This window comes from Eschscholzia californica, unplaced genomic scaffold, assembly GCF_041429995.1.
Source record: "Eschscholzia californica isolate CP2 unplaced genomic scaffold, dmEscCali1.0.p SCAF_3, whole genome shotgun sequence".
Lineage (NCBI taxonomy): Eukaryota > Viridiplantae > Streptophyta > Magnoliopsida > Ranunculales > Papaveraceae > Eschscholzia > Eschscholzia californica.
Window position 1 is genome coordinate 15,333,332 of NW_028238420.1, and position 72,089 is coordinate 15,405,420.

Consider the following 72,089-nt stretch of genomic DNA (forward strand, 5'->3'; position numbering starts at 1 on the left):
CTCAATTGAAACTTGACACATAGGATGAATAGAGATTTTTTTGAGTTTTGCATTGGAGATGCTCTAAGGTGATAGACCTTGACTCCCAAAATGGACTATTTATGGCGCAAGCTACAAGCAATGTGCGGAACATCGTGTCGCACCAAAGCCCGAACTTCATTCAGTTTTGACATCCATATCTTCAATTTTGGTAGTTTCAGTCGTGTGCTCTTATTTTTAACTGCATCGATTTCTTCCTTAAATTTCTTCCTTAAATTTCTCGATCAATTGCTCTGCATCACAAATGCTTTTTTGGGGTGAAAAAGATTAATATCTTAGAATATAGGAAGGTCATTTTGGTACCAAGTACATCAAACCTTAGAAGGACATAGACACAAATTGTGATGTGTTTTTCTCCATGTGATGAAGGTCATTGAGGTGAAAAATGTATGCTTACTTGAAGTGAAGGCGACTCCCATGTGATGTGCTTTTCTCCATTTCCCAATACTGTGTCTCATTTATGTTAAAGGGAAAGGCTTCAAGTACTCTAATAAGTCCCATATTTCCTTCTTTGTGTAACACAAAATTTTGGAACTTTGGATATCTACCAATTTTAATGTTCTAATCTTATCATTTTGGTCAGCTCGAGCTCACTTCAGTTTAGGATTTTAGTCAACAAAGTTTCGGAATTTGGGCATTTAGGTGCAAAATTTATTAATTTTATTGAATCCCATGTACCATACATACTCTTGGATGTTTTTTATGTGGTCTTCTATATTATTCCATTTCATGTCAGTATCAAATGTCTTTATCGCCTCGTAATATTAGTGTGGAAGCAATATAACGACTTTGTTTGTTTGATCTTAAAATTCGATAATCATCTTATAATTGTTTTTGGATGATTAAAATATATATCCCGTGAATAACAATAGATTTTTTTCAGATCACGAACATCTCTGCAACTTTCCTTTGTCTATTTGACAAGCGCAACAAACCAACTTTTGGAGATAGATATCCAGTACAAAAAAATAACAATTCCACACGATGTAGGATTCTTAGGATTTTAAAGCCAACTGACGAAGGAATATATTTTCCTACAAAATCTTATTTTTAGTTCTTTCCTACCAAAAGACCATTAGGTCGTTTGTATTTGGGGAGCTATATACCTAACATAAACATGTAATGCGACCTTATATTATTTTAATCTTTCATTACTTTATTTAGGCCGCGACTTTATGGAATAAAGAAAAATTTCCGGAGAATAAAAATTCTCCACAAAATTGGTCAACTGAGATTGACTTTTTTTATATCTATTTGTTGCTCTAGGGCTTTTAAATTTAGAGTTAAACAAAACAAATTTTTTAAAAGATCTCATAAACGAATTTAGAAAGAACTTTTATAAACTTAAGCAAAATCTTTCTCGAGTTCTAAATCCTAAACTCCTTTCAAGTGTTTCTTCTTTTCTTCATCTTATTTTCCAAAGCTCTGTTTTATTCTAATCACTAAACCTTAACAACATGGAGAAAAAGCCTAATATGTTTAGAAGTGAATATCTTTTAGGGTTCGAAATTAACTAATTTCTAGGGTTTAGAATGTGTTTATCTTGGGGAAAAGTAATGGATGAAGAAACTTGCTTTGGGCATCCTGTTGTTTCCCTGGTTCTATTTTAAGATAACAAATTCTTAAACTTTCTGTTTCAACAAAACAGAGTATACCACTTTATTTGTCTTTCTATCTGATAAATCAGAAAAAGAGTTATCTTCTCTAAACTAATTGAAAACGATGATAACAGTGACTATTAATTAAAAATTAAATATAACAAAGATCCGAGTCGAGGATACCTCTGTCCATAAGACAATTTACACCCTGTATATAAGTACCAACAGTGATGGTGTATGTCTCCCAGGTTAAAACAGATTACCTATCAAGTTAAAGATGGTACCTCTTAATTATGATAGTTTGTCGAACTTTGTAAGCAATACGAACTTCTGAAACAATGATCTTTAAATTCTAATGCTTGAAAATGAATGCTCCTAAAATTCTAATAAAATTGATGTTTTGTTTGCTGAATTCTCATGGTATTTATAGGGGTATTGACACCACTTCGTATGGGTGCCTATAGATTAATGGATGCTTTCTAACAGTCATATTTGATTGTTGGTTTTCGAGTGTCTATCTTGACTGTCAGATCTTAATGGATCTATCAAGATCTGTCGCATTGAACGTCCACCGTTAGCTCATCAAGGGATCTATCTTAAGGGCGCCAAACATCCGGACCGTCAGATCAAATATATGACCGTAAAATCCAAGGCTCCAATCGCTCCTCGCGACGATGCGTCAGTGCAAAGTGTGTGTGGGTGCCTCTAAAGCGCCCTAAACGCCCACGCCGCGCGTGCATGGTTTACGTGGTGCAAACCACGTGAAACACCTTTCCCTTTCAAAGAACATACCATAAATATATGAAATAGTCTATATAAGGAAATAAAACTTCTCCAGCATCATAAAATGTGGTACTAAACTCAAAATCCTGGTTTAAAGTAAGCCTGTCAGTCGATATCCGAATATTCGATATCTGATCCGCATCCGTATTTAAATTTTAAAAAGATATCTAAAATTTCAGACATCGGATACGGATATTCCTTATCGGATATCTGCTTATCAGATTCAGATATGGATACACTAATATTCGATCCGATAAATATCTGTATCCGATAAGTAATATAAAAAAATAAAAAAAATATAAATTTATTCATAATTAGATATAAAATGTATGGTTGAGATTTATTATTTAGTTCTAATGGTTAAAAACTTAAAGAAAAAATTATTATCGGATATTGATTTATAATATCCGTCGGATAATAATCGGATATCGGATAACTTATCGAATTCAGGTGCGGATATGCCTATATCCGATCCGATAAGCTACCGTTTACAGCCTTAGTTTAGAGTTAATGGTACCCATACCAAATTAATTTGGCAATAACTCATTCATACAGAACCGGATTTGGACAAAATTTAGGTTTAAATTCAAGAGCTCGACGAGACGAATCCAACAAGACGTCTTGCTCGAGATTCTGATGAATATAGGTACCTCAAATTAAGGAAAAAATGGTCTAGCTTCTTTTGAGCTAGGTACCCATTCCAACAATCCTCCACATGAATGATTATTACATGTTTTCGAGAATCACAGCAAACTTACTGACCTTACTATAATAATGCAGACAGACATAAGTTCATATGCGAAATTTCGCTGCATCGGAAGAGGTTGCTTTTGGCTTTGAACCTTTCCTAGTGAATAACTACATGACTTACAAGGACAACAGTGAACTGTAAGTCTTGAACTGAGTCCAGGTTATTGTAAACCAATATAGCTATGACACAACTAGTTTTTTATTACGTAAGTTCTCGGTTTTGTTCTTTTCGGCCATGAACGATCCCGGATTCTTGTATGTTACTAGAGAATTCAACCTAAAACGACATTCTCATAGAACCGGCCACATTTCTCACACATATAGATTTTTCCTACTTAAGTATCCTGCTATACCTTTACTTTTAGAATTTATTCTAAGTCTTCTTTAATGCAGGCGATACTAATTTCATCCTAGGAATGGTAAAGAGATATGTTCTCTTTCAGTGTCACTTTCGAGTCAGGATATAACTTTAGTTGCCCTTTGAACCTAGATCGTGGGATCTAAGATTAGGTAGGGTTTCATCATGCCTTTGCTCATTTTCTTTAGGTAGTAGCCCCATTTTTTTTACGAAGCAATTACAAGATCTCTAGATAACCCCTTAGTAAAAGGATCGGCTAGGTTATCTTTGGACTTCACATAGTCAATTATTATGACTCCCTCAGTGAGTAATTGCTTTACAGTGTTATGTCGTCGACGAATGTGCCGCGACTTACCGTTATAAATCTTACTATGTGTTTGTGCAATCGCAGCTTGGTTATCACAATATACATTGATTGCAGGCACTGGCTTAGGCCATATAGGTATATCTTCTAAAAATTGTCTTAGCCATTCAGCTTCTTCTGCAGCTTTATCCAATGCAATGAACTCTGAATCCATTGTTGATCTAGCAATGCAAGTTGGCTTAGAAGATTTCCAAGAGAAGGCAACCCCTCCATGTGTGAATACATATCCACTGGTGGACTTTATATCATCTGTATCTGATATCCAATTTGCATCACAATATCCTTCAAGTACTTCTGGATACTTAGTGTAATGGAGTCCATATTCCTTTGTATGTCGTAGATACCGTAATAGCCTAGTTATAGGAATTCAATGTGTCTCATTTGGATTACCTGTAAATATGCTCAATTTACTAACTGAGAGAGCTAAGTCTAGTCAAGTACAATTCATGAGATACATAAGGCTGCCTATAATCCTTGATTACTCTAATTGTCTTACCTCGATTTTAGTATTCTTTTTAAGATGAATACTTGGATCAAACGGAGTCCTTGCTATCCTGTCGTCATTTTTGCTGAAATTTTCCAAAATCTTCTCAACATAGTGAGATTGGGACAAACTAATCCCTTCATCAGCTGTCTTGGTAAGTTTTATGCCACGAATGACTTCAGCTTTTCCCAAATATTTCATATCAAAGTTTTTGGAAAGCATTTTTTTTAGTTGTATTAATGACATCTAAATTATTTCCAATAATTAACATATCATCTACATACAAACATACTACGACACATCCTTTTGTTGTGCTCTTAGTGCAAACACATTTGTCACACTCATCAATTTTGAACCCATTTGATAGTAAAGTATTATCAAATTTCATGTGCCACTGCTTAGGAGCTTGCTTAAGACCATACAATGATTTTACTAATCTACACACCTTCTTTTCTTGTCTAGGAACCACAAACACTTCAAGTTGTTTCATATAGATCTCTTCATCGAGATTTCTGTTTAAGAAGGCTGTTTTTACATCCATTTGGTGAATTTTCAAACTATACAAGGATGTTGTAGCTACTAGCACTCTTATGGAGGTGATTCGACTAACAGGAGAATAAGTATCGAAATCATCTAATCATTCCTTTTGTCTGAATCCTTGTGCGACGAGTCGCGCCTTATACTTTTCGATAGATCCATCTGTTTTTAATTTCTTCTTAAAAATCCATTTACATCCTAAAGTCTTACAACCAGGTGGAAGATCCACTCCCTCCCAAGTATGGTTTTGCATGATGGATTCTATCTCACTATTCACAACTTCTTTCCAAAATGGAGCTTCTCTAAATGTTTGAGGTTCCCCTTCAATCATGAAGGTGACAAAATGAAAACAAAAGATCTTTTCTACCTTTGTCCCTTTACTTTTTCGAGGTTCAATTTCTTATTCTTTGATTTCTAGGTCATCTTCTTTAGATGGTTCTAGAATTTGATCACTTTGATCTCTATTTTTTTTCTTAGTTTCGGATTGTATTTCCTAGTTTTGTTTATATGGAAAGATATGCTCAAACAACTCTGCATCTCAAGATTTCATAATGGTGTTTGCATGGATATCTGTTATATCCAAATTTTGAACCAGGAAACGATATGCACCACTATTAATTGCTGGTCCTATGTAAATACAATCTACATTTTAGGTCCTATCTTAACCTTCTTAGGAGGGGGAACTAGTACCTTAGCAAGGCACCCCCCCCCCCACACTTTTGGGTACTTAAAAGATGGTTTTCTTCCTTTCCACAGCTCATACGGAATGTATCCTGTTTTTCTATGGGGTAACTTATTTAATAAGTGGTTGGCTGTTAAGATAGCCTCCCCCCACAAGTTCTGAGGTAAACCAGAACTCAACAACAGTGCATTCATCATTTCTTTCAAAGTTCTGTTTTTACGCTCAACAATCCCATTTTGTTGAAGGGTGTATGGAGCGGTTGTTTGATGAATGATTCCATTCTTTGCACATATTTTAGCAAAAGGAGATTCATATTCTCATCATCTATCACTTCTAATTGCCTTAATCTTTTTATTAAGTTGATTTTCCACTTCTGTTTTATAAAGCTCAAATTTTTTAGGGTTCTTACCCAAATAGCCCCTAACTTTGTGACCAGCTTCCGGGCTAGCCCCTAACTTTATCAAATATTCCCATATGGCCCTTTTTTCAGTTACCGTTAGCACACCGTTAACTAGTCATCACCTTATCTCCTCCATCTCATCTTCTCTCTCTGCCACATCATCTTCTCGTCACCTCATCATCTTCAACGACGAGGGTCGCCTGCCGGCAAATTTTCCTGCCGGCGACCTTCAAACATTTTTTTTTCTCTCCTCTCTCTCTATATAAATTTTTTTTTCTCCTCTCTCTAGATCTGATGAGAGAGAGAGAGAGAGAGAGAGAGAGAGGAGAGAAAAAAAATGTTTGAAGGTCGCCGGTCGGCAACCCTCGCCGGTGAAGACGATGAGGTGGCGAGAAGATGATGTGGCAGGAGAGAAGATGAGATGGAGGAGAGAAGGTGATGACTAGTTAACGGTGTGCTAACGATAACTGAAAAAAGGGCCATATGTGAACATTTGATAAAGTTAGGGGCTAGGCAGGAAGCTGGTCACAAAGTTAGGGGCTATTTGGGAAATAATCCAATTTTTTAATTGCTTCATCTTTACTTTTTAATAAGTAAACATAACAACATCTTGTGGAATCATCTAGGAAAGTGATGAAATATTTCTTTCCTCTTCTTGTTTGAACCATGTTTAAACCATAAATATTAGTGTGAATTAAATCTAAAGGTTCTGTGTTTCTTTCAACTAATTTAAAAGAAGGCTTAGTCATTTTTGACTCTACACAAGTGGGGCACTTCTTTCTAGATTCAATTTCAAATTTGGGTATTAGATCCATATTCATTAATTTATTTATTGAATTTAAATTCACATGTCCTAATCTCTTATGCCAAATTTTAGAAGAAGATTCAACAATGAAAGCGGAACTCATAACTTTATTATTAATAATATTTGATGCTTTAGGCATTGCAGTGGTTACATTTGGTTTAAGTAGACCCCCTGACATGTATCCCTTGTCCACATACATATTATTTTTGGACAGTACAAAATTATCTGCGATAAATATAAGTTTAAACCCATTCTTAATAAGGAGATATCCGGATACTAGATTCTTCCTTACATCTGGAGCCCAAGGTTACTTCTTTTCCAGAAGTAAACTTCAACACCACCTTTCCTTTGGCGGTTGAGTCATTACCTATAAACAGGTTCTCTTCATTGTCTGCTTCTTTATAAGTAAAGAACAAGCTTCGATCAGCACAAATATGACGAGTAGACCCTATATCTATCCACCATTCTCTCATGTTACCAATGACATTAGCTTCAGAAACAACATCACAGAGGTTCATATTTTCAAATTTCAGAACCACATCATCGACCACATCTTCATTATTAGTAAGGAGAACACATAAATTCTGAAGTTCTGAATCTTCAATAAGTGAAGTTAGTTTAGCACTCCTCCAAGATATAGCTCCACCATCAAGTAGACAAATGTGACCTGATGTAGATTTCTAACTATCTTGGCATCCAACAAAGTCAGAATCTGAGTACCCTATGAGCTCCAAGTGATCCGACTTCTTGTATGTGACGTAATCCTTAGTTCTCTTCAACTATTTGAAAACCCTTTTGGCTGCTTTCCAATGATCCATTCCAGAATAACTTAAATATTTGCCTAACATACCGACAGTAAATGTTATATCTGGACGTGTACAAACTTGAGCATACATCACACCCCCAACTGCTAAAGCATAGGGAATCTGTTGCATTTCTTTAATTTCCATATTGGTTCGAGGGCACTGGTTTAGACTAAACTTGTCTCCTTTAGCGACTGAGGTGTCTCCTGGTTTACATTCTTGCATACCATATCTTTTAAGAACTTTTTCAATATAGCTCTTTTGTGATAGTCCAAGAATACCTCGTGTGCGATCACGGTGTATCTGGATCCCTAATACAAATGAAGCTTGCTAAGATCTCTCATATCGAATTTCTTGGATAGAAATTTCTTGGTTTCATGCATCATTTCCTTATCATTGGTAGCAAGTAGTATGTCGTCCACATACAAAACTAGAAACAGAAAAATACTCCCACTGAACTTGTGATACACACAATCCTCCACAATTTTTGTCTCAAAACCAAATGAGACTACAACTTGATGAAATTTGTAGTACCACTGACGGAAAGTTTGCTTGATTTGCAAACCACATTCTTTGGATCACCAGATACAAAGTTTTCGGATTGCACCATATATATTGGTTCATCAATGTTTCCATTGAGAAACGCCCTTTTGACATCCATCTAATGCAGCTCAAGATCAAAATGCGCAACAAGTGTCATAATTATGCTAAAAGAGTCTTTCGAAGAAACTGGACAGGAAGTCTCTTTATAGTTCGCACCTTCCTTTTTGAGTGAAGCCTTTATTCACAAGACGAGCCTTATATCTTTCCACATTACTTTTCGAATCCATTTACAACTAAGGGTTTCTTACCTTCAGGTAATGGGACAAGATCCCAAACTTGATTGTCTTGCATTGATTTGTATTCTTATTTCATGGCTTTGATCCATTTTCAGAGTTAAAATCCTGCATGGCTTGACGAAAGTTGATTGAATCATCTTCCGTCAATCCACCGGTATCCTCATGTTCTTTGAGATATACTATGTAATCATCTGAAATAGCACTTCTCTTGTCTGTGCTGGATCTCCTTAAAGGCACTTCCTCTTGAGGTTATTGAATTTGTCCTTCAGGAACAACTTCCTCAACTGGAGTGGGGAGTTGTTCAACATTGTCTTCTAAGGGTTCCAAATCTCCTTCTTCGACAATCGTACGCATGAAAATTGGTACATTGTCAGAAGTAGTAGTAGGGATCACCATTAATTCCTCCTCAAAGACAATGTCTCTAACCTTATTTTTCCCCCAAACTCAACATCCTCAAAAAACATTGCAATTCCCGTCTCAAAAATAGACTTTCTTGTGGGATTATAAAATTTGTAGCCCCTAGATCGCTCCGAGTATCCAATAAAGTAGTTGCTTATTGTTTTGGAGTCCAACTTCTTTTCATTCGGCCTATAAAGGCCTGCCTCAGATGGGTATCCCCAAATATGTAGATGCTTTAGACTTAGCTTTCGTCCTGTCCAAAGTTCATAAGGTGTTTTAGCAATTGCTTTAGATGGTACTCTATTAAGGATGTAAGTTGTTGTCTTTAATGCTTCTCTCAGAGTGACTCTCGTAAGGTATAATGACCGATCATACTCCTTACCCTATCCTTTAGAGTGTGATTCGCCGTTCAGCTACACCATTCATGGTAGGAGAACCTAGCATGGTGTATTGTGGAACGATTCTGCATTCCTGTAGGAAGTTAACAAATAACCCTGGACGTTGTTCTCCTGAACAATCATATTTGTCGTAGTATTCACCTCCATGATCAGATCAAACGACTTTTAATTTTGCGTTGAGTTGATTTTCAACTTCAGCTTTAAAAGCTCTGAACACGTCTAAGGACTCAGACTTTTCATGAATGAGATATAAGTAACCATATCGAGAGAAACCGTCTATGAATGAAATGAAATATCGTCGACCATTCCAAGAAGGCGAAGGGAATGACCAACATATATCAATATGAATCAATTCTAAGACTCCTGAAGTTCGAGTGACACCTAATATCTTCTGTTTTGTTTGTTTGCTTTTATGCACTCTACACAGACATCTAAGTCTGAAATGTCAAGTGAATCCAAAATACCTTCTGACACCAGTCCTTTGAGTCTATTTTTGGATATATGACCCAAACGCTTATGCAATAATTTTGCTGAATTCACTTCAGTAATTTTTCTTTTTGTACCCCGGGTTTCCATGTGCAAGGTTTCATTATATGATTCAATAGTGTCAAGCAAGTATAGCTTATCATAAGCACTTAGAGAACCAATATCGCACTTATTTGAATTCAAAGAAAGACTAAACTGATTGTTTCCAAATGAACAATGATAACCGGATTTGTCCAAAACAGAAACAGAAACCAAATTATGTCTGAATGACGATACAACAAAAGTGTCTTTCAAATCAAATAAAATCCAGTTCCTAATAATAACCTTAAATGACCTACTGCCTCGACCTTTACCGACTGCCCGTCTTCCACATAGATGTATCTTTCACCATCAATTGGCTTTCGGTAGGTCAGACAACCCTACATAGAAACACTAATGTGAGTAGTTGCACCGAATCTAACCACCACGTATTTCTAGGTACTGAAGGTAAATTAACTTCAGAACAGACCAAAGGAAAGAACATACCCTTCTTGGCACACGAAGTAGCATACTTGGTGCATTCTTTCTTCACATGCCCAGGTTTCCCACAAAAGAAACAACCAGTTTCTTCCTTAGGTTTCTTTTCTTATGGACCCTTAGTAGCTTCATTATCCTTATTTCTTTTCTTTCCCTTCCCTTTTGAGGTACTAGCCAATAAGCATTTTCAGATTTCTCATGCTTCACTCTTTCCTCTTCTTACACACAGTTCGATATGAGCTCATTAAGAGTCCACTTTTCCTTCTGGAAGTTGTCACTGACATTAAACTGACCAAATTGTGCTGGAAGGAAGTTCATTACCAAATGCACGAGTAAGTCCTCAGACAGCTCGAGCTTTAGTGCCTTTAGTTTGGAAGTTATATGAGACATATTCGTGATGTACTCCCTGGTGTTTCCCTTGCCTTTATACCTCATAGAAGTCAGGTTCGCCAAAAGCGTTCTTGTTTCTGCCTTATCATTCTTTTCATACTTTTTTTCGATTTAGGCAAGGAAATCAATGGCCTTAGTTACTCAGCAGAGATTGCGCCTTGAAAAGCTTCTAGCATGCCGGCTGCCGCGCTTAATGATCATGAGACTCATGCGATTGGAGCGATCCCACCTCTCATAGTGTCTCATTTCATCAGGAGAACTAACATCCGTAAGAGGGGCAAGTTGCTCCACACTAAGTGCAAGATCCAGTTCCATGCAACCCAAAACGATCAAAACGCTCTCTTTCCAGTCCTTAAAGTTATTTTTATTGAGAATGAGATGTTGTTAGCATTCATTGGTATATTTGTAGCAACTGCACAGAGAATAATAAATTTACATGTTCACGTCATAAATATACTAAAATTATTCTTAAAATTTAAACAATGACGAGATACATATCAGTATACTTAGCACAACATCAATATCAAATCTTTGGACAGTAATATTAATTTGTAAGTGGTATCTCTGTTGTAGTAATCAAATATAGACGATAAATCCTGTCAAATAACAAGTTTATCTTTGGACCAACTCATTATTCAATGGACACCTTACAATCATCTCATATTTATCACCGCAGGTGTATATGTAGTTCGGTCAAATACTAAACTACCTCTGGGTTGACTAATACCCGCATGAATTTACATACACACGACCGACTCCAACATTGTCATTGAACTAATCTACATAAAAGAGGTCACTTTAGCGACATTTTACTTCAATTAGTTCTATCAAATGTCTGATATTATTTGAGGGGTGTATCAGTCATTAATTGTTTAAATTTATAAAATAAATGTCCAAGAGAAACCTTTAATTTGGTCTATAATAGACCCAGTTAGATCGATCTGAATCAGGCGATTCAGAGCGGTCTAACCCACTCAATTGACATCTGACTCAGACCAGCCAACATGTTTGACTCAACCGAGTCAGACGATTCAGAACTATGGGAGTCAGCCGAGTTAGAACTGTCGGAGTCAGCCGACGCACCCCATATTAAGTGGGGAATTAACCACCCAATTATATTTTTTATTTTTTTTTATTTTCATAACATATATATATTCTTTAAACAAGAACAAAACCTTAATCCATGTATCTATAAACCTTGTTCATCTTGTCCATTTACACAAAAGATAACATAATTTTGTAAACACATAAAACATTATCAAAATATTATCATGCTAAAATTTAATATGTTAATCTAACTCTATTAATCAACATGATAAACAATAAACAAATACATGGTATGATTAATAATATCAACCAATTAGTTGTTTCAAATTTCAGATCCATACTTGGAAAAGTCGGTTTTTTTTAGAAGAGAAAGAGTCGTATGACGTCATCAAATAATCGGATCATCTCTCTCCTTTTTTCCCTAATCTTGAACCCTAGAAACAACAAGATCCCACAAAATCTATACAATAACCCACCAATCTCACACATGCAAGTAGAGATAACAACAATAAACAACCAATAATCATTACCCCACCAACTAATTTCATAAAAAAGCAAGCAGATCCGAAGGAAAAGGTAAATCAACACCACAACAGTCACCCTTTCCTTTACCCTCAAAACGAAACCCTAGCTTTCTGCTTCATAGTCTAAACCGAAACCATAGCTGAAATTTTCAAGATAAATCATCTTCATCAGCTAGCAGGGCATCATTAAGGCAGAAGGGCCGAGAATTTCAAGGTTTCTTTTGGATCAGATAGAGCATCTTGGGTTAAAGGGACTGGTAATCGGCTGGTTCCTCACAGTCAGAATATTGTACGGCGACTTTAAAGGGGACTGATGGAGCTACACAATAGGAGCTTTTGAGTGGTGAATAGATCGAGAAGAAGAAAATACCAGGGTAGTTTTCTCCACTCTTTGACTCTATTTTTCATCCAGTTCTCTATTTACATATCAGTTGTAACTCTTACTTTAGCTAGTAGTACAAATCAAGGAAGAAGCAGAATTAAGATGAAACCCTAACTGCAACAGATTATGAGCTAATCATACATCGGCAAACCCTTCAATCTTCACAGACCTCCTCTAGAAAGGAAGTTTAATCACTTATCTTTAGCGCTGGGTTGGATTAAATTGATAGTTTACTGAGTTTATCATACTTTGTTGCATGCCCTCTTGATCATGGTAAGTGTTCATCTTGATTTCATCTTGATATGTTGTCTAATGGTAGGCATCAACCATAAGGAAAACTTCTTATCTGATTTCACTTTACCTTTCCATAGAAATCCCGTAGATAGTTTTCATACTTTAGGTTCAAATTTCTCTTCAACTCTAGCTGAATATTACTCTAACCTTAGACCGTCTTCTATCGTCACACATTTCAGCACTAAGGAAGGTTTTAACGCCTCGGATACAATTAGGCTTACTTGGATCCATCGATCAACCACTACAAAAATACGGACTAGTTGTAACGGCTTTAAGCCGTTACAACAAGGGAAAAACCGTTACAAAAAGTGTAGTTGTAACGGCCTCGGGCCGTTACTATTTATGCCTAGGCCGTTACAATAAGTGCCGTGGCAATAAAAAATGTAACGAGTAGAAGCCGTTACAACTAGTTTTATTGTAACGGCTGTGCTCTTTTAAGCCGTTATAACTGAGTGCGCGGGAATTGTTAGCGGGAGTCAATTTGTAACGGCCGTGAGGGAGGACCAGCCGTTACAAATAAATTGTTGTAACGGCTTTGAGCCGTTGCAAATGTTTGTTTTTAAGAAAAAAAAAGCTGCAGCAAAATGTGAAAACCAGCAGCACTATTTTGCTGCTTTTACTTGCTGTACATTTCCCTGTTTCAAAGCCATAAACATTCAACCCAACCACACAAAACCTTTAAACATTCAACCCAAACACAATATAGAACTTAAGCTACACAAGATGAAAATATATAGAAAAGATGATGAATTAACTAGTAAACTACTTTATAATGTCAATATGTTTCACAAGATGTCGATAGTTGTTTATCTGAGTACAATATCATAAACTAAACTAACGGTTCAGCTCCCTAAATGCATTTCAACTACTTACGAAATAGAGATAACAAGTAGGTACTAGGTGATGATAGATTTCATACGCAATGAGAGTTCAAGCAAAATCTCTAATCGGTGTGGATTCATCATTGCGCAAAACTTTAAAAACCCTGCCAAAACGATGAATATATACACATTAGCGCATTTAACATGACATTAAGAATTCTTCAGAAACAGAGATATCAGTAGAGAATTCTTCAGAAACAACCAATTTAAGCACAAACAAGTAACCAAATTACAATATGATTACAGTTGGTTCTAGTGAGTGGGTAGTGTTAAAAGAGTGATGATGGGGTAAAAAAGCTAGACTTAGTAGTTTACATGCCAAATTCAAATGCAAATGGAATCTTGTTGACATCGGAACACAACCTAGACTTAGTAGTTTACATGTCAAATTCAAATGGTCATCAAAGCAAATGTAAGCATAAAACCTGTAGGCATGGAAATGATAATTCATAAAAATACTAAGAAGTACTCTTGCATATACACACTCACTATAAGGGTTTTACGCTAAAGAGTTTGTCTTTCTCGATCACATTTTCCCTATGAAATACAACAAAACATAGCATAAAACAGATGCAAAAGTGAAGTAAATTCTAATGTGTTGGTGTTATGACTTAACTGAATTAGAGTGGGTAGTGTTAGTAGAGTGATGATGGGGTTAGAGAGCTAAACTTAGTAGTTTACATGGAAAATTCAGATGCAAATGGAATCTTGTTAACATCGGAATCACACAACCTAGACTTAGTAGTTTACATGCCAAATTCAGATGGTCATCAAAACAAATTCAAAAAACAGTACACATATATGGGAAACCATGAAGGAGAGACCAAACCTCCAAAAACTTGATCAAAAAGTTGCATGCTCCTTCAATAGTCACCGCTTCTGTAATACCAGAAAAGTTGTTTATAAAACTTGCCTAAACCACGTATTCACAAATTAAGGACTACAACAAGATGGTTGAGGAATTGAACAAGATGAAATTGAAGAAGAAAACATGCTTACAGAGTTGTTGTGAAGATTTTGAAGTTGATGGTGGTCGTTGTTGCTGCTGAATGAGTGCCATAAGTGCAGCCATATATCTTCCTTGTCTCTCTTGTATTTCACGCAGTTCAGCCAATTCCTTTCTCAGCCCGTCATTTTCTTTTCGAAGACCTGAAACACCACCCGAGCTTGAATTTCTAAAACCTGCATCCGTAGGTGCGACAAAGGGCATCATTCGGATTCGCCCACATGACTCTGGTGGCATATGACTTCCGAAAACATCATTTGGACCAGGGGCGTCGACAAACTCGCTCGAGCTCTCGCTTCGTCGCCTCTCCTGATCTTCCTCCATCAGCTCCTGTTAACATTACATGCGCTTGATTACCTATATAAGATTGAATTCTTACACATTATATGAACAAAATAAAATTTAATTGAGTTTAATTAAAACTTTACAATTAAATCTGCTGTCTCTTGGTTAACGCAAGTTCCATCCGCTCTTAATCTAGTCTTGTGGAACATACAAAATCGACTAGGTTGAGTGCCATACTTCTTTTTATACTGCAAATGTACAAAGTAAATGACAATTATCAATTTCAAACAAAACCAACTGAATTGAACCAAAAATTGTAAAAGAAATTGAAAATTTTACGGCTTTTGTCTAACAAAATAATAAGACAGATACAAAATATAAAACAGATACAAAATATAAAACAGATACAAACACTAAAGGGGCAGAAATAAATTATCAACCAGATATTAACAACTAAAACAATAATCATCCAAGTTGAGTGGCATTTTTGTCTAACAAAATAATAAGAGACTAACAAACACATAAGTATATACCATTTGTTTGTTTCCAGATCAAATATTATCAAGTAAAACAGAAATTTGATAAATGAGCAAACAGGAACCCAATAGATTTATTACAAACAATTTTGAACAATATGGTATCTCTCATGAAATCTGAACTAATATGAAGATTCTATGAAGTGGTTATATTATAATTGTATCAAGTTGTTACTACAGGGAAGGTAACTCTGGAACAAAAAAAAAATCTTACTAAAATCTCTTCAATTAAAAGTTCATATAAAAAAAGAACACAGATTTTCGGAAGTAGAAAAAAGTTTTGGATGAACCACAAAATAAAATAAGCAAGTTGTTAATTAAGTAAATAACTAAGGTACCATTAATTCTATTCCTTTCAAACAATTTTGAACAATATGGTATCTCTCATGAAATCTGAACTAATATGAAGATTCTATGAAGTGGTTATATTATAATTGTATCAAGTTGTTACTACAGGGAAGGTAACTCTGGAATAAAAAAAAAATCTTACTAAAATCTCTTCAATTAAAAGTTCATATAAAAAAAGAACACAGATTTTCGGAAGTAGAAAAAAGTTTTGGATGAACCACAAAATAAAATAAGCAAGTTGTTAATTAAGTAAATAATTAAGGTACCATTAATTCTAAGTTGTTGAGTGGCATTTTATATTTTGATAAAATGCCACTCAACTTGGATGATTATTCTTTTTATTTTTGCGCCATTATTTCGGTTTTTGTAACGGCGTTTGAAAAATAAAAGCCGTTATAAAACACCAATTATAGGCGCGGGAAGTGGCGCCAGTTTTTTGTGTTAGTTGTAACGGCTTTACTGGAGAGAGCCGTTATAAACAATTCTTGTTGTAACGGCGTCCACGGGGGCCGTTACAATAAGTCGTTACGAAAACTCCGGATTTTTGTAGTGAACAACAAAAAGCATTCATCCAAATTTTCCTTTCGACCCCGATCGTCACTCTATTTCGAATATTATTCTCCATCTAAGCCATGCAGTTTATGTCGCTTATCTTCCAGCTCACTTTTTGTTAATAACATGTTTCGTTGATTTTCATATAGATTTAACTCTTAAACCAAGTTTTGTAACATGTTCACTTCCACCCTTATTCGCAATTTTATTGCGTGCATTTGTCGGAGTAGCGGGGTATTTATACTCGGGCTATGACGACCATCCCAATTTCCAGGTATCTGACAAGTTTCTACTTTGTAGAATTCGAATAGATATGGTCTCTTTATATGGAGAATACTGGCGGGATAGCCAGAAATCATTGTTTGATTCCATCTTCCAAACATCTCTATTTCTTCTAGAAATTTTGGATATATGCTTGATCCATCTCAAGTGTTACAGGAAGCTAGGAAAAAGTTTCATCTTTAAATCAATTAGACGGATTCTCAAGAGCAAATATCATATCATACTAAAGAAGAGTTGCCAGCTTAGCAAGCTACAGAATGAAGACTGTTCGACAAATCGAAGATACTTTGTGTACTTCTTTAATTCTGTTATTTTGTTTTACTACTTTATGTACTGTAATTTTAACTTTCGTCGTAGTTTGTTGTAATACTCTCTTTATATTAATGTATTACCTTTCAACAAAAAAATAAAATAATAATATCAACCATTAAAAAAAACAATTTAATTTTCTGTTTTTATGGATCTAACGTTAAAACAAGATGTAAATCTAAAATTTTGTACGTAAGAAAAATAACATACTAAAAACTCATGAAATATCTCAATGGACCTTAAAATTGGAATGGCTCTGGTACTTAGAAAATTTAACCGTATATACTTAATCTAATCATGTTTCTAAGACGATTATGATCAAAGAAAATAACAACCTTAAAATTATAGCATAAACTCCATTAAGGTCAAAGAGACTAAAGAAAACATAAGCGGAAGCGTACCTTGATCCATAGCTTAAATTTGATTGATTGATCGGGTTGATCTTCCACTTGGTTCTTCCTCTTTTGAAACCTCTTTGTGATGAAGGGATGTCACACAAAATTAGAGAACTTTAGAAGAAGCCCAAATGGGGACCATAATCAATATTTATAGACTTATTTTTCTAATTTGACCCCTCATTAAATTAGAAATCACTTAATGGTCTCAACACGTTTATTCGATGACACTTTGATACCAACTGCTCAAGTCAATCTATATAAGACCACTTTACGACTTGACAATTTACTGAGATAGTCATATACATGTTTATACATATGTGAGCCCAAGTATGTTGGAATTTCTTCCAACACCATCAACTGAGGTTGATTCAAGAACTTACATGAAATATAATGTTTAAATACATTTTCTTCAATAAAGAGGTAATATATGCTCAATTTTGATGAGAATTCTCTGAGATTATTCTTATATCAACTCGTTTTACGCCTCCACCGCAAAATATGTCTTGTGAGAATACAGGTTCCAGGTCAATACGATCGGTTCTTTTTTTTTACAGGAAATATTACCTAGTTAAATGATCTTTGGGTAGGTAACAGTGTCGAACAAGTACCTAGTCGAAGTCTATATAGAAACAAGGTGGAAGCTTCAAACCAACTACAGTCTTATGACTTTGATTATGTTCTCAAGGGATGGAAGAGGTAACCACAACCAAGGTGAACCTGCAGGATATTAGAAAAATGATATGTGTGTTTGTTCTTGAGTTGTTCGCTTTATGTAGTATGGGATGAATGGATGATTAATTGAATCCAACATGCTTAAATATTTCGGTTTGTTTACTTTATGTCAACTTGCTAAAGATGGTGTACTGGAGCTCGATCCACATATATTTTATGCAAGTAGGTTCTTGAAAATAAAATTAGACAACAGAAGAAGGAGATGGTTGAAACTCTTTTCTTTTATTAACTTTCTTTCTTACTTCTTGCTTGAAACAAATTACAACTTGGGTATTTATAGTTGCCCAAGATAATTCTTTATTAAATCTACTTAAACGAAAAGATTCTTTATTTTTCATATACCATAACATAAGTAAATACTACTACAATAATCCTATTACTTAAATATTATAATTTAGTGTATAATAATATATGAAACCTCTTTTGACTCATCTTCCAAGCATTATCTTCAACCAATAGTAATTGATATCCATTCAATTTGGCTTCCAACAATGCCTCCCATAAACCAAATTTTTTTTTAACTCCCACACTTGCAATGTTTCTCTTGAAAGCTTCCTCACTTAAAGGCTTTGTGGACACATCTGCCAATTGATCGTTTGTCATGCAATACTTAATCTGAAAAATTTGATCATTTACAAGCTCCAGTAAAAAAATGATATTTGATACAGATATGCTTCGTTCTTCTATGAAGTACTGGATCCTTAGTGACGACAATAGTTGAACTATTATTGTTGATGTACAAAAAACGCTAGTCCCGGTTAGCAATCAGGAAATAGAGACTTGATGTTGAATCACATCTTAGTAGTTGATATCTCGTTTGAGTGGATGATTTGAACGAGTGATACTGCTCCTTTAGCTAACGTTCCTGCTCCTACAAATCTGGGGGAAAACTTGCAAAGAGTGCGGAAACCTCACTGACGCTCAAGACAGTCAGATTGCCCTTTGTAGTTAAAGTATTGAGTATTAATTAATTGATCGTTGGGGAACATACCTTGTTGAAGGTAATGCAATGCCATTTTATAGGCTGCTTTGGACGGACTGTGATGGATGGCGTGGATGAAGCGGTTTTGATCCACCGTTTGAGATTAAGACTATTCTGCAGTAGTTAGGGTTTCTTTTTGAGTAAATCTCATACCTCAGATATTTAAAAGTTTCTTTGTTCAAAGATCTTTCATAGATATCCTGTCCAGTTGATAGATCTTCTAGGAGATGTTTCCTCCTTAGAGACTCTTGAAGCCAAATTAATTAAACACTTAAGATTTTAAACGACTGAAATCTTTAGGAAGATTTGGGATTACGTCGGTAAGTGTGCGGTGCGCTTCCGCCTTCCCACGTGTCAGGGTGTAAGGCATCGGTCTTGCTTACGTGGACCCCCCAACTCTCCTTCGAATTCCACGGCAGACCTGGTTGTGTTTGAGGCATGGCAGGGTCGGAGCTCTTTAGATGATCTTGCCAACCTCCTAGTTGTGGGCTTAGGTAACAGACCTCTTTCGGGCTCAGCGGTCCTAGTGCCTTGAGACGGGTTGACCCGTTGGGTTTTTGGTCTTCTCTTGACTTCTTGACATCAGTCAACCGGTGACCATTTTATGTATCATCAATTATCACAAAATAACGTTGTTAGAGTAACTTGTTCATGCTTTAGACTTTCCAAAATACCTCGTAACCAAACAATGTACATCCCGCCAATGCAGCAGCTATGTATTCAGATTCATTTGTAGAAAGAGAAACAACATGTTTCTTTGAACTCCATGAAATTGGTCCGCTACCAAGACTAAAAACATAATCTGAATTACTTTTGCTATCATCCAAACTTTGTGCTAAATAACTGTCTATATAGCCAAAAAGATTAACGGGAATATTTGCTGCATAAAAATGCTAGTCAATTGTACCTTTCACATATCGTAAAATTCTCTTTGCTGCCTCCCAGTGAGTAGAATATAGTTTTTCCACAAATCTTCTGACCAGGCTTACTGCGAACATAATGTCTGGTCTTGTAGTTGTCAAATACGTCAAATTTCCAACCAAACTTTGGAACATGGTGGAATCAATAATTTTTCCTCCCCCCCTCTTTGTTTAACTTCAAACTTGTAATACACTGACTGGAAATTGAATTTGCATCTTCCATTCTGAATTTTCTAATATTTCTTTTGCATACCTTTCGTTTGATATAAAAATTTCTTTCTGAGATTGATGAACTTCTATACCAAGAAAGTGATGCATTTTCCCCAAATCGGTCATCTCAAACACATTTATCATAGACAATTTAAAATCATCTAACATCTTCAAGCTATTTCCAGTAAAAATTATATCATCAACATAAAGACTTACAATGATGAAATTTTGTGAACTCTCCTCGATGTAGAGAGTGTGCTCGTATAGGCATTTTTTAAGCCCATTTTTTCGAAGTAAAAATTAATTCGATGATACCAAGCTCTTGGCGAATGCTTCAACCAATAAAGAGCATTCATTAACTTGTATATTTTCTCTTCTTTTCCATTCTTTATAAAACCAAGAGGTGGTTCAACAGAAACCTCTTCATTAAGCACGACATTCAAAAATGCAGATTTTACATCCATTTGGAAGATGCTCCAATTATTCTGAGGTGTAAGAGATATAATACTGTATCAAGTCTAGAGACAGGAGAAAATACCTCAGTATAATCTTCTCCTTCTTTTTTACTTTCAACCTTTGCTATAAGCATATCCTTGTCCTTGTTGATAGAGCAATCTGGATTAATCTTTGTTTTATAGTCCTATTTCATACCAATTGAATTCTTGTTTGGAGGCAAATAAGTAAGTTCCCATGTTTCATTTTTTTTCAAATGATTTTATTTCTCATTCATGGCTATTTGGCACTTTTCTTCTTTAGATACATCATCACAGGAAATTGGATCTTCACCTGCAAAGAAAGAAAAAAATATAGGATTAGCTGAGTCATAAATTTCCCTCAAACTTTTTGTCTTCCTTCGTGGTGTGTTTTGAGATAAATCATCATTTGATTGAAATAATAGAAAATGAAGGAATTTCACTATCATTTTCATCTTCAGCTATAGACCAATTACGACTCTTACTTTTTGGTTGAAAAGTACCACTTTTCATTAAATCAAACATCTCGACTAATCACTATTTTGTTTATCTTCTGGATTGTACAATTTATAGGTTTTCCTCCTCTCACTATAGCCTACAAAAGTATATTTTTCTTATTTATCATCCAACTTTCTTCTTAGTGCATTCGGAATATATTCATCAGCAACACAACCAAAAGTCCTCAAATGACTAATATTTGGCTTAACACCATACCATGTTTCATTAGGTGTGCAATTTTTCAAACTTTTAATAGGAGACCTGTTATCAAATAAACTGCACAAGATACTGCTTCAACCCATAAATCTTATTGCAATTGTTTTTTCTTAAGCATACATCTTACCATTTTCAGGATTGTACGATTTTTCCTTTCAGTCAAGTCATTTTGTTGTGGTATGTATCGTATAGTCAACTCATTCCTTATACCATATTATTTGTAATATTTTTCAATAAGAAGATACTCACGTCCCCTATCAGTTCTTAAAATTTTGATTTGGAAACCAGAAATTTTTTCTACCTTCGCTTTAAATTCTTTAAAAGCTTGAAACGACCCAAATTTTTCTTTCATCAAATACACTCTGTTTTTCTTGAAAAATCATCAACAAAAGTAATAAAATATTTACCTCCATTAGACTCAGGAAATAGACCACATAAATCTGAATGTACCAATTTCGGCGGTGGTCTTTTTGCTCTCCAAATGTTTTTTTTCTGAAATGGTTCTCTATGTTGCTTACCGAGTTGTCCTTCCTCACAAACTTCTTTTGTTTCATATGAAGGAAACCCATCAACCATATGTTTCACTTTTAGCAATTTCAAGCTTTCATAGTTTAAGTGTCCATACCTATCATGCCACAACTTACAAATTTCATTGTCATGAACAATTGAAAAATAAGACTTGTTAGCAATTTGGAGTTCAAGGGGAAACATATTATTTGGTGTCACTCCAATTTTTGCAACACGTTGATCTTTTCTTGATAAGAAACAAGTGTTGACATGAAAATGGATATCATATCCTTTCCTTAACAAATGACCAATACTAAGCAAATTATTTTTCAAGCAAGGAACATAATAAACTTCTGATATTTTTTCAATAATTCTAGATTATGTGTGAAAAGAAATTTCACCAATACCTATTATTTTATAGGTTCTAGCATCTCCAATTTTCACCTGTCCACTGTCTGACTCAATTAATTTTGAGAATAAATTTCTGTTACCTGTCATATGCTTGTTAGCTTTACTATCTAAACACCAAACATGATCAGTTACATCAGTATCATGATAACATGCAAGTAACAAAGTTTCTGGATGATCTTACCATTTGCATCATCATTATTTTCATGCATAAAACCAGATGCATTATAGTTATCTTGTTGTTTATACCAACATTCTTTAGCAGTATAACCAGGTACATGACAGTTATAACATTCAAAATACCCTCCATCTTTTCCTTTTTTATTTTTGATAACCACAACCTCTAACTCTATTATAATACTGATTTTCAGTAACTTCTTTAGCATCAAAGTTGTTTGAGTAAAAATTACCTCTTCCTCTACCACGAAAACCTCTTGCTCAAAATTTTTTACCACGACCACTGTCTCCCATATTTGTAGTTTGGGATTTAAGAGTTTGATCGGGAAGAGTAGGATTTCTTTGGTTAATTGTAAACTCCTGTGCTTTTAGAGTTCCTTGTAAATCTTTTAAAGAAATTGAAAAGAGGTCTATTGATTCTTAATAGTCACCACTACATAATCAAATTTTTGTGGTAAATTACGAAGAATTTTTTTCAACAATTCTTTCATTTCCCAAAATTTCTCCATAAGATGTCATTAAATTAGTGACAAAATTTATTCTTGTAAAATAATCGGCAAGATTTTCATTTTCCTTCATTTCTAATTTTTCAAATTCCGATCTCAATGTTTGGAGATGTACCTTTTCCTCACCTTTGTATGCAATTTGAGTAATCTCTCATGTTTGGTTCAAAGTTTCAGCTTTAGTAATTCTTTCATACACCAACCTCTCAATTGCTTGATAAATATGGAACAATGTTGTGTTATCTTTTTTTTTCTATTTTCATTCAACACATTTTTTGGACTATCGTTAGTTTCATTATTGAGAATGGTGAAACCTTCCTTAACATAACTCTATAAATCCATCGATTTAAGCAACACTTTTAAATTGTTGCTCCAATAATCGTAATCCTCTCCATTGAAACGAGGAATTAGTGTAACCATGTTGCTACTACTACTTGACATCTCTCACACAAATTTTTCCCTCAAATTTTTTTTCTCTTAAATATTTTTTCAACCTCACTCGGATACCACTTTGTTGGAAATAAAATTAGACAAGAGATAAGAAGATGGCTAAAACTTTTTACTTCTATTATCTTTCTTTCTTACTCTTTGCTTGAAATAAATTACTAACTTGGGTATTTATAGATGCCCAAAATAATTTTTGATTAAATATATTTCAATGAAAATACTCTTGATTTTTCATATACCATAACATAAGTAGCTACTACTACAATAATACTATTACTTAAATATTATAATTTAGTGCATAATAATATATGAAACCTCTTTTGATTCATCTTCCAACCATTATCTTCAACCAATGGCAATTGATACCGATTCAAATTGAATTAATTTCCAACATAGGTCTATGACATTCACATGCTATTTTCTTCTCTGCTTTGCCTGAACTCGAAATTTTTTTTATTCTGGTTCAGAGCAGTTTAGCATTTTACTAGAATTCAGTCGCTTATATTCAACTTTCAGTTATCCAGCAGACTTTAGATGAGAGAAAGTTTCGATCTTGTAGCGATAACTAAGGAATGAAACTTTGGTTTAGGTGAAAAAATCAGTAGACATGATAGATGAAAATATCTCGAAAGTAAATTCCTTGACCAGACTTTGGTAAGGGAAAAGCAGCGTGTGAGGTGTTCAATTGATATAACCCTCGGTCTCACCACTAGCAGTATATTTTCTAATTTAGGTATTACTTAGGTTCACTAGCCTACCCCACATGGTACGAACTTTCCACTCGTTATAGACTTGCCCCAGGTCATGCCATGTTTCTCGACCTAGCCAATCTAGTTTGCAAAAATCCACCCAAAGTGGCTAGCCAGTTTGCAAGACATCCTGTTATGTTATTATTAAGATCTCGAAGGTCTTATTAAATTATGTTCTTATTTCTTCTTCCTCCTCGTCTTTTACAAGCAGACTACCACCAGGGGCTTGGGTGAGGGGTGCCAGAGGTGCGACCGGGCCCCGTCACCTGAAGGGCCAACTGGGAAAATCTAGTCATATAGGTAGGTGTAGGAGTAAAATTTTAACAAATATTAGAGGTAGCCTTATCGGCACGTAGTTACAATGAGCGCGCAAGAGGTTACAAGTTCAAGTCCCTTTACCAACATTTATTTTGTTATCACATTTTAAGAGATATCCTTTAGGACACTTCAAGCTGTTGGGCCAAGGCCAATGTATACCCCTAAAGTGTCTATATAGTCTCCCTACTTGATTAACCTAGGTCATTCTTAGGACATCTCTTCCGAATCAAAACTACTAAGCCTACAATATAAAGGCATCCCTCTTAAAAAATATCTATAATCAAGGATTGTCCATTACACATACCAATATCTTTTCTGGTATGAATTTCCGGTTTTAACCCACCTAATAAATCCGAAATTTAATAAAGTCATATTATCTTAATCAGTTTTAACTAGTGTTTGGAATCACTTATAATTGTTGGATAGTTTAAAAGACAATTGATGTACGCACAAACGATTCTTGATACTTATTTGTTGATTATTTTTCACTTTGAAATTTACACATTTCTTCTTTTGTTTCTCAATATATGTTAATGCAGAAACTGAATTCTTATTTATTGTTAATCTCTTTTAATCGCATATTTCGTTATATGAATACTTCTCGAAATCATATGATTGAAAATTTATTTAAATCATCGTAATTGTCCATTGTAGCAGGGAATTGTGTCTTTGTTACATTATTGCATTATAAGATTTCAAAAAAGTTTAAGCAAATTAGTTATGAAAATACTACCTTCATGCATAAATTCTTGCATACTATCTTTTGCATGATGTCATTAAAGATAATGGTCAAACTGTTTTGTAATTTTATATATTTTGTGTTTTCATTTGTGTTTATATTATTTTTTTAAGGCCCCCGATTAAAATCTCGCACCAGACCCCCAAAATCTCAGCCACGACACTAGTCCACCACTACCATTTTTCTCTCTACTTATGTCTCCTCCTTGCTCTCTTTCTCTCTATAAAGCTTTCATGTAAGCTTTGGAGAGAGAGAGGGAGAGCTTAAGCAGAGAAAGAGAGAAAGGGAGAAATGGTTGTGGTCGGCCACTGATGCTTGTGGTGGGAGGAAGACGAAGAAAGTTTTGTTTGCTTTGAAAGTTCGCTGACAATGGTCGTTTGTCAACGACCTTTATCGACGTGAAGAAGTGGTGACGGGGGTTGGACATACTCAAAATCTTAAAGCCTCTCCAACGCAATACTCAAGAAAACTTTAAAATTCTAGGTGTCACGTGTGAAAAGTGGATCTCTAAATGATTTATTTCCTACATGTCCATTTAAAGATACTCTATTAGAAAACCTTTACCAATGCGACACTCAAGAAAAACTGTAAAACTTATAGTTTGACTTAAAGTTAACTGATTTGCTTATGTGGAACTTATAGATACTCGAGAGGACACTCTAAATTTGAAATGTTCTCTTAATGATCTCTAAAACAAATCTTCCCACATCATTTTAGAGATTTCATTTTGAATTTTCCATTGGAGACGGTTGTTAAAGAGAAACTCTAAAAAATCTTATATGGTACTCTAAGTTTTAGAATTTGAGTGTTGCATTGGAGATGCTCTTAGATGCTTCTGAACCAAAATAAGAAATTTGATAAATCAAATTGAGATAATTGGTAGGCGAGGGTTGTCATTAAAACCGTTGAAGTTAGTTACTCAAAACATATCTAGAAGCAAACGAAATCAAACCAAAACTCTCCCTAAGCCTTAGAATAAAAAAAGACGAAAAATCATGCTACAAGGTTTTTCTATAGAATAGAGAAAAAACCAGCTGTAACAAAGTTCATGAGGATTATGGTGAAGATCCTATTCATTTTCAGAACACAGCAGTGATTGCACATCTTTGAGGTCTATCAATGAAGATTGATTAGTCAGAGTCAGTTCAGATGGAGAAGAAGAAGTATTGAAGTAACATAGCAAGAATAAAGGAAGATTAACAAATATATTGCCTTCAAATCTAAGTAGATTAATTTTTGTATATAGAATCATATTTTTTATATTTGTCATTAGAGTTAGTCACCTTTTTCCATATTTCCAATTATGTCAATTTATCTCATTGTAAAAGTCTCAAAGTACATGTACAATCTAATCAAAGAAATTTACCGTTGATTCTCAATATTTCGGTGCAAAAGCAATTGTTATTTTTACGGCTATTATTTTCACATGGTATCACGAGCTTAAGGGTTTTTTTTCGAAGATTATTCGGGGAATCTTTTCGTTCTTTATAAATTCATATTCTCTGCATTCATTCCATCAACAAAGGTCAGTTTTTTTTTGTTTATCCATTTTTATTTTTCACTATTTTTCAATTTCTAGACCTCAAAAAGGCCTGAATTTGAATACTTTTATTTCTGAACTAATAAGATATCAGATTTGGTCTGTTTTTGTTCCAAAACAACAACCCGAATCGATCTATTAATTTTATTTACCAACAAAAAGACTAACCCTGGTTTACTCGGTCCCTACACCCAAACTGACCATAGCCAATAGAGTTTGACCTTGCTGACCTGGTCAGCAACATTTGACCGCATACCCTCACTTTTTTACCTCGCTAAGTCAACCACTTTTGACCGCAAACCCCTTTTGCCCGCGTTGACTTGGTCTGCGATTGTTAACTACCTGACCAACAGGAAGACGAGCCCTTTGTCTTTTCCGACGACGAATACTTTAGGGTTTCTTGGTTTTCGCTGAAACAACCACCTCTTCGACGAAAACAACCCCTAACTGTTTTATAGGCATACCCGCATTGGCAAATTTTTTTTCTATTTGATCCTTCTAGAACCCTCTTTCTCGGTACGAAAACGACCCCTAACGGTCATGTAGGCATACCCTCATTGTAACGACTTCTTTTTCTATTTGATCCTTCTAGAACCCTTTTTTCTCTCTAGAAACACAAACTGATGCTAGTTTTCTTTATCAGATCGAGAGATTTGTGGCTAAAGTCGATCAACTCTTTTTTACGTAGATCTATATGATTAGGGTTCCTTGAAGCACCCTTTCTTCGTTTTCAACCATAATCAAACCATTGTTGGTTTCTTACAAAAACCCTAGTTCAGGCAAATCTCCGGGCGACTTCTCCTTCTGGAATTTCTATTTCCATTAATTTTCGACGATACGTAATAGTGACAGTTCTGTTAACCACATATTCTCATGTCGGAAATATTTGACTCGTTTGTGACAGAAATACAGTCGCAATCATATACCCAACAGTTTTGCAGTTGTGACACTTCTTTAACGTCGTTGTTATTCTTTTGTACTTTATACAAATACTCTTCTTTCTACTTTGATATATTTCCCACCTTCCCATGTCGTAGTCATTTTTCAGACATCATTTTTTATGTCATCTTTTTGCACCCTAATTTTGGTTTATTTCTCAGTGTTGTTCTTTTCACACCTTTGCGGACTTTCCATTTCAATTTTATCTCGAAGCTCGGGTGATTTATTCTTTTCTAGACTTAATTCACCTATGACTTATCATCTTTCCTTCGTTACAATTGGTTCACTATTTATTTCCATCGTTAATTACTTTCTGCTACTTTTTAAATCTTTGTTTTTACAGATATTCTTTTCCTGGACTGAATTCACCCATGCCTCTTATTTCGTCTCCTTCATTGAGAACGATTTTTTCCCCTGTAGAAATACTAGTGACAATAGCCCTACAGCTACGACACATCTCTCGGGAACCTTTCTCTCCATCCACCATACTTCATGGATTACAGACAATGGTTCTTCTAACCACGTTTGGTTTTCTTTACACATTTTAGTTCTTATGCATTAGCTCCTCCAACAGTTTATGTTCAGACTTCTGATTCGAACACGTTTTTGGTTAAACATATCGGTAAGGTGGTTTTCTCTGACTCCTTACCAATTTAAAATGTTTATCACATTCCAATTTAAATTTAATTTGATTTTTGTCCGACTTACATTATGTTGTGTCTTTCTCATCTTCTCAATGTGTCTTTCAGACCCTTTGACGACTCGTCTGATTGGACAGGTTAATGAAGTTGGATACCTGTACATTTCACGCCATAAATCTCCAATGCTTACTCTCCATAAGTCACTTGAATACCTTTGGCACCGCGGACTAGGACATCCTAGTTTGGATTGTCTCAAACACTTATCTCAGCTTTTCATTTCATGCACTTTAACTCCATGCATGAATGTACAATTTTTCCTATGACGAAGCAATCTAAACTGTAAAAGTACCTTTTCAACTAGTTCATGCTGACATGTGGGTACCCTTTCATGTTCATTCGCTTACAAATAAGCGATATTTTCTCACATTACTGGATGATTACGCCATATATACTTTTACATTCCTTATGCAGTCCAAGTATGAGACTAAGAAATATTTGGAATTTTTCTTTAATTTTACAGTTAAACAATACCAAAAGACTATAAAGTGCATCTTTTCTAATTCTGCAACAACATCCACATGCCCTATTCACACTCTTTGTTCCGACAATGGAACTGAGTTTCTCACTATGGATTTACAATCTTGATTTCATTCTAATGGTATTATTCATCAACGCAGTAGCATCCATACTCCACAACAAAATAGAGTCGTTAAACACAAACATAGACATTTGTCAAATGTCGCTCATGCGTTGCGCTTTGAAGCTAACCTCCCCCCTCAGTTATTGGGTTGAGTGTTTAAAGACGACAACCTACTTGATTAATCAGATGTCGACTCTGATTTTATCTCTTAAGTACCCTTATGATTATATGACTCTCCACCAGACTACTCGACCCTCCTCGTTTTCAGGTGTTTGTGTTTTATAATGTCAATGCTACAAATAAATTTGACACACGAGCTAAACCAGGAATATTCGTCGGTTACCCTTATGGATGAAGGGTTAAACCATTTTGTAACCCATGTACGGACACTGAGGATTCATAGTAATGGATGAGTAGAGACAGAGATTGCGATGTTAATACAAATAGGTGGGTGACAAAGGACACCCTTATCTAAGACCCCTAGTCGACACAAAGTCTCCATACAGACTCCCGTTGATTTGAATGTTAAAATGGGCAATGGTAATACATGACATTATAAAGCCAAGAAATTGGCCTGAGAAACTCGTGGCGATTAGAACTGACTTAAGAAAATCTCAATTGCCTATGTCATATGCATTTGCCATGTGCATGTTTAGGGAGAAGGCACCATTTCGTGCATGTGAGTGTTGCATTGAGTGGATCAATTCTTGAGTAATGATGATATTATCTGGATTATGTCTATTAGGAACAAAGTCATTTTGTGCCCGCATGATGCAGTTTTCAAGGAATGGGCGCATCCTATTTGCAACTAATTTAGTGATGAATTTATAAATCAAGTTGCAGAGTGAGATTGGCCTGAAATCCGGGACCATACTCAGATGACTAACCTTAGGTATTAGGGCCAGATTGTATAATTAATGAAAGATCGATCGAACCTAAGGCAAAAGCGGATTGAATGTGCTAAACTAGATCGTTGCCTACAATGTCCCACTTATTTTGGTACAAAGAGCATCGAAATCTGTCACGCCCAAGACTTTTGATTGACCCCATTTGCATTACAACCTCCCCGATCTCCTCCGATGTTGGCATCCTCGAGATGTATCTTAGATCTTCAGGTGATATCACTCTATAAGCATTTAAATATCTCCATCGGGGACATACTTACCAATTCCTCCTTAAATAAATTCTGAAAATGATTAACCAAATCATTAGCAATTTAAGTTTCATTCTATCATGTCTTTTTTGTCGACTTCGGAATATAGACATTTTTTTTGAGCCCAGGTTCTTTGTTCTTGGGTCAGAGATTGAAATGCTTTAGTATTTCAATCTCCATTTTGAGCCCAGGTTCTTTGTTCTTGGGTCAGAGATTATAGACCCTCTATTTTATAGGCACTCCATCTCTATCTCTCTATAGATGATCGCTGACGCTGAATGGGAATTAGGGTTTCTCTGTCTCATTCTCTCTGTATCAAAGTCCTCCCAAACCCCTCAGCTTCTCTCGCTTGAAGCTTTTCAGGTACTCTTTCTCCTCTCTTTAATATCTCTTCACTTTCATTTTGAATCGATGAAGAAGGTTTTCACACTCACTACATTTTTGTAGCTTATTTGGTTTAATTGTAGTGTTTTTCGTTCTTGAAGTAAATCCTGTGAAAAACAATTTTTTTTTTGTTTGAAATTGTTCGTATTGATAATAGTATCACTTCATATATGAATATCTAATAAGCTTATTGGATTCAAACTTGGGTAACAGAATTTGTCAGGTATGGGTTTAATTTGGATGTTGATTAAGTTATTCTATTTCTTCTCTCAGAAAAAAACCTTTATCTAACACTCACAACACCAGGAAGTAGGATCACAGGAGAGGGTAAAGCACAATGAAGTTGGACGTGAACGTATTGAGATATCTCTCCAAAGATGATTTTAGGGTTCTCACCGCCGTCGAGATGGGCATGAGGAATGTATGTCTCTCTCTCTCTCTCCCTCTCTCTCTCATTGTCTAACATAGTTTTACCATTCACTTTTAATATGATTGTGTTTTCAGCATGAAATTGTACCTACTGAGCTCATCACCCGCATCGCCGCCCTAAAGTATGTTTTTTTTTTTGTTTGGTTAAGTATGAGTACGACACCCATGATAATTTGCTCTTATATTCACATTTTTATCCACTATAATTAAATGTAGACATGGAGGCACTTACAAGGTGATGAAAAATTGCCTCAAGTACAAGCTTTTGCATCATGATTCTTCCAAATGTGAGTTTGTGTATGTTTTTTTGAAATAATATCGTTTGATCATTTTGCTTCATTTTTCACCTTCTTTACCCTTTTCTCTTTTATCCTACGTGCAGATGATGGATTTCGCCTAACCTATCTAGGTTATGATTTTCTTGCAATTAAAGCTTTGGTTAATCGCGGAGTTTTTGTTTCTGTCGGCCGTCAAATAGGTGTTGGGAAGGAGTCTGGTAAAAACTCTTCTATTTTGGTGTTACCCAATGTTCAATCTCAAGCAAGTGCTTTTGAAATTTCTCAAAATACGTATACGTCTTACTAATTCATTTTCATCGTGTAGATATATTTGAGGTAGCTACCGAAGATGGTACAATTCTGGCAATGAAGTTGCATAGACTAGGAAGGGTCTCTTTCAGGGCTGTCAAAGCCAAGCGTGATTATTTACTGCACCGCAGTAGTTACAACTGGCTGTACTTGTCACGACTTGCTGCACTCAAAGAATTTGCATTCATGAAGGTTACTTACTGCTTCTTCTCTTTAACAGGGTGGTGAGTAATAAATAATTGACTTGATATTGAGTATCATATATTTGCTTACTTATGCAGGCGTTGGAGGAGAACGGGTTTCCTGTTCCAAATGCTGTGGATTGCAATAGACATTGTGTTATTATGTCACTTGTCCAAGGTTATCCACTGTAAGAGTTTCTTTGAGACGTTTTTCTTCTTTTTCTATGAAATGATTGTCAATTATTCTTTGGCTTTTAGTGTCATACCAATTACGGTTTTACTTCTCTTTTTGTATAGGGTGCAAGTGAAGGAACTGCAAAACCCTGACACGGTTTTTGAAACAATTATCGGACTTGTCATTCGCTTGGCTGAAAAAGGACTTATCCATTGTGACTTTAATGAATTTAACATAATGGTATGTAATTCAGAGTTTCAAAATGTTTTCTTCATTTGTAGGTTGGAATAGATATTATCAGATTTTGCCTATGAGAAAGATTGATTTGCTCTCTTCTCCCATTTCGCTTAATGCATTTATTTGTTTAGCACCAAATTTTTTCTTAACTATGCTTACTGTACAATTTCATTTAACCTAACTGAACATTTTTTACGATAAAAATCCAACTGAACCTAGTTCATGCGAGAATGTTCTCAACTGTGCAAGGGCTTTGGAAGTTCTCAAGTTTTGCATTTGTTTCATTGTTCTATTTTCATATTGGGGTCTTTATTTATCTGTTTTATTGTAGATTGATGATGACGAGAAAGTTACCATGATTGACTTCCCCCAAATGGTATCTGTTTCTCATCGCAATGCTGAGATGTAAGTATGTTTTGTTATTTTATAATGTTTTTCTTGAAGATCAGTGTACCTTAGGTTAACAATTTATGTATCTTTATGTTGCTTCTTGTTGGGCTTTCTCTAAATGTTCGATTTTGTGATTCTGTTTCACCCCTTTTTAGGTACTTCGACCGTGACGTGCAGTGCATTTTTAAGTTCTTTTGCAAGAGGTATGGGGTGGAACTACGTAAACTATTTCATAATTGCTCATCAGAAGATGCTTTTTTTTTTTATAAAACAGTTTCAAACATGTCACCCGCTATTGACATAAATTTGCTTTTCAGTCGGATCTTTCCCTACTTGCCTACAAAAAATGCTTTTTTTTTTTGTTTTTTTTGCTTTCAGATGTCCTTAACCAATATGAACAATTGAGCATAGTCCTATTTAGATACGAGGTTAAAGACTCAAGTTCATTATTCACTGATTTTGAACTGCGGCTCCTTTTTGTACCTAAAAAATAATGTTATATAATTTTGGAAGCACCATAAGGAGACAACTTTTTAGGCCTATGTATAATTTACATACATCATTTTTTCCAGGTTCAACCTTGACGAAGAGGAAAATGGCAGGCCTACCTTTTCGTGTATAGCAAAATCTGCGGATGTCCTAGACAAGAAACTTGCTGCTAGTGGTTTTACTAAAAAGGACAATGAAGTAATTGAGAAGGTACAACTAACAAGAAAAAAAATTCTTATCTTATTTGGTGTGAAAAGCAAATTCTCCTTTATCTTGTAATGATCAAATAAAGATTCTGCGAAAATGAGGTCCTTTCTTCATGAAATAGACCGAATGGTTCATGATTATGTTCTCGCACAGTTGCACTAGCTTGAATTAGAAAATAACCAAAGAGCGTACATAAGTGACATAAACACTGATATGGACATTGTACGAGGTTTCAAGACATGGTGAGCAGCAAATTGAACAGCAATAAGGTGTTTACTCGTCTTAGATATTAGTTTATCCAATTATATACACTTCCTTCACATCCAAATATCCAATCTAACTTTGATACAAATAGTATAAACACAGAAGACTTGAAGTGGAGTGTTGTTTTATAGTCCTTTCAAGTTTCAATAGTCCAAGTATTCGACACTCTTTAGGACTTGTTCTATTTCATTATTGTTATCTTTTTGGCTGTGACATATTTTGATCAGGGCAAAAGGCAATGCGACAGAACTATGTAACATGGGTATCACTACGGATTTCTTTGTACTGTACCTGAGTACCTGACAAAAGTACTCGTGTTCTTGAGAGCAAACAAAAACTGTTGTAAAATAGTTCTCTTTGGCCAAGTCATTCAATTATTTATCTTCACAATTTTTGCTTCTAGAACACGATCATGTGCAAGTATCCGACACTTTTAAGCAATAAAAAAGGAGTATTCGTAATACATCTACCAATGCTATACTATGTCAAAACATTTATGAGCAACATCTTATAACCTCAAAATATGAGGCTTTATCCTTTTGTACTTGTCTTGCTGAATTTTTCCGTAATGCTTTATCTGCCACCTTTGCTGTAATTCTAAAATGTGTTTTGCATTCTCTAACTGATCTGAATTTATCTTTACATGGTTATGCAGTTTATTTATTTATTTTGAAAAGTTTGAATTAATGGTTATGCAGTTTATTGAAGGAGGGAACCAAACAGATGAAAGTTCTGAGGATGATGGTGACTGCGACGAGGAGGGTGATGATGATAGTTTTGTAGATAGAGGTTGCCAATTTGGTGATAGCAACATTTCCAACATCAGTAGATTGGATTCATTGCACTTGGTAATGCTTTTAACTCGTGTCACAAAGTAATCCTATGAGTCTGGTATAGGGGTGGGAATCTGGCGGGTATTGGCCTTTTTATACTAGTACGAGTTAGGGTTGAGATGGTATCTTGTTCCGCTTGTGTAAAGGATCTGGCACTTGTCGGTTGGATGTAAAGTGGTAGGGGATTTTTGACTCTGCTCAGGGTGTTAATCAGGTTGGTGCCCCTGAGTACTTCGAACCCGACAGGGGCAGTTTGGGCAGAGTTTTGATTAGCCTGTTGGACAGGCAGTGTGAAAATCGGGCCCGTCGGTGAAATCAATTAGATATTACCCGTCCATTTAGTTTTGAGGCTACATAGTCATGGACTGGTCGGAGTCGGACATCGGTGTCTTTAAGCCGACTGGACAATTTGGTCGGGTTATGACTTCGCGGGCTAAAATCTCACCCATATCTATGCTTGAAAACATAGTAACAGAATCAGAATCCATACTTCTCCTTAAATGAGGGTGTACTTTTTTTTTTTTTTTTTTTTTGTTGAGGATAAATGAGGGTGTACTTAAGACCATAGAAATGAAATCAAATTGATGAATAATGGCTGGATGTAGACAATTTCTTGAAGTCTACATTTCAATTGTCGTCTTGTTATATAGTCCAACATTTAGTTTCTGGTTTAGAAAAGAAGTGTGCCTTGGCCTTGATATTTATGTCATTAATCTGATATTTTCAGAAAGAGACCACTGCCAGTTTCAATGGTGATGATGTTCCAGAGGATAATGAGCTTTGCTCGAACATTACAGATAAACATGAGGATTCTCAAGAAAGTGAGAAGGTATGCGATTACGACTTGGAAAATTTTGAAATCTAACTAATAAATAGAAGAATTAAATCACTTCAATTGGGTTAAGGAAGATATATTAGAGAATCAAGTTGTTTATATTTAGTATGACTTGCCATTTGTTTCAGGAGGAAGAAGATGGTGGTTCAAGTAGTGGAAGTGGTGAAGACCCGGAACTGTTGAAACGATTAAATAAGCAAAGAAGGCGAGCGATTGCAGCAGCAAACAGAGGGAGAAAGAAAACTGTCACGGCTAGGAACTCATACAAGGACAAGGGTGGGAAAGCTTCTTCTAGCAATATCAAATTACAGAAAAAGGAATTAAGTGGTTGGTGATGGTGGTTCCCTGTTCCCCCATTCCTTAGGAAGAGAAAAAGGATTAGCTCAGTGGATTGAAATAGAAATATCTTCAGACATGTATATTAGCCCTCTTAATTTTATTGTATCAACATTTATCTAAACGATTTGCTTTGTTTATCTGCTTCATTTTCATAAACATAAAAATAGGATTGGAAGTTTATTTCCAAAAATTTATTATCAAGGCGGGTCCAGCATCAATTTTCATCCCAAGCCCTCTGCAAATCAAATTGTTTTCTTCTCTCTCTAAAAAGAAAAGTTCTCTTTCCAGTTTCATTTAGGGTGTGTTTGATTGGGAGTTTTTCGGGGAAAATAGAAACAGTGTCTCTAAAATATTAAATTTCTATCTGTTTGTTAGGATTTTTAGGGAATCATAAACTTAACCGTGACAAAAGTTTCTTAATTTTCCATGAAATAAGGGAAAGTTTTGACCCACCTCACCCCTAAGAATCTCTTTCCTACTACCCTCTTACCCACCTCGCCATATTTCTCTCAACAACTTTGACCAAACCTTTATATCCTAATAAATACACGGTTTTTTCAAGGCAAAGTTTTTTCATAAATCTTCTTCAACCATTAACTTCTCTCTAACTCTACCCTCACCAAATCCGATTCCAAGAACTTCATCATCATCTCAATCAATTTCTTCTTCCAAATTTGTTTTCTTCAACTATGGAAAGGTGTTTTCTTTTGACAAAAAAAAAACAATAGTAACTCCTTGATTTTGAGTAGAAACAGAGGTGAAAGGGGATTTAATTGTCGGAGTATGTTTGATCTCTTGATTGCTAAATCTAACGTGTTTGAGGGGTTCAATTTTGCATGTTCTCTTATTTTCTCCACAAAACTTGTCATTGCTTTTCCCAAAGTTTTTAGTCCATTATAATTTTGAAGCAAAGTATTCTCTATTTCTCTTTGAAGTTAGAAATCCCACTCCCAACTCTTAAATTTGATGATTCAAAACGGTTTTCAAGAGTTCTTAAACAATTATAAAATGATCAATTATGTGTCGGCATCTATTGTTATCACTAGTCGAGACTTGTAAGAACTAATAAAAATTTATGGTGATACCTAACAAGTTATTTCAATAAATTTGATAGTTAAGCTCTAAGGTGTCGTTTGGCAACCAAAAATAGAAGTTTTTTTGCTTTAAAAAAGTAAAAAAGTTTCAAAAGTATATTTGGCAAAAATGTTACTTATAAGTAAAAAAAGTCTAAAAGTTAGTTTGGTAACTCAATTTACTTTGGTAATTTTATTTTTCTTTCTCAAAGAGATACTTGATTTTAATTGAATTTGTTTATGATTTACACGATTATTCTCGTATACGAAGTAGTGGTGATATTGGTGGTAGTGGTGGTGCGATGAAGGTATGGTTACGGGGTGTGGTGGTGGTTGAAGTTTAATGATGGTGGTGGTTGAGGTTTAATGATGGTGGTGGTAGAGGTATGATGGTGGCAATGGTGGTGGTTGTGGTGGAGGTATGGGTGGTGGTGGAGGTATGATGGTGGCGATGGCGGTTGTGGAAGTATGGTGGTGGTGGAAGTACGGCGGTGGTGATGGTGGAAATACAGTGGTGGTTAGAATACGGTGGTGGTGGTGGTGGTGGTGGTGGATAAGGTACGTGAGTGATAGTGACGGAGTTATGGTGGTGGTATGGTGATGGTGGTAAAGGTGGTGGATAAGATATGTAGGTGGTAATGATGGAAGTATGGTGGTGGTGATGAAGGTACCGTGGTGGTGATGGTATGGTGGCGGTGAAGGTATGGTGGTGGTGGTGGTGGTGGTGGTGGTGGTGGAGCTACGAGATGGTTGTTGTCGTGGTGAATGGTGGTGGTGGTACGAAGGTGGTGGTTAAGGTGTGATGGTCGTAGTTGAGGTAAGGTGGTGGGGGAGGTGCAATGCTTGTTGTGGTGGTGGGGGAGGTGCAATGCTTGTTGTGGTGGTGGTGGGAGTAGAATGGTATGGTAGAAGTTTAGTTGTGGTAGAGCGGAGATTGACAAAAAAAAATTTGTCAAGTAAAATTCATGCATGTCTCAAAAAAAAGTTACTTTACTTTGAAGTCCAAAGCTAAAAATTTTGACTTTGAAGGAAAGTCAAATTTTAACTTAAATGAAGTCGGTAATTTTTGCGTACGAAACTAACTTTTTGACTTTTCTACTTAAATAAGTAAAAAACAACTTATTTTAGTGTTGCCAAACGACACCTAAGTAAAGTTTAGAAATAAGAAAACAATATTATTTTCTCTACTCAACCAAAACAGAAAAATGTTCGAATAATCACTTTCTCAATGAAATAGTTTCACGGAGAACCAGTTTCTCTTTTTACTTTCCTTTCCCCAACTTCCAATCAAACACAACCTTAATCTCATCTTTACAAAATCGAAACTAAAACACTTGAAATGAAAAATCTCCTTCGTCTGGAATCGAACTCTCCTTCCCTCACCTAAAACCAACACTCTCTTTCCTTCGACTGAAACTGGAGCTTTCTCTCTCGACAAAACCTCTTTCTTTTTAAAACAAAAAATCAACGGACCAACATCTATAAGCACCGCTCAATTTGATTTTGATTTTCATCAATCCTAATTTGTGGTACGAGTAAATATGACTTTTTTGGTTATGTATTCATAAGAATGTGATTTCTATTATGCTTGTGTGCTTCGTGCAGATGGTGAAAAAACAAACATAAAAAAAACGAACAGAAAAATTCATAAAAAATGGTAACACTTGTCTACTCACGCTCAACAAGGGCAAAAACAAAGAGAGAAGCAGAAGCTAGAGAGGACCAACGAGCTTGAAAAATGAGCCCTAGACAAAAAAATCTGACGAAGTCCAATTTCTGCAGATTTGTGTGCAGTACAGAACATCCTATACTTCAAATAAACCATTTTGCAATACATATCCACTGTACAGTAAACAACTGCTCTAGGCATATTTCTGATGACACAAAATGGTCACCAGTTGACTATCGTCAATAAATCAAGAAATAATCAAAAGTCTGACGGATCAACCTGTCTCAAGGCAACATGACAGCTGAGCCTAAAGAAGTCTTCCACCTAAACCCAGAATCGGGATATCGATAAGATCATCTAAGGAGCTCCAGCTGTGTCCTGCCTTAAATACAACCAGGTCTGCTCTATGATTCGCGAGAAATACAGGGAGTCCACGTAAGCAAGGCCGACGCCTAAAACCCTTGAACATGGGAAGGCAAAAGCGCGCCACACGATTTCCAATTTAATCGCGAATCTTCTCAAAGATCTCGGTCGGCCAAAATCTTAATTATGCTTTAAATCCCGAACGGTGGATCTCAACCACCTCAATCTCACCTACCACAGTCGGTCTAAACAAGCCTATAAAAGGACATCAAATCACCTAGAAGAAGGTAAGTTCACTACACTGATTCTAAGGTTCAGTTCTCCATTCTTTAACTGGAAAGGGCAATCTGACTGTCTTGAGTGACAGAGAAGATTCTGAACTCTTTGCAGGTTTTTAAGAGCAGGAGCGGAACCAAAGAAGGTGAATCATCCATTCAGACGAGATCCAACATTGAGTCTCTTTTCTCTGACTGATTTCAAGATTGACAAATTTTGACATCAACAATTTCATATATCTTTCTACCTTCACATGTTAGTTTTTATTTTATTTTCTCGACCACCCATATGTTGCGGTGACATTTCAATACGTATTAAGCAAATTCTGTGTCTTTAGAGTCATATGTGTTCCTATCATTTCTGTTGGGTACTTAAATTTGTATAGTTTTAGGACAATCTGACGCATCTCAGATTGTCCCAGTAAATATTTACTTGCATCTAACTTTTTGTACTCCCCCCCCCCCCCCCCCCCCCCCCCACACCCCCCAAATGAATGACCTATTTTGAAAACTCATTTTTTGAAGGGAACATTATTAATCAGAGTTTGACTCTAAAAATAACATGATTTTTTCAGTTGTACCCTTAATAACTTTTTTACAATACAATGAGAAAGTTTTAACTTATTTTTAAATAAAGTTAAGTTGTCATTAAATTTATAGTACTGTGTATTATTGGAAAGAACGAAAAGTTCTTTTCTTTATTTTTAGAAATGGGACACTAAAATGGGACAACTCAAAAAGGAAATTGGGTCATTCGATTTAGGACGAAGGGAATAATATTTTAATAAATGTTTCATGTTCATCCTCGCCCTGACTTAAATACAAAAGGTCTGCTCAGTAATTCACGAGAAGGCTAGGGAAGTCTAAGTAGGCAGGACCGGTACCTCAATCCCAAAATATGAAGCGATAGAAGTGTGTCTAGCGCTTACCGACTTAATCCCATAAAAGATCTTAGTCGATGAGCATCTGAAGTGTTTAATTAATTTGGTCTTCAAGAGTCTTCCAAGGAGGAAACATCTCCTGAAGAATCTACAGAACTCGAAAAGATATCTATCAAGGATATTAAAACAGAGGAACCCCTAAATATCAAAGATACATGATAACCTCAAAGAGAAACCCTAATCTTTCTCTACCTACGAAATAGTAGTTTCAATCCAACAAGGTGGATCTCAACCGCCTCAATCACGGTGCCTAACAACAGTCGGCCAAAGCAGTCTATAAAAGGTCATTAACTCGCCTTTGAAGCAGATACGAACTCCATAGTTCACTAAATACTAAATTTTTTAGCTGCAAAGGCAATCTGGTTGTCTTTGAGCGTCTGACAGACTGGACTCCTTGCAGTTTCTTCCCCCAGGTTCAAAGGAGGGGGATCATGATTTATCGAAGCGGGATCCAACATCATGGATTCGTTATTTTGACTGATACCAGATTGACAATTTTTTTACATCAGCACAACCCACATCATTTCCAAATACATAAAGGTCAAACCCCGAAATTCGTGGTGACTTTGTCTCTGAGAGACCTAATTCTGTGGGTATCCCACGAAACACGAACAGAGCAATCATTTTTAGAATTCTAAAACCTTATAACCTAAGCTCACGTATTTCTTCAAAATCCAAGATTTTTAGAGATATTTAACAAAACTCAAGTATGTTGTTGAAAAGAAACCTAGTATATTGGCGTTTTCATACCAAAGGAATTAAATTTCGAAAATCAAAATGTCCAAACTATTTTCATCATATCTACCGAAACTTTCACTTGAACAGAAATTTCATTCTTTAGTATATCCAGTTGACCAAAAATTGCCATCACTAGTTGAGAATAAATTAGACTGGTTTGAACTCTACAAAATCAGTATACTATGTTTAGAGTTCAGAAACTCCAACAACATTTCATGGCAACCATACTTGGACCAAAGTTGCCCCGGGTAACAGCTGAGGATGGGAGGAGTCTAAAAGAGGGTTTGGACCAATGTAATTGAACACTCTTCCACCTGCAAACCACATACCAGATTCTCGTAACCACTTTGGGGTAAGTTCGTGATCTTGTACCTCCAATTTAACAATTAACTTATATAATTCTATTTGAGTGGTTAACTACCACATTTCATAGTTAACTAGTTCAATTTTTTTTGGGGGGATAAAATGTCCAAGCGTTGGTCTACCTAAACTATGCAACAAAGATAGTATACTTGTGTGTTGTGTCCAGGATAATAATCGAATACAAGAGCACAGTTAAGAGGCATACTCCAGCGCACAACGCTGACATAGTAGCATACCTGTATTTGGACAACTTTTTCAGCTTTTTAACGTGTAGGTGAACGTGACTTGACCATGGTGGCGAGCGATGAGGGGCATCTTAATACCACATACTACGATCTACTAATACAAATACGACCGGTTATATATATATTTAATGAATTTGTTCATTGTGATTTTTGGGTTAGTAATAAGGGTTGTCTTACTGAACCATTTTCCTACTACTAATACCAACTCATTACAGAATAATTCACCATATGTAGTTATAAAGTTTGCATCTGAAACGCCATATATCAACAAGGAAATAAGTAACCATAAATAGCTAGTCGATACAACTACAACGAAACAGAAAATAAGGAAAAATAGATATTTAAAATATTTTTGCGAACTAATTGAGTACCTCAACAAGGAAAAAAAAACGAAAATATGCATACCCATGGTAGAAATACCTTCCAGTATTTGACATAACTGTACATCTTGCCCTGCAAACCTAAAGAAGAAAAATTGGTATCACACTTTATTTAATAACATTGAACGAATGAGAAACAAATCAATGAATGACATGTAACCAACTGAAACAGAAAATGACGGAAAATTGAACTACCTAAACATACCATGCATATATTAATCTGCAGCAATGCACAACGGCGAAGTAGAATAGGTAGGGGCCGGTTCAAATACTAAGCCACAAGAAAATGATTCAGGTTAATATGGAAACACTTGCGAAAAGAAAATAATGGACAAGTTCGAACAAAAATGATCAGTAATTACCTTCTAACTCACTACGCAGCCAGTGATTTGTGCATATTAAAGCCTGTAAAATGTCAGGACTTAGCGAACTCCGATAAGGATCAAGTACCCTGCCTGTAGTACTGAATGCTAAATCGGGTGGGACCGTGCACATAGGAATCCCCAAAACATCACGGGCCATCGAAGATAAGATAGGATACTTCGGTGCATTAACTTTCCACCAATTCAATATGTTGAAATCCACATTCCTCGGAAAAACGGGTTCTTCCAAATACTTGTCCAATTCTGTCTTGATTTGATGGTTATCTGATGTTTCTTGAAGAAACTCGTCAAACCCTTTTAACCTATCGTTACTACAACTGCTTAAGGAACCATTAAGCCCATTACTATGAACTTCAGATCCCAAACTTTGATCAACTGAAGATAATCTCATCGAGTATTCATGGAAAAGATCCTTAATACCATTTTCAACATCCTTTATATTATCAGAGGCATGAGCATGATAAATTTGTGGATAGTAATACTCTACCAACTTCATTTTAAATCGAGGATCCAAGATAGCGGCTATGGCCAAAACTAGGCTACAAGTGCTCCAATATGTATCGAATCTACTTTTCATCTTTAGTGCGACGGAACTAATACAAAAATCTGAACACTTGCACCATTCAATCAATTGCAAGTGAATGTCACAAAACTCGGGAAAATAAAGATTCGCAGTTGGATATTTCATACTTGAAAAAGTGTTGGTAACCTCAATGAAGAGTTTCAGATAATTAGAAATGGTTCTTACCCTTTCCCAGTCAAGATCAGATGGTGCTATGGGAACGGGGTCATCAGGATGGCATTCTTGAAAATGAGAAAAACCATCCTTGTATTTCAGAGCAGATTCGAGCATAAGATAAGTTGAGTTCCATTGTAAAGGAGAATCAATACATAGGCTACTTCGAGTATTACCTACAACTTGTTGAGCTATCTCACTGAACTTCTGTTCTGAACTTTTAACATACCTTACACATTCTCGAACCTTGTGGGTTACCTCATGAAAACCTTCTAACATATCTTGAACAATCAAGTTCACAATTTGTGTTGCACATCGAACATGAAATAGTCTTCCGTTATTCAGAAGCAACCCACTTTGAGATAACCGATCTCTAATTTTACCAACACTATGATCAGTGGAAAAATTATCAAACGTCACAGAGAAGAGCTTCTGATGAATATCCCAATCTGTTATAGATGAAATTATAGCCTCTGCAAGTGCTTGTTCCGAATGAGACTCAATTCTTACAAAATTTAGAACTTTTTTCTGTAATAATAAAGTTTCGTCGAAATAGTGTGCCGTCAGACATAAAAACCCATGATCCTGGTACAAATTCCACATTTCAGCTGTAAGACTGATTCTCCCAGGAAGTTTATCCAACAAGTCATAAACTTTGTTTTTCTCTTTCTCATAAATTTGTATACAATCAGACTTCACACTGTCAGACGACATAAGCCGGAATGATGGTTGAAGATTTTCCACAAATCTTTTGAACCCTACATGCTCAACAATAGATAAAGGGTATTCATGCAAAATAATCATGCGTGCAAGATCAAATCTACTCCTTTCCTGATCAAACATTGAACCTAAACGGTTCAGCCCTTGCTCAAAACGCGGTTCTTGATCAAATGTAAAATTTCCAACGCCTCCATCTTTCTGCTTTCCTCGAACCAAAACTAATTGTTGAGGTGTGTCAAGATTGGACTTTTTCTTGCATCTATTCAAATGATTTTTCAAATGTGATGTTCCACTAGTACTCGAAGCACTAAGTTTCTTTTTACAGTGCCTGCATATAGCCACCATAACCTCTCCTCTTTTAACCCTATCAAAGTCATTCCACACGACAGATTTCAACCTACTAGATTTATAAACAGGCTGATCTCCAATCTCCATGACATTGACTTGATTTTCCCAAAACCTACACATCAAATAAACCAACAGCTAACAATTATAAACCCGGTCATGGAATTACTCAAAAATTCATGTTTAACAGAAAATATTTTTCAAACAGAGTCAACTTTGTCTTCCGTAGATGATCAAAACATAAACACCAACAAGATAATTTTACAGAGAAAACAACTATATGAAGGTTTTCCTGTTAAGCCTTATTAGACTGAGTTAAAGATGAAGGGGACAGATTTTCCAAATCCAGCTCAAAACGAAGGTGTGCAACAACCAGAATGAATTTTATTGTTTTTCTAATATAAAAATTCAGGATCTCAATTTTTGGAGTTCGTACTAGAGAACACCAAGCCACGCAACAGCGTTTTGGTTGTAAAGAATTTACAAGAAGTGTTGCCTGGTTTGAATTGGATATCAAAATATAATTTTTTCAACAGGTCTCAAATTTGTTTAATTACGAAGTATACAAGAGCTTCGCACAAATACCTTACGAACGTGGATTTTGAGCATTGAAATTGTAAGAAATTTACTCCAGCCAATACATTTATGAAACATATCCAAATAACAAAGATGAGATCCACAAGGATTATGTTTGAGCCTAAGACCTCTCAAAATTGTAAGAGCTATTTTGTGAATGAGGCAGAGAAAGGTTCCGGGTGCTGACTTGGAGAATGACTTTGTTGATCGTCTAGGGTTTAATGGAAGAGTATTGAACTAATGTTAGAGTAGAAACTTTTCTATTCTCAAGGGAGGAGAGAGAAGGGGGGGCGATCACCCCGCTCTGATCTGTGAATCCAGCCAGAACAAGGGAAGCCCACTCTTCGGTTGGATTAAGTGAAGGGAGACAAGAAACCCCTCTCTCTTTCCTTTCTCCAACCAAGGGAAAGGGGTTTCCCTATCTCTACTCTCTTTGTAACCAAAGGAAGACTAAAATATTAAGGAATTCAAGTTGTAAATGTAAATATCTCACAATTAAGTCAAGAGGAGAAGTTAATAGGCAGTCAAAAGGAACCTCGGAATCTTCAGGGTGTGAGAAGTTTGGGTTGAGGAAAGAAGAGTTCCGTCGTTAGTCTTACTACTTGGTGAGAATTGCTTTGCCGAGAAGGAGAGATGTTAATGAGTGTATGGAGGAGGACAAGGATGTACAGTCTAATTCTTCCGTATAGAACTCAAGTTGTGAACCTGAAATTCCTTCAAGGAGTGAAATACGGGGTTTGAGGAAAAAGGGCATAGTTGTTCACCTTATTACTCTAATTCATCTTTGGATGATATGGATGAGAATGATTTCCGAAGTACTTCTTTCAGAAAAATTGGAATTGATGGATATTCATGAAATGGGACCAAGAAGCTTGCTGAAAGCGGATACACTAAAAGGATTTATGGTTCTAAAAGGAGGATTAGTAGCACGGATAATTCAAATTTATTTACTAGTATTGTTGAAGAAACAAGAAACCAGCATGGTAAAAAGGTAATCTTACAAAGAGGGGGGAGAGAGCAGTCTCTTTCCCATCTCCACAGAGAAGGGATCCCTTTGTTACGACGGACGGGGGTAGATGGATTGTTGGACACTGACAAATGTGAACTCTGATATCAATTCTTTTGGTCTCTGTTACTTTTCGGACAGTAAACACGGTCAGAGTAATGTCACGACTCACGAGCAAAAGCTATCCAGTACTTTAAATCGACAGTGTCGAGTCAAACATTACTCTGCGACAGTAAGCTAATGTCCCTAACTCAAAAAACTCAAATCGTGATTCAAAATCTATCACCTGAAACCGTTCTCCCCTTCTACAAAAGATTCACATTTTAATGGGTCAACCAGACCCTGGTCCAGAACCAAACAACACTAAAAGTTCTTCTCAAATCCCAACTCTTAGCTGAAAGCCTGAAACCCTAGAATATAATCAATCTTTTATCAAACTCTTAAATTGGTTATATCATTCATTATTTAAAATGGGTATTTTTTTTCCCACAGTCTGGATCAGTAATTTGAGGAAGAAATTATGGCAAAATTAGGTAAGAAAAAACACTTCAGAAGCTATGTGATTGATTAATAACAGCAGTAGTTAACAATATGAAATCAGAATTTCAAGAGAGAAAACGAATTGAATCTAAGAATTGGGGAAAAAATATTTACCTGCCAAAATTTGAGAAGAACGAAGTAAAGTTTCTGGAACTTGAGATGATCGGGCGAATCGACCCGATAGGTAAAACGGAGAACCGGCAAGTTTTAAAGAGAGAGAGAGAAAGAGAAGGATTATTAGCAGGGTGGGGTGGTGGGGGTGGATATGAGTTTGGGAACGTTTCGGGGATCCACAAACTTAGATCTCAACCCGACGGATCGGAGTTTGGACCCTCTCTCTCTAGATCTGATTATTACTACTTTCTCTCTCTAAAGTCAGAAACCTTTGGTCTGACCCGGCTATCTTATCCTCTGAAAACCAAGGTAGCTAATATATGGACAATCAACTTTTTTATATGGACAACAACTTTGGGTGTAAATAACAAAATCATGCTAAAGGATCTACAATTAAGTACTTTATTATTCTCAAAAAAAAAAAATTAAGTACTTTATTCTTTTCCTTCCTCTTCATCGGTACCACACTCCTTCACCGGTGATCTTTTTTGCCGGACAACCACCACCAACATATTCATCTTCTTTATCTTCTTTTTCATCTTCATATGGAGATGTGTAGGGAAGTTTTAGCCACTCTTCCAACCACTTTGTACAACAAATATGAAAGAGGAAAAATATTTAAAAGCAAAATAAGAGTAAAACTATCGATAATCATAAAGAACTACTATTAAATCTACTAGTTAAGAAAAAAAAAAGATGAAAAATCAGAATCTGAGTGAAACCTGAAGAAGTAAGTAAAAAATGAAAGAAAAAATTTCCATTGAAGCTTTTGATGCTATTTGTTTTTATACCTGGAATTTTCCTCTATTAGAAAAGATGATATTTGTTTTTTTTTATCTCTTTTCTTTTCTTCTACAAACAGAGAGATTTCTAGAGAGAGTCTCTTCAACTCAACTCAATTAAACTATTGATTAATTTTAACCTAAAAGTTTCTGATATGGTCCTACGAGTTCCATCTCACTCTTCTGAAGGATGTTGAGTTCTTCTTGATGGATTTGGATGCTTCATCAATCAAGCAGAACCATGGTGTATTATTGCCTCATCTTAAATTCATGGAAGATGGTTGAATATCTCCTTAATCACTCTTCCCTATCGTTCTCTCCCTCCTTCCTTATGAAAATAATTTAGGGTTTCTCCATCCCCCAAATCAGACCAATTGACTGGGAGTTTTCTCTTAAATCATCCTCAATGAATTTCGCAGATCAACTTCAAGAAAAAATTTAGTTGCAAGAGAAAGCTTTAATTGTCGCAGAGATGGTGTGGTCGGTAGGAGTGGGAATCGGGCGGGTTCGGGCGGGAGAGCAAGCCACCCGATCGGGATATCGGGCGGGTAAATATGAGCATGTGGGAGCCCGCGACCCGTTTATGCCCGAGTGCCCGTTCGGGCTCTAACGGGCGGGTCGGGTCTCGGGTTCTGTTTATATTAAATTAAACTAAATTAAAAATAATATACATGAAAAAAATATTAAAAATATAAATAAATTAAACTAAATTTCATCCATTATATTTATATAATCTCTACACAAAAAGTTACATCAAAAGTTAGAGATTTTTTCACAAAAAATTACAGGATTGAACTTAAGTCGATGGTTTGTCAGGAGCCGTTTCTAGAAATCCGTCAAAGGGTGAAATTGCATCATGTTAACATCAAGTTGGTGTTTCCACCAATCTTTTAGACAAACAGAACCTTATGTATCTGTTTCAGAGATGAATCAACAACTTTCATCATCATCCATTTATACACTATAATACAATATCATCATCATCATACCATATCATCATCATCTAGTGAGTTGTCGATCGATGCACCAACAAAGAAAAAAGAACATTTTAGTACCACATCATATTAAAAAAAAGTTTGAAATTGAATAACATTACATCTCTGTTTCATATGTAATTAAAAAAAAATTGTTTCATAACATCATAAACATCTCTGGTCAAATACCTTCTCATATTACAAAAAAAAAGTTTTAACTTTTAATAACCTTACATCTCTGTTTACAGATCATATGTAAAACAAAATATTTGTTTTATAACATCATAAACATCTCTGATCTATACCTTCTCATATTGTAAAAAAAAAAAGTTTTAACTTTTAATAACCTTACATCTCTGTCCCTTAACAGATCATATGTAAGAAAAAGAAAATTTGTTTTATAACATCATACACATCTCTGATCTATAACTTCACATATCAAAAAAAAAAAGTATTACATCTCTGTTTCCAGATCATATGTAATAAAAGAAAAAAATTAATTTGTTTCATAACATAAACATCCTTGATCTATAACTTCTGATATTAGTCTTTTAGGTTTGAGGAATTTAGGTTAATGTTTGAGGGAGTTTGAGTTTTTAGGATTGTCGGTGGTGTGGTGGTGGTGGTGGCGGTCGGCGGTACTGTGGTGTGGTCTGTCCGTTGTGAATGTGAGTGACTGAGGCAGCTTTATGGATTAGGTTAGAGAAACTGGTTTTGAGAGTTATTTATAGGTTAGATATTTTGGATACAACGGCTGTTGATGAGCAGCCGTTGGATCATAAAGTGATTAAAAAGTTAAAGGATGGGTAGCGGATAGCGGACTGGGTTGCGGGTACCGGGATGGGTCGCGGGTATAGTTCGGGTAGTTCGTTCGGGCGTGTATTATTTCGGGCAGGTCTCGGGTATAGTTCGGTCGGGCGGGTCAGGGTCTAATTTCGGGCGGTCTGTTTGGGCCGGTACTCGGGTAAGCCCCCCTACCCGAATACCTCCCGAGCCCGCCCGAAAATTCGGGCCGGGTACACTTGGTCGGATCAACTTCGGTATCCGGGTAGGCTCGGATCGGGCGGCTAGGGCCGGGTTTCGGATTTCCGGACTGTTTTACCCTAGTGGCCGGTGAAGATGTGCAGGAACCAATAATAGTGGAGAAGAAGAAGTAAAAAAAGATATTTACTGTTAGATCCTTCAATTTGATTGTGTTATTTACCCCCAAAGCATATTTGTCCACATAAGAGAGTTGATTGTCCGTATAATGGTAACCAAAACCAATCCAGAAATCGACCTACTCATGTTTACTGGGTCTGGGCTTTGCTTCGGTTTTAAGTGTCACCAGTTCTACAGGCACCATTCAAACTGCATGAAACTACGTCTATCGCCACGTTGAGCGGGAAATTATATGAGCACACTATGTTTCCACTGTGCTTAGAGCATCTCAAATAGAGTCGTGTATCTCTACGTCTTCAATGGTTGTCCTTATTAATGATCGTCCAGGTCCTACCTTCCTCCCGACTAGAGGCATCCGGCATCGAGACCCTCTGTCTCCATTCATCTTCACTCTGGCTATGGAAAGACTGAGCAGACTACTCCTATCTGATTCGTCCGATGACAAGTTTATAGGATTTCCTATGAATAACCCTAATCTAACGATATCGTATTGTTCGTTGACGACTGTATTATTTTCGGCAAAAACTCGTTAGATAATATACACAATCTCAAGCACATCCTCAATCTTTTCTGCTCTGCTTCTGGTCAAATGATCAACTACGCTAAATCCAATATTTACTTTTCGAAAAACTTTCACCCGAGATTCAAGCGTATCATTATGAAAACTCTCAAAGTTAAATACGCGTCCACGTCTGAAAAATACCTTGGTATGCAACTCTTCATCGGAGCAGATAAAACCAAAGTGTTCAATGATTTGATAGACCAAATAAAGTCCAAACTGTCCAAATCACTCCTTCCTCTCTCAAGCAAGCCGCATAGTAGTCGTATCCGTTGTTGCCGCGGCTGTTCCCTGATACCAGATGCAATGCTTCGTTATTCCCAAAGGCATAAGCAAACGCATAGCGACTTTGCAAAATTCCTTCTGGTAAGGAAAGTCCAAAGGTATCTGCACCAAAGCATGACCAGATATCTGTTTCCCAAAAAGGTTTGGTGGACTAGGATTCCACCACCCTCATATAGACAACACTGTTCTTCTTAGTAAATTGGCTTGGAGACTTAAAACGGAACCAGATGCAATCTGGGTCAAATTCCTCCAAGCTAAGTATTATCCCCAGTCTAATTCCCCTGGTCTCGCGAGAAATCATCATTCATGAAATTGGAAAGTTATCAGGAAGCATTATGAGTTAATTGAAAACCTGGTAACTTGGGAAGTTCACACGGGGGAGCAAATTGATATTTGAAAAGATAACTGGATTCCTGAAACCCAAGGTCCAATTATTAATAACATGAACTTGAATCTAGTCAAGGTCTCCCAGCTCATGAATAATCAATGGTGTGAGGAAACCCTTAACGCGAATTTCGACAATGCCATGTGCAATCGGATCAAGTCAATTCCCATTCAGCATGGAGGCAAGGATCAAAAGTAATGGACTCTCACTAAGACAGGAAAGTTCTCGGTTAAATCTATGTATCAACATCTCAATATCAATCAGAATCCTCTCCCCATCATCCCCATCAACTGGAATTTAATCTGGAACTATCTCGCGAATTCATCTTTTTCGTGGAAATGCTGCTCAGGAGCTCTCCCGGTGCGTAAACGTATAGGTAAATTTATAGGAAATATTTACACATGCCCGAATTGTTCTGATATTGAAACAATAGAGCATGCATTACTTCAATGTACCTTTGCGAAAAATGTGTGGTTTCATTTTAACATTATATCTACCAATATCCTATTTGTTTCAGAGTGGATTCTATCATGGCAAGACTCATCTCAAACTAGTTATACCTCTAACAACATTCATTTTGTCACTATTATGTGGCATATGTGGAAGGAAAGATGCGACCACTGTTTTCAGCACATTATAAACACTGCTACTAAGGTGATTAAACAAATTATGGCGTTTCCAAAAACTAGTAACATTCAAGGAAATGTATCAAACAAAACAGTTAAAAAATGGCAACCCTTGATGTTTCCTTTCATAAAAATTAATGTGGATGCTTCTTTTACAGATATTAGTAACATTATTGGTACTAGTATGATAATTCATGACTCTCCATCTAAATTTATAGAAGTGCAAGTGCATACAGCCAGAGCAAGAAATAGTGAAGAAAGTGAGGTAATTGCAATTCTAAAGGGCATCTCATAGGCAAAGGACCCACAATCATAAAGAAATCATCATCGAAAGTGACAATATCAATCTAATCCAACATCTAAACAACCCGAGACACAAAATCAACTGGCAACCAATGGCTCACATACGTAAAGTCAAGGAGATCAAAAGTAACATGAACAAGGCCAAATTCAACTATATAAATCGTAATCAAAATTCTCGAGCGGACAAGTTAGCGAAATGGGCTAATTTATGAATCTTCATTTCACCATCATATAACTAAAACATAACACAAAATGCGTAGATAAAAAAATACATAATTTATGACATCAAATCAACACCTTCAACATATCAAAATCACGCAGAACAAGTACTGTTACAAATCCATATCTAAACATTTACATCAAACTAACATGTAAAATAAAAGATGAAGAAATATAAGAAGTTTTATTCTTTCTTTTTCAGATTAGACAGACACATGATTACAAAGAACCTACAGAGAGATCCAACAGACTATACATATTTATGGGTTTACCTTCTTCAGACCTGAATGAAGATACATCAAAATAATAACAAATATAGAATGAGAGAAAAGATGAACATATTATGAGACATCTATTTTCTGATGAAGTTATTTTGAGAGATCCATGTATGATCTCCTTTTATTTTCTCCATCACTTGTCTCTCAACCTGGAGAGAACCCTGAGTGAGAAATCTAAGGTTGATGTCATCGGCTGAGTGAATTGGGTGAAGAGAATAGATTGTACATATAGGTTAAAGAACACCCTAGTACTATGGGTCTATATACCAGGCCTGGTACACGGGCTCAACGCTCGGGCTCAATGCTCGGGTAAGCAGATTTTAGAGGGTGCCCAAGGCAGCCCATGAAAATATAACGACCCGGGCGGATAGTGCACATGTCGGGCTTCGGGCTAGTTCATTAGTCCATCAGACCCGGGCATTCCGGGTCGGGTAGTGGAATCTCGGGCTTAATTCCAACCCCTAGCTGAACCTGCAAGGTTCCACCACCTCCACCCTAAACTGGGAGGTCGGTCAGGATCAGGTAAGAGGAATCAACCCTGTTTCGCCTACAACACGATCAGATCAGTCCTGGAATCTCTAAAGGAATGAGGGGTGTCCACGTAAGCTAGGTCGATACCTCACGCCCTAAACTGGGGAGGCAGAAGCGCGCCACAAGCTTACGACTCAATCCCGGAATCTCCCTAAAAGATCTCAGTCTGTTAAAGATTGAAAGTGTTTAAGCAAGTTTGGACTTCAAGAGTCTCAAAGGAGGAACATCTCCTCAAAAATCTATCACCTCGGCGGGATATCTACGAAGGATTCTTGAACTTAGGAACTTCTATTTATCCTTGATACGAGATAAACTACAAGGGAAACCCTAACCACGAACAGTGAGAAACTTCCCTAAACGGTGGATCACAACCGCCTCATCTACACCGTCTAATCATAATCGGTTTAATTCAGCCTATAAAAGGGCCCCCATCGTCTTCCACAAGACATCTTCGAATACACTAAGGTCCCATAACTCGCCCCCAAAAGGTTCAATCAATATTCAATCTTTTACTGCAAAGAGCAACCTGACTGTCTAGAGCGTCGGAGCGGTTTTCGAACTCTTTACAGGTTTTCCCCCAGGTTCGCAAAGATTCAGGAGCAAGGAGCAGAAGCAGGAGCGAGAGCAGGCGAAAGGATCTTAATCAACTTAACGGAATATCAATCATAACGGATGTTGTCATGCAACAAGTTCATATTTCATGACTGATTAACGGAAAGCCATTTTCGACATCAGCAGTCGACGCGTCGCATATACGGATCGACCAGATGATCCTTATCCCACGATTACCTCCTGCTAACTACCTTACGGAGTAAATACCCCCATATTCAGTTGGTCGTCCTCACTTCCAACACTTTAAATGGAGGAGGATACCTATGAACAAGATCATTGAATACTCGACAACAATACTTTAGCCTACTATATCTTCTCCCTTCCCAATTATTCTCTGATACTCATCTCATAGAAACTTCTCATTCTCCCAAGGTATTTGACTTATCGTGTTAGAAGTTGGGAGTTTAAGAGGTAGACGAGCTGGTATCTAGCAGTAAATAGTTGGAAGTACCAATACCATCCATTTACAAATATCGTCTTATCATATCATCATATTTGGCCAAGAGCCTTATTGTGTGGTTTATTTACGACTAAGATCTAATCGCTAAAGGTCTGGACGACGAAAACATTCACTTACGACCAGAACCTTGCTGCAAGACTAACTTACGACCAGGAGGTTACCGCCACAATTCCATTACCATCATCTTCCTCATCCCTGTTTTTCCCGAACATACAGTAAGCATATTTTTATCGTAGACATATTTATAATGGATATACAGAGGGGGGGTCTGTTTAGAAGGTGATGACCGACCTCGTTATCCAGGGTTAAATTTTCTGTCAAAGGCGTTTGCACATTTATCTGTTGTTTTGGATGCCCGAAGGTGAATGGGTCGGGCCCGTTAGCCATTTAGTTCAAGGGCTGGGTCATTTTGTAGGTCCATTTATCATGGATTTTTTTGGGCATTGACGGATCTTGGCTCATGTTATGTCAATCGGGGTTAATGTGATCAATACGAGTAATCCAAGATAAGCAATAGGAATAGTAAATAACAATCAAGAATAGAATACAGAGATTTACGTGGTTCGGTTGGTGAGACCTACTCCACGGCGACAACGACGCGATGATTTCCACTATGATAAGCAAACAAGTTTACACAAGAGATTCGTGAGATTGTGCTACTGATATCTCCTTAGGGTTTAGTTTATATAGCTACTTGTGACATCCCATGTTTTCGGTTAAAGAAATAAAAGGCTACGGTTAGAAGATGGATTATCTGACATTTAGAAAAAGTCAAATTGGGGATTAAATGGAAATCAATGAAAATTCAATTCATTGGATACAAATATGAAGGGACTTATTTATAAAGTGCATATAAATGAAGGACCTAAAATTGAGTAATTTTGCATGGCCACTTTAATAAGTGACATGTGGCAACCCCACTTTTCTTTTGTACAAAACCAGCCCATGTTTCTACCCCCACTTCCTTATCTCTTTTTTTTTAATTTTTCCAACAACACGATTAGAAATGGTGGAGACCTATTTAGGGTTTTAAAGTTCCATATTTGTCGGCTCAATTACTTTGTACTCGATGATCGGAATTGGATGAAAATTGTTCCAGAGTATGCGAATGAGGAGGAATTTGATCGTCTGGTAGGCGGAAGGTCTTCGGTGATGCAAGGACTGAGGTAGGGGTTCTGAATCCTTTATCCAGCATGGTTTTATAGATAATGAATATGCTAGATTATACAGTTATATATGCGCCATTATAACTAGAGTTTAGGTAGCATGAAACTCGATTTATGTGATGAACTGAATATGCTTGAAATGTTTTGATGCGATATGAGAAATGTTTTCGAACTGGTTTTACGATGATTGTGAACTAGTGGGATTTCCTTGTATGTACCCGAATGCGGATTATGTCAACTTACGGGCACGTAGCCATTGAGGGTAGGATGACATGTGGACACGGTTGTGATCCGTGTGAGACCGGTGAGGTGGACGACACTAGTCATGAGACCTGTGGGAGTAGAGTGCTTCACTTGCTGGCCATTGGTGCTCGTGCCTCCAGTTCGAGGCTCAGGGACGTACTCCTGACCGCTCGTCTGGGAGGTGACATTGATTGGGAATCCCTCTGCTTTGTGGCGATTTTGAAAGATTGCATTAGATGCATGACAGGGTACCGAAGAGAATGAGGTTCAGGTCCTTCCATGGGTATTGGGGGACGACTCTTATTCGAACTCGGTGATCTAAAACGTATTTAGATACTTAAGGTATATATGTATCATGAGGTAAACTCTTCAATGATTGCGGAGTCCCTTAGTGGGAGAGGGACTTACCGGCTAGGGCCATAAATGGCAGGGTAAGTCTCTTTCTCGAGGAGACGTAGTGCATTAGCTAGTGCCATAAATGGGCTGGTACTATCTAACGCACTCTAGGCTCTCCTGAGGAACTCTCCTCTTATTGGGAGCGCACCATGGGTGGGCAATTGCTTGCTAGATTAAGGAAAATGGTTTTCTATGTAATATATATCGTAACTGGTTTGATAACTCGTTTTGTCATGATGTTTACAACTTGTTAAATGAAATTTTGAAAACGTGATGGGTTTTGGATTGGTCTTCTACCAGAATAACTCGTGTCGGTGAGTATTCTGACCCCCTACCAGTTGTCAGTGTGCAGGTTCTTGGTTGTAGCCTCGAGGCGGAGTTGTATTCCAGCCGGTGATCTTGTCTGATGAGGTTAGTGGAGTTATGTCGTTTTATATGGTTTTTTTCGTTATTTTCAAGTTATGTATTATTGCAGAAACCAAACTCTAATATGTATATACGTAAAACTTAGAGTTGTTTATAAGTTGTATCGGTGTTTATGAGGCGTTTGTATTTTTTGTGGTTCATGTTTCGACCCGAAACTGAGTTGAGTTTGTTTAGCTTCCGCTTAATAGTTTATTCTTGTTTATGCGAATGTATGGTTTGCATGACAGGTTTACAGGTGCGACCGGTTCGATTTACAGAGGAGACTCTGCCGGATTTTAGTCTCGTCTGTGAATCGTCGGGGCGTGGTCGTGTCTATTTTGGGACACGGGGCGTCACACTACTAAACCTTAATCCTACCGCCTCACCGTCTCTCTACAACCGACTCTCTCTACAACCGACTCTCTCTACAACTGACATTATACACGGATAACACTAATCACCGACATAAGCCTAGTTTCCGCATTCCAGCTCTGTCTCGGAGTCCAGCTCTGCCTCACAGCCCTGCTTTGCATACTAGCTCTGTCTCAGTAATCAGCTCCGCTAACGGGTCCAAAATTCGACTAACGGGTTGGCGGGTCGTAAACCGGGTTCGATACCAATCCATATTGGAGTCACTTCTAACTGCTCATACACTTTCTAACGCTCAAGAAAGTCAGATTGCTCTTGCAGTTAAATAATTGAAAGTTGAATGAACTTGAGTTTTTGGATTTGTTGTATTGTTGAGTTTGTAACTTGTTCAAGACATAGTTGTACCTTTTGCAGGCCTTTGTAGCCGATTGTAACTAGCGGTTGAGATGAGGCAGTCGTAATCCACCATATTGTATTGGAACTACTATTTCATAGTCTTAGGGCATTAGGATTCCTCATTGGGCTTATCCTGTGCCTTTGATATTTGGAAGTTAACTTATTCAAAGATACTTAATATTTTGGATATATTGTGTTCCCGAGCTTGTAAACTCTTTAGGAGAAGTTTCCTCCTTGCGGGGCTCTTGAAACTTGAGTCTGATAAATACTTTAGTTCCTCAGCGAGTGGGATCTTTGATAGAATTTTGAGGTTAAGTCGATAAAGTATTAGGCACGCATCTACCCCCCATGTTTTGGGATTGAGGTATCGACCCCACTTATGCATACCTCCTAATGAAAAACTTTGTTAACCACTCGCTTATGAGGTGGATGCATTTATTATAGAGAGTCTCAAGAGAAACACTCTAAAATTGAGTGTCCACTTGAGTTTCTCTTAGTGATGTTGATGTCAAAAATTGTCTTCTTGGTATCAATCTGAATAATGAGATTGCTACGTTGAACCTCGCTTTTGCTCATCTCGATCTGGGGAGCAAAACCTGCGAGGAACTCAGAAACCTCTCACGCATAAGACAATCAGATTGCTCTTGCAGTTAAATTATTGAATGAACCTTGGATATGGACTTGTGTCTCACTCCCAACTTTGGCTCGTACCTTCTTCAAGAGAAGTTGGTTACCCTTTATAGGCTATTGTGACCGACTGTAAAGAGGCGGTGATGATGAGGCGGCTGAGATCCACCGTGTTGGGTTGGAACTATTATTTCGTAGTTAGATGATATTAGAGTTTCCCTTAGGGCTTATCCCGAATCTTTGATTTACAGAAACTCTCTTATTCAAGAATTCTTGATAAATCACGTTTCCGAGTTTGTAGATTCCTTAGGAAAAGTTTCGTCCTTGAAAGACTCTTGAAACTCAAGTTTAATAAATATTTAATATTCTCGCCAACTAGGATCTTTCATAAGATTTTTGGATTGTGTCGGTAAGCATTACCCCCATGTTTCGGGATTGAGGTGTCGACCCTACTTAGGTGGGCCCCCTAATCTTCTCTTGAATCTCAGGGCAAACCTGATTGTATTTAAGTCAGGGTAGGGCTTTGGTGCCTAAGACAATCATATCGAGCCCCCAATTGTGGTCTTGAGTGACAAACTTCCTCCTGATTCAACCTCCTTGTGGACTTGATACGGGTTGAACCATTAGGATTGGTATTTTCTTGATTTCTTGACCTCAGTCAACTGATGACTAATTTTTGGATCATCAAGTGTCACCTCAGGCATTTACTTTCAAAGATTTTATATTAAAACTAAATAAACTAAAGTTTAATATAAAAAAACCTTCTTTTTGGCCGAATCTACCATTGAGTCAAATGTTTTTGCCTAAACTTCTATTTCGTTATATTTTGGCCCAAATGGGTTTATTGTTGTTCTACCGGCATTTTCTTGCCATTAGACTAAATAATTTTGGTCCGAACCACTATTTTTCCATAGTAGAAAAATAGAGAAGACCAAATAATTATTTGTACTAATGAAGGAACCCCCCACCCCCATCCTAATGTTCATTTTAATTGTTCGAACGAAAACTTGGGTCATTAAATCGGACCTTTGAAGAGAAAAATAAAGAGAAAGCTAATGAAGTAACGAGGGAATTAGGTACCATGTTACTTTTAGACAAGAAATGATGTATTAAAACAATTATACAACAAGTTTTTTTGTTGACATGGACTTTCCAACTTATTTTCATTTATTATTTGAAAATTTATAAGTTTTCGCAAATAACAATGACCACATAGTTGAAAGCTATAGTAGGGTATTCACAAGTCCTTCCTATTTTCAAGAGGAATTCAAGTCTGAGATGATATTATTTACTCTCTGTTGTGAAAAATAAAAGAAGTAGGGAAGAAGAATGATAATGTAAAGATAGACCAAGAGATAAGAGACAAGTAGAACTAGAGTTGTATTCATATGTTTGTTGAGAATGTCTCTACTTTGGTTACATTGGCATATTAAGTACTATGATACATTGATTTGATCCATCTTCTTCATTAGCAAGTAACCTCTTTATATAGGCATTTAGCTAGATGAGTTACATATCCAATAGGCACATAATAATGGAGCTTGAATACAAAGTAATGGTGGAGAACCTATGGTGGTGGGAGTTACAATTGGTGGTGGTCATCCACAATAAGTCTAATATTTATAACACTCCCCCTGGATGTCCACCACATCAGAAATTGTCTCATTAAAACCTTACTATGAAAACCCAATGGGACATAATCATAGTGAAGGAAAAAAGATACAAATTCTTTGTTCATGTATATCTTTGATGAACACATAACCTGCCTCATTAAAATCTTGTTAAGAAAAATCCCGTGGGAAAAAATCTTAACGAAGGAAAAAATACAGTTTGAAAATGCAGTATACAGTGTCTTCATAAACTTGCTCCCCCTCATGAAGGTTTAGGGCATTGTTCAACTTTGTACTGTCGGCTTCCTCTTGGTATATACACAAATATACAATAAGTAGCATTTGACATTTCAAGTTGCATCCTTATAATTTTTTAAAGTTTATGCATACTTTAGATTGAAGCTTGTTAAATCCTTCAGAGATTTATTGAACTCACTTTCTAGTGATTCATATTTGTCATATACATCGATAAAATAATTATAATATTTTGTGAAATCAATGTACTAATCACATTTCAATGTGCGTTATAAATTCATGCACAATCCACCTCACACACATAATAGGTGTTAAACTCATCATTCGATGACTAGTTGTCTCGCCAAAACCTTGTCAGGAAAATCCAACGGGACAAAACCTGAACGAAGGGAAAAAGACTACAACTTTTAAACAAATTATAATCATTTTCAATACGCATAGTTGCCTCATTAAAACCTTGACAAGGAAAACCCGATGGGACAAAACCTTGACGAAGGAAAAAGAGTACAATGCGATTGACATTTTATATATGAATGATGGTTGTTTTCTAAAACCACATTACAACACACATAACGTATTGTCTGCACTATATTAGGTACTTCAAGACCTGAATTTTCATGACATATGATAAGTTAAGACAATATGAGTTGCTTTGAAGCCTATAGCCGTTTAGTATTTCAGAATATGTTCATTTTCAAGATTTTCTTTACTCGAATAATCTTTTACAATACTCTACTGTGAAACTTTGATAAACTCTTCAGGAGTCACAATAGGATTTATAAATACTTCATAATATAATTCGGGGATTTGTAATTCATATTGAAATTTTATAAGTGGACGTCAAATCCTTTATAGACTAAAGGACATTTCTTACACATGTCTACTTTATTACCTTCGGGGTAATTCTTAATTGGTGCTTCGACTTCATGTTTGAAGACTTAATTATTTTGTAAGAAAATCCACAAGTAATGAAGTATCTCGTCAAAAGTTGACCAATATTACTTAGAGTAATTCCAGATCAATATGCTCCCAGTAGCTACTATATTCAGAAATACATCGTCTGAAATGATTTATTTGATTTTTCAAATTTTCACAACATACGTAGTTCAGTGATCTCATATATGTGCCTTTGTTAAAGGTCGGTGTCTCTTTTTATACATGAGAGATTGACCCAACCATCCAAAAAGTGGACTTTAATAGGACTGAAATCCCCTGCCACCTTTATATAAGGATCAGGTCCAAAATGGCAGGGAGGGTGGGAAATTTCGTTTTCCAGACTTGACATTTTTAGAGAATTACAGTTTTGCCATCCATTTAAAACCATTTCAAAATGGCAACCCTTCATACCTTCCACGTCATTTTTTTTTTCTCTTTAATAGGATCGTACTCCCTTTCAACCAAAAAAATGCACGTACTATCCTCCCTTTTTCAACTTTTTCTCTTTTTCCAACTTTGTTCAAATTTTCTTCTATAATTTTATTGTTTCTATAATATTATTTCCAGATCTTTTTTCTTCTTCCTATTTTCTCTCTCCATTAATTATTTTCTTTCTAAAGTTTTTTTCTCTCTCCAATCTAACAAATTTCTTTCTTTGTTTTTAATTTTCTTTCTATCTATACAAATATTTTTCATCTCTTTATTTAACTACCTTCCTTATCTGTGGTATTTTTTCTTTGTTTTTATTTTATTTTTTTCTTTCTTCAATTCCAAATTTTTCTCCCATTTTTCTTTCTTTCTCATTTTTTTTCTTAAGATTTTTTTTTCACATTTTTCTTTCCTTCCCATATTTTTTTTCCTTTCGCTTGACATTTGAAATTGTACAGGAAATTTTGAAATATATTATAAATAAAATAATTTTCTTTCACATAATTTAGAAATGGGGGAATATATATGATATTTACTGGACCTTTACGAATTTACGATGAATAATGTAACTTTTTTCCATGTTTGCTTCTTGTCATGCACAAGAAATTTTGATATGTACTGAACATTTGTGTATGTACTATAAATAAAATAATTATCTTTCATATAATCATCTAAATGTGGTAATATAAATGATATTTACTAGACATTTACGAATTTACGATGAATAGTAAAACTTTTTCTGTACTCTGCCTTCTTAACATGAACCGGAAATTTTGAAATGTGTGGGACATTTGCGAATGTACGGGACATTTTCGAATGTACGGGACATTTGTGAATGCACGGGGCACTTACAAATATACGATGCATAATATGGGGTTTTTCTATACTTTGCCTTCTTAACATGCACAAGAAATTTTGAAATGTACTGGACATTTGCGAATGTACAGTTTGAACGCTTTCTAAACTAAGACACATCTCATGACTTAGTTTAGAAAGCGTTCCTTAGTTTAGAAAGCGTTCAAAGTGTATATTCGCAAATGTGCATAACATTGAGAAATAAACAATACCTTGGAAAATATGCACTGGTCATTTTGAACTGGGAATTTTCTTGTGTACCGGGAATTGTTTTATATACTGGCTATTTGGTTATGTACTAGACACTTTTGTGCTGGGAATTATCTTGTGACCGGGAATTGCTCTATGTACTAGCCATTTGGTTATGTACGAGACACTTTTGTACTGGGAATTTTCTTGTGTACCGGGAATTGCTTTATGTACTAGCCATTTGGTTATGTACAAGACACTTTTGTACTGGGGATTTCCTTGTGTACCGGGAAGTGTTTTATGTATTGATCATTTGGTTATGTACTAGAGGCTTTTGTACTGGGAATTTTCTTGTGTATCAGGAATTTATTTATGTACTGGGAATTTTCTTATGTACATGAAACTGTTTTATGTACTGGCCATTTGGTTATGTACTAAACCTTTTTGGAAAGAAAGTATGTGAAAAGTATATGAAGATCTGTAAAGATAAGATACACTTTTAGAAATTTCTAGAGAAAAAAAAAATTTAGTAAAAACAACAAGACATTTGCGAATATATCTATATAATAAGGGAGGAGGGTATCTTTTTCCCCTCCTCCCAATGGTTAGGATTGAGTTTCACAAGTTATATCAAGTGGAGGAGAATAAATTGAGATTATTTTTGAAAAATCAAATGGCCTACCTTTAATGCCAATTCATCCAAGGGCTGAGATCTCAACAAATAGCATCTTCCAAAGATGCCATCTTCAAAAGACACGGGTTTAAGTTTTCTATTATTTTATTTTGACTCTTCCGGCTCGAGCCTTCCCGCCCACGGTCATCTCCTTCTCTCTCATCTTCCCATCTCCATCTGTCTCTATCATCTCCCTCCATTTCTCTTGAAAAGATCTGACTATTTCTCACACTCTCTCACTACAGTCTCTCTCAAGGAAGATTTTCTAGGGTTTCTATCTCTGAATTTGGGGTTTAAAGGTTGGAGTTCCAGGTAAAGATTTTTTAGGGTTTCTATCTTTGATGCTTAGATTAACTTGGTGTTTTAGTTGTTAGGATAATAAGGGAGGAGGGTATCTTTTTCCCCTCCTCCCAATGGTTAGGATTGAGTTTCACAAGTTATATCAAGTGGAGGAGAATAAATTGAGATTATTTTTGAAAAATCAAATGGCCTACCTTTAATGCCAATTCATCCAAGGGCTGAGATCTCAACAAATAGCATCTTCCAAAGATGCCATCTTCAAAAGACACGGGTTTAAGTTTTCTATTATTTTATTTTGACTCTTCCGGCTCGAGCCTTCCCGCCCACGGTCATCTCCTTCTCTCTCATCTTCCCATCTCCATCTGTCTCTATCATCTCCCTCCATTTCTCTTGAAAAGATCTGACTATTTCTCACACTCTCTCACTACAGTCTCTCTCAAGGAAGATTTTCTAGGGTTTCTATCTCTGAATTTGGGGTTTAAAGGTTGGAGTTCCAGGTAAAGATTTTTTAGGGTTTCTATCTTTGATGCTTAGATTAACTTGGTGTTTTAGTTGTTAGGTTTAGTTAATCAGATTTTATTTTACTTGGTGTGTTAGATTTTAGGTTTACTTAATCAGTTTTTAGGTTAATCAATTCTAGGTTTTGAAGCTTTTAAGTTTACTTGCTTTGTTGTTTTTGTTTTGATAATGATTTTAGATTAATTCTAGGGTTAACATTGAAACTTAACATAAAAAATTTAGCTTTAGCTTTACCTTAGATGTTTAGGTTAGTAAGCTTTAGCTTCTCATCTTACCCTCCCACCATTGTTTGTTTTTATGATTTTTGATAATGTTTTGGTTAGTTTTGATGTTAAGTTGTTTTTTTATGTTAAACACGAGAGTTGATTCATTGATAATAGTTTGTTCTTTTTGTTTTTTATAATGATTTTAGGTTAATCAATTATATAGGTTTTGAAGCTTTTATGATAAACATGAGAGTTGATGATTTTAGGTTAATCAATTCTAGGTCAACCAATTCTAGGTTTTGATAATGATGATTTTAGTTTACTTGCTTTGTTGTTTTTGTTTTTTGATAATGATTTTAGGTTAATCAATTCTAGGTTTTGAAGCTTTTAAGTTTACTTGCTTTTTTGTTTTTGATAATAATGATTTTAGGTTAATCAATTCTAGGTTAACATTGATGCTTTTATGTTAAACATGAGAATTTCTCTCTGCTCTCTAAACCGTTCATGATTTTAATGTAGTTAAATGCTTAATATAGTGTTGGTTATTACAATTTTATTAGAAGTTGAGTTTTGGGTTGATAGTAAGTTCACTTTCTTTTGTTTTATCTCTTTACATTCTCTTTTATCACATTAAGACAGGAGTTCGTGGTTTTTGGAGCATCGAAGACTTGAGACTTGGATCTTCTCTATTGATTAAGGGCTATGGTTGGACCCAAAACAATCGGATCTCTAGGATTATGCGGGTAACTTCCACAGAGAGTTCTATGTAATACTAATCAGAATTGACTCGGTTCATGTTGTATAGGTTATGAATTCTAGAACAAGATAATTAAGAGGAGAGAATAAGAGATCTTATTTCTATTTTCAGGTTAATACACATTGACGCATAAAAGTTTTGTCCAACATAATGAACATTCTGAAGGTCATGGTTTTGTTATTATGTTTGGATTGATTCCGAACAGAAATGCTCTGTAGCCTATTTAATATTTTGTGTACAACAGAAAGATTTATTTGACTACAATAGATTATATTTTATATCATACCATGCTTGCTTAAAGAAACGGTCAATTTGTAATGTCAATCAAAAAGAGAAAAATGCTCAACCTCGCATTGTTCAGAAACACTTTCCGTGCCCTAGGGGCACGGGTTACACCCTCGTATATTTACGTATGTAACTAATATATATATATATATATATATATATATATATATATATATATTTTATGTCTTGCCTTCTTAAGTCTTAACATGCACTTAATCTACTAAAACAAACAAGAACAAGAAATTTTGAAATGTGTTAGACATTTGCGAATGTACTATGAACAGTACAAATAGTTTGACTAAAGTATCCTAGGAACTATAAGACTTACAATACATTTTCGTATTTACTCACCAACATATAATGTACTGTAAACAAGTTAATATTCTCTCGTAAATTCTCTCTCTCGAACTACTTTATCTCTCTTTCTAAATTGGATCTTCACAAAATAAGGAAAAAGATAGAAATATAAGACGAAGGAAACTAAAAAATGTACAGTAAACTTGCACATAACAAGGAAACGTGGGAACTGATTGGGACCGATAAAACGTAGCGAGAACTGAGGAATGTACACTACATTTCAATACGTAAATGACGTTAAATATAACAAAAAAAAAATGGTACAATATCTAAGAGAACAGGGAGATCTCGTCAAATCCGGATATATATAGTTTCCCATTTAGATTAAGATTTCATTCGCAATTTTAAATCTGATTTCACACAATTTTAGGGATCTAAAAAATCGTAAATTTTAAATCTGATTTCACACAATTTTAGATCTCGTCAAATCCGGATATAGTTTCCCATTTAGATTAAGATTTCATTCGCAATTTTAAATCTGATTCACACAATTTTAGGGATCTAAAAAATCGTAAATTTAACTCAATCTCTTTAGCCAAAAATAACAGATCTAACAAACCTCTTACAAATAAACCCAAGGTTGATCATAAATAGGAAATTGAATTAACAAAGATATTCTATCTAGTTTGATGAAAATTCAGATTTGTTATCATCCAATCCAGATTTGTTATTATCCATGGAGAAGTAAAAACAAATTTTACAACTTCCTTGATTTGTTATCATCCAATCCAGATTTCTTATTATCCAGGCTTCCGCTAAAGAAAAAATAGTTCACCCCTCCTATTGATTTTAGGATTATTTATCAACAAATAAAAAAAAATATGGAGAGATCGAAAAAAAATGAGTTAAAAATTTCAAATCTGATAGTAAAATGATAGAAAGTTGGAGAGAGAAAGCAAGGTAGAGAGAGAAATTATAAAGAGAAAATTAGCTGAGAGAAAAAGATTAGAGGGGAATGGACGTGAAGGGTAAACACGGGATGTCAGGAAAATTATGGTGACTTTTTTGCTTTGGTCCCACCAAAACTGTCAAATTGGACCTCAAACCCATTTTTTTTCTAGCTTGTGTTTTTCACTTATTAAAGGAGCTGCTTTTGGACCTTTGACCCATTTTTGCTTTACACATATCCTCTTCAGGAGATTTTATTAGGAATATGAGTCACATTCATTTCTAATTTGATAGCCTCTTCAGGAGGAAAAATTATTCCTTCAGTGTCAAAGAGTATATGTCACTTTGTTCAACTCTGATCATTTTCCATTACCTTTATCTGGATATAAGCATATTAAGCTCTGAAAAATATTAATATCTCGAGGTAGCAAGTTTTCCGTATATTGATTCCAAATGAGAGAAACTCGATCATTTTCAAGTATTTTACGACATTGAATATAGGACTTCCTCCCCCTAATGTCGATAGATTTCCGTCTTATTTATGAGCACATACTTCAAGTATGTGACAAAGACGAAGGAAAAATCAATTGCTTTAGGCAAATTTGATTTTTATTTTCATATCATATTTTCCGTTAGACAAAAATTACTATCTCATCACAGCTTTAGGTGTGAGCAATTTTTTATAATATCACAACTGCAGGTGTGATTAATTACATGTGAGATATATCATCTTCATGTGATTTTATTTTATTTTATTTATTAAATCCATCATCACTTTCTCTTTGGTTAGTACAACTTCAGGTGTAATATGAAAGCAGATATTCAACAAATTCTATTTTTTTCAAGAATTTACAATTCATCACCTGAATGAAGATATTATCACCACTTGAATAGATATTCTGAATTTTTGTAGTATTTTCTTACCACAAATTCAGTTGTAATCTCTTCAGGATCAATGGATATTTTCAATACTAAAACATCAATATTTCTCATTCTTCTGGAATGAGCAAACAAATTTTGTTTTGCAAGGGTTTATCTTTTTTTTTGTGATAATTAACCAACTTATAGTGGTATATAATTCCAGCCTTTAGAGATTTTATTTATTATCATCTCGTAGAAATTTTTTACTTCAAACTCTTATAGAAAAGTAGAAGAGATTTGAAGACTTGTTTCAGACACACCAAACTTCAGGTTTGATTATCTCATATACAATATATGCTTCAATTTGATCTTAATCAAATTCGGGTGGTTAAGTTTCCTCTTTGGAGAAATCTTCTTTAACAAATCAAAATATGCACTTATGATGTATTCATACAAAAATAAACATTAGTTATGAGACTAATACCATTTTTTTTTTAAGCATAACTTACCTTGACCTTACCATAGAATAGATTGCACTACATTCATATTAGTTTGCAATGTTAATCATTTCACCACTAACATCTATGCAATTCTCATATCCTTCTGATATGATTCACTATGCCTCGACAATCACAAAATCAATGGTTAGAGATAAATAAGAATAAGAAGTTTGGAAATTTAACAAAGAGAGCTTATATACTTTTTAACTTACCAATCAAAATTGACCAAACTTACCCATGTTTCATTTGTTTGTATCTTGATCAATAAGTGGAAAATTTCTTCTTCCCTTTGATCATAGAGCAATTCGTGCTGATAACGTGTTGTGAAAAATAAAAGAAGTAGGGAAGAAGAATGATAATGTAAATATAGACCAAGAGATAAGAGACAAGTAGAACTACAGTTGTATTCATATGTTTGTTGAGAATGTCTCTACTTTGGTTACATTGGCATATTGAGTACTATGATACATTGATTTGATCCATCTTCTTCATTAGCAAGTAACCTCTTTATATAGGCATTTAGCTAGATGAGTTACATATCCAATAGGCACATAATAATGGAGCTTGAATACAAAGTAATGGTGGAGAACCTATGGTGGTGGGAGTTACAATTGGTGGTGGTCATCCACCATAAATCTAATATTTATAACACTCTCAAGATTTATTTCATATAAGTAATAAAATACTCAATAGCGTACTTTTAGTTATAGTTTGATATTTTGTTTAGGATTCCCTATATGATGCATAAGGTTATTTACGATAGATTTTAGTACAACTTAACAATAATATAATACTAAATAGCGTACTTTTTGTTGTAGTTTGATATTTTGTTTAGGATTTCCTTTATGATGCAAAAGGTAATTTAGGATAGCTTTTAGTACACCTTATCAACGCTTATATGAATATTTCAGCCTTATATTGTACCTCAAACCATAAAATGATGTAATCACGTAATGTACTCCTTTCGGAAAAAATATCACAAATATTAATTTGGTAGATATTATGGGCTTAAGCTAATCACGTGTTGAAATATTTTCTCTTGTGTTTGCTTTGAAAAAAAAAAATTGATATGTCCTTTTCACGAAGACCAATAGGAAATCATGTGAAGACTTGATTTACTAATAAAAGTATTTTTACAACTAAAGTGAACATGCATGTAAACTATGGGCTTATTTGACCATATCATCTATCTCGTTAGTCGTAGCTAAGTTATTGTTATTTTATAATCACGCTCAACCCTCAGTAGCGACATTTTATCTTGTCAGACCTTTTAAAACAACTAAAGTGAACGTGCATGGTCGTAGGACTAAAGATTTTAAACATCTTAAAGATGTGATCGAGACATTGATCATAGAACAAAAGCTCGATAAATTCGTCAGAAAAGGTGTAAGGCATTCCCCACCAATGCCACAACTGAGCTCAGACTGACAATGGTGGAGTTGCTCCTGCCTCAATACAAAGATCCGCCAGGCCTCTGGCAGAGGTGGAGTTGGTTCCTTTAGAGGTTTTTGAGTTTTTTACAAGTTTTGTTTCCCCAGATCATACAAGAAAAAGTGCATCATATGTCTGTTGATCTTTCATCATCTGAGTAATATTTGAAAACCACTTTTCGACATCATCAATTTGGTGTTACAAGGCCTAACAAATCTTTAACATTCAATACGTTGAATCTTATTTTTCGGATTCATTAGGAAATCCACCGCCATGCATGATTTAGTCTAAATCTATCAAGGCATCTGCCGAATATCTAACTTCTGAAATCGCCTATTTGCAAGCAGAAAAAGTGTGAAAAATAGCGAAAGGAAGAAACAGAGATTCACCCAAGGGATCTATGATGGTGGTCATCACAGTCATTGCAGAAGAATATTGCATGATGTATGATGCAGAGTCACTAAAGGTAACATAGGCGAAAAGCAAGATTTGAACTTAAAACCTACAAGAATCGAGTTAAAAAAGAGCTATGATACGGAGGTCAAAACAAAAGTTGATGGCGATAACATTGCGATGGCAAAAGGTCAAGTAGCATAATAACTCGTCGAGCCTGACTTAACGACACCAATGCAAATTGAAAATTCAGCCTCAGAGGTCACTCATATTAGAAGTAAAGGACATAGAGGCAGAGAGCAGGACTGCCTAGGACGAACAATAGAGAGCTTCAGCATGGTTATGCGTCCAAAAAGGTGCGAACCCAAGTGGAGGCGTCAAGTAGTATCTGGCAAAACCAGGGTCGATTCACAGAGACGACAAGTGTAACTAAGCTACGAACTAAAAAGGATAAAACGGATTAAAAGGCTAAAACGGAACAAGTAATAAGAATTTTATATGAAAAGATAACTAACAGAAGTAAACGAACAAATGACCAACAAAATAACTAACCAAACTATCTAAGATGCAAAAACGGATAACAATCTACGGTCTTTCAAAGGTGAGAAGGGTTGAGGATTTCGGGAATCCATCTTGAAGTGATCAAGTGTGTGTTTGTTTCGGTCCGAATTTGGATTCGAGATATTATCGACTCTAAGGTAGGCAACCTAAATACTAGTGTATATCTCGTGATGATACCTAGTTAGAGGATGACTTGTTCAAGTGACATCGAGTCTTCATCGAAAATAATGTTTAACGAATAACTATGATGGATATAAGACATACAACATGAAATTAGTTTAGATTTAACCAAACATGAGAAGTACATCGAATTCAATAATCATACTAAATTAAACACACACAATAACACATCAAAACTTCATCCCTAAACCTCAACAAGTTGATTAACTACTCATAATCAAACAAGTATTGCGATCCAAAATGACATTAAACATCACATACATGATTTTATAATGTGAAACACTAAGAATCACAAATGAGTTGACAAAAGTAACTTAACACAAGCTAATATGAATTCAAAGCAATGATGTCGAAATCGTACGATTTGCGATGCAAATCGTACGAGTTAAATCGAATCAGATGCAATTCGATTCAAATCGGACCTTGAATCGTAAGAAACATGGAATCGTTCGATTTTATTATCAAATCGCAAATCGAATCGTGAATCGTGGGATTCACACTGAATCCCACGATTCAGATTTGATCGACAATTAGAAGGGTTTTGAAGTTTTTTTTGCTGGGAAACTGAAGAGGTTCTGAAGAAAGTTTTTGAATATAAAGAGATACTTACCTCCTTCAAGTTCATCATCTTCCTTCAAGCAAATCCAGAGATTTTGACACAAAAAATATCAACAAGTAAGATTTTTCACCTTTCTTCTTCTTCTTCTCTCTCTAGAACCCTAAAACGTTCTCTGATCTTTATTTTCTTCTCTCTCTCTAGATCGTATGTGACTCTGTGTTCTTCCCTCTCTCTGTAAAAACTATTTTCTGCCTTCTCTCTCAAACAAATGTTTCTCTCTCTAGGAACTCTCTAGAACCAGCAACTAGTTTTAGCTTTTAGATATTTTCCTATTATTATATTATAAGCATGTACCTCTCTTTTCTTTTTATTATATTATAATAGTTCATGATCAAATCAAAGCAGCTGGTTATTATTATTATAAATTTCTAACAGTCCTTTTTACGTAAACAGTATTATAGTAATTGTTTAATACTTCAACAAGATAATAGTTAAAACCAGCTATCATTTTACTTATTTTTCCTAGCTACTGATTTGTATGAACTAAGTTCAAAAAAAAAAATATTTTGTATAGAATAATATTCACTCAATTGAATAATACTCCAATGGAATAATAGTGCCAATGACTCATAGTGGTAAGTTTATTTTTCATGGTAGGTATTTCAACATGAAAGCAAAAGAGGGAAAAAATGATATTACATGGGAGCATTGTATGCCTATAGATGAAAACAAGAATCACGTCAAGTGCAACTATTGTGCTAATGATTACTGGGGGGAGTTTACAGGATGAAACACCACCTAGGAAGAACTAAGAAGAACGTCATTGCTTGTAGTAAAAATCCAGAAGAAGTGTATCAAAAATTTAAGAAGATGTTGAGTGATAAAGCAACAGAAAAAGCAAAGAAGGGTATTGAAGAAGATGAAACATTTGAGCCTGATATAGAGATACTTGATTCTAAGGGGAAAAGGAAAGCAACTATGGAGGCTCATGGAGTTGTCAAAAAACAAAACACTATTAATGCAATTTGGAAGAAGGGTGATAGAGAGAATTGTTGTGCCGAAATATCCAGGTTCTTTTATGCTAATGCTCTCCCATTTAACCTTGTGAAAGATGTCTATTTCAAAAAAATGATAGATAAAGTTAGTTGCTTTGGTCGTGGACTTAAGCCACCTACGTATCACGAGATACAAAATACTAATCTAAAGAAAGAGGTAGAAACGGTAAGTGAAAGAATTGAGATGTTTAAGAACGAATGGAAGAAGGTTGGATGCGCTATAATGTCTGATGGGTGGACAGATGGGAAGAAAAGGTCCATCACTAACTTCTTAGTGAATAGTCCGAAGGGATCTGTTTTCTTGAGATCAATTGACACGTCTGACATATCCAAGAATGCCGAAAATAAATTCAAGTTGTTAGATGACGTTGTTGAAGAGGTAGGCGAGGAAAACGTTATTCAAGTAGTAACTGATAGTGCTGCGGCGTATGTCAAAGCTGGAGAGTTATTAATGGAGAAGAGGAAACACTTATTTTTGTCCCCTTGTGCGGCACATCTTGTGGATCTTATGCTAGGTGACATTGGGCAATTGCCAATGCAAGCATCTGTAATTGCAAAAGCCAAGAGGATATCAGTCTATATTTACAAACATACATGGGTGTTGAACCTAATGCGTGTTCACACAAAAGGAAGGGAGCTTCTGAGGCCAGCAGTTACACGATTGGCCACGTGTTTTCTTACATTGAAAAGCATACATGAGTAAAAATTGGGACTAAGAGAAATGTTTGCTTCATCAGAGTGGGAGAAGAGCCCTTTTTCAAAAACTAGTGAAGGGGTTGAAGTAAGAGATACTGTATTGGCAGATAAGAGTTTTTGGCCTAGAGTGCAGTTCACAATCAAATGTACATCTCCATTGGTGAAAGTTTTACGTCTTGTCGATTCCGATGATAGGCCATCAGCTGGTTACATTTATGAAGCTATGGATAGAGCTAAGGAGCAAATAGAGAGAAATCTTGGAAAAGTAAAATCTAGATACTCGAATGTGTGGAATATAATTGATGAGTGTTGGAATCTTCAACTCCATAGGCCATTACGTGCTGCAGCTTATTTCCTAAACCCTAAATTTCATTACAGTGATGATTTTAATCCAGACCATGAGATTAAAGAGGGTTTATATGACACCATTGAAAGAATGTTACCTACTTCAAAGGAAAGAATACTTGTTGGTTCACAGATTGATAAATTCTCAAGAGCAGAAGGATCATTTGGAAGAGAGATGGCAAAAATTTTGAGAGCTTCAAGACAATCAGGTTTACTAATTACAAACTTTTTTATTTTTGCTTAAGAAGTTAAGTGCATAATATTTTTAATTTCTTATAACGTTTAAAAATTTCGTATACAACTCTATGGTGGGAAAGTTATGGAGGTCATTGTCCAGAATTGCAACGATTGGCGATTAGAGTACTAAGCTTAACTTGCAGCGCTACG

The 72,089-nt window shown here is 35.7% G+C and overlaps 2 protein-coding genes, 1 long non-coding RNA gene and 1 pseudogene across 16 annotated transcripts; 2 read left to right on the forward strand and 2 right to left on the reverse strand.

The window, feature by feature from the left end:
- Window positions 1-14,592: 14,592 nt before the first annotated feature.
- Window positions 14,593-15,383, reverse strand: LOC147548651 (uncharacterized). The gene is made up of 3 exons (XR_015238217.1): window positions 15,194-15,383; window positions 14,759-15,095; window positions 14,593-14,638 (listed from the first exon to the last, which is right to left on the reverse strand). It is a non-coding gene; the product is annotated as an uncharacterized LOC147548651 (long non-coding RNA).
- A 14,941-nt stretch (window positions 15,384-30,324) lies between these two features.
- On the forward strand, window positions 30,325-35,755 carry LOC147548652 (serine/threonine-protein kinase rio2-like). 3 transcript variants are annotated; one of them, XM_086667069.1, is made up of 14 exons: window positions 30,325-30,630; window positions 30,925-31,072; window positions 31,156-31,202; window positions 31,297-31,367; window positions 31,463-31,576; window positions 31,684-31,859; window positions 31,949-32,037; window positions 32,147-32,264; window positions 32,593-32,666; window positions 32,807-32,854; window positions 33,224-33,350; window positions 34,310-34,459; window positions 35,172-35,273; window positions 35,408-35,755. In XM_086667069.1, exons 2-14 carry the CDS (start codon window positions 30,989-30,991, stop codon window positions 35,612-35,614), a joined length of 1,407 nt encoding a protein of 468 aa, XP_086523195.1. In that variant the 5' UTR covers window positions 30,325-30,630; window positions 30,925-30,988; the 3' UTR covers window positions 35,615-35,755. The 3 variants fall into 3 exon arrangements, 2 of the variants coding, with proteins under 2 accessions (XP_086523195.1, XP_086523196.1); XR_015237178.1 differs by having other exon boundaries at window positions 30,548-30,630; window positions 34,310-34,950; window positions 34,994-35,273; XM_086667070.1 differs by having other exon boundaries at window positions 30,548-30,630; window positions 30,958-31,072.
- A 4,962-nt stretch (window positions 35,756-40,717) lies between these two features.
- Window positions 40,718-46,972, reverse strand: LOC147548653 (zinc finger BED domain-containing protein RICESLEEPER 1-like). 12 transcript variants are annotated; one of them, XR_015237175.1, is made up of 5 exons: window positions 46,086-46,972; window positions 42,028-43,964; window positions 41,871-41,936; window positions 41,691-41,738; window positions 40,718-40,991 (listed from the first exon to the last, which is right to left on the reverse strand). XR_015237175.1 is itself a non-coding variant. In XM_086667050.1 (5 exons), the coding sequence occupies exons 2-3, from the start codon at window positions 43,937-43,939 to the stop codon at window positions 41,881-41,883; spliced, it is 1,968 nt and encodes a 655-aa protein (XP_086523176.1). In that variant the 5' UTR covers window positions 43,940-43,964; window positions 46,086-46,972; the 3' UTR covers window positions 40,718-40,991; window positions 41,706-41,738; window positions 41,871-41,880. The 12 variants fall into 12 exon arrangements, 6 of the variants coding, with proteins under 6 accessions (XP_086523176.1, XP_086523175.1, XP_086523177.1 ...); XR_015237172.1 differs by having other exon boundaries at window positions 41,706-41,746; XR_015237170.1 differs by having other exon boundaries at window positions 41,691-41,746.
- A 23,420-nt stretch (window positions 46,973-70,392) lies between these two features.
- Window positions 70,393-72,089, forward strand: part of LOC147548654 (uncharacterized) — a 2,313-nt pseudogene continuing 616 nt past the window's right edge.

Excerpts from the sequence above, each read along its gene's own strand:
- LOC147548653 (XM_086667050.1), bottom strand. The coding sequence starts at position 43,939 with ATGGAGATTGGAGATCAGCCTGTTTATAAATCTAGTAGGTTGAAATCT. Across the intron at positions 41,937-42,027 it reads GCTGCGTAGTGAGTTAGAAG|TATTTGAACCGGCCCCTACC; the intron begins GTAATTACTGAT and ends CTTGTGGCTTAG.
- LOC147548652 (XM_086667069.1), top strand. The coding sequence starts at position 30,989 with ATGAAGTTGGACGTGAACGTATTGAGATATCTCTCCAAAGATGATTTT. Across the intron at positions 31,577-31,683 it reads AGGTGTTGGGAAGGAGTCTG|ATATATTTGAGGTAGCTACC; the intron begins GTAAAAACTCTT and ends TTCATCGTGTAG. Across the intron at positions 31,860-31,948 it reads AAGAATTTGCATTCATGAAG|GCGTTGGAGGAGAACGGGTT; the intron begins GTTACTTACTGC and ends TTACTTATGCAG.